Raw genomic sequence first — 72089 nt, forward strand, 5'->3', positions numbered from 1 at the left:
GAAGTTATATTCTCTCCAAAAAGAGAGGCTGGAAATGATGCATTTGTAGTCACCTGTGTGCATAAAGCTCCGACTCACCACGGGCATAAATACGTGTGTGCTCCTACTTATTGAGCCTCTGAGGCTGCAGAAGTCGGTGTGGATGCTGTGCAGACGCGGGAGGCTGTGTGGGCAGGGACAGGACCCCTCACCTGCTCAGGCCCCTCCTGCCCTCACCTCCCTCCAGGCCCCTCCTGCCCTCACCTCCCTCCAGGCCCCTCCTGCCCTCACCTGCTCAGGCCCCTCCTGCCCTCACCTCCCTCCAGGCCCCTCCTGCCCTCACCTCCCTCCAGGCCCCTCCTGCCCTCACCTCCCTCCAGGCCCCTCCTGCCCTCACCTGCTCAGGCCCCTCCTGCCCTCACCTCCCTCCAGGCCCCTCCTGCCCTCACCTCCCTCCAGGCCCCTCCTGCCCTCACCTCCCTCCAGGCCCCTCCTGCCCTCACCTCCCTCCAGGCCCCTCCTGCCCTCACCTGCTCAGGCCCCTCCTGCCCTCACCTCCCTCCAGGCCCCTCCTGCCCTCACCTCCCTCCAGGCCCCTCCTGCCCTCACCTCCCTCCAGGCCCCTCCTGCCCTCACCTGCTCAGGCCCCTCCTGCCCTCACCTCCCTCCAGGCCCCTCCTGCCCTCACCTCCCTCCAGGCCCCTCCTGCCCTCACCTCCCTCCAGGCCCCTCCTGCCCTCACCTCCCTCCAGGCCCCTCCTGCCCTCACCTCCCTCCAGGCCCCTCCTGCCCTCACCTGCTCAGGCCCCTCCTGCCCTCACCTCCCTCCAGGCCCCTCCTGCCCTCACCTGCTCAGGCCCCTCCTGCCCTCACCTGCTCAGGCCCCTCCTGCCCTCACCTCCCTCCAGGCCCCTCCTGCCCTCACCTCCCTCCAGGCCCCTCCTGCCCTCACCTCCCTCCAGGCCCCTCCTGCCCTCACCTGCTCAGGCCCCTCCTGCCCTCACCTCCCTCCAGGCCCCTCCTGCCCTCACCTCCCTCCAGGCCCCTCCTGCCCTCACCTGCTCAGGCCCCTCCTGCCCTCACCTCCCTCCAGGCCCCTCCTGCCCTCACCTGCTCAGGCCCCTCCTGCCCTCACCTGCTCAGGCCCCTCCTGCCCTTACCTCCCTCCAGGCCCCTCCTGCCCTCACCTCCCTCCAGGCCCCTCCTGCCCTCACCTCCCTCCAGGCCCCTCCTGCCCTCACCTGCTCAGGCCCCTCCTGCCCTCACCTCCCTCCAGGCCCCTCCTGCCCTCACCTCCCTCCAGGCCCCTCCTGCCCTCACCTCCCTCCAGGCCCCTCCTGCCCTCACCTCCCTCCAGGCCCCTCCTGCCCTCACCTCCCTCCAGGCCCCTCCTGCCCTCACAAATCCTTCATCCTGGGTGATATGAGATTTCTCTCACGTGCTTCCAGAATAAATTTTCCTAGATGACCCTAATATTTACTAAGTTAGACTCCAGCCTTGGCTTTTAAATGCCTCAAGTATTTTGAATTTTACCTACATATGTATAGACAGGTAAATGCAAACAAACTTATTTAGGGGCATATGCAGATGAATTTACTCCAAGAGAAGCAGTAAACTGACATGTTTCACATTTTCCAAATCCTACCGGGGAAGAAACCACTGTCAGATAAAGGGGCAAGAAAGCGACATCTAAGTAAATGCACACCTAAACGCTCGAGGCCGCCCACTACCACTGTCAGTGTCTCAGCATGCACCCTGCCTTGACTGCGTGTCGGATGACGGATACACACTGGCCCTCACGGGCAGCTTCCTGAGGGCCCAGGAAGAGCCTCTGCAGCGTGATCTCTCGGAGCCCCCCGAGATGCTACACAGTGTCTGACAGTGACATGTGCCACCTGCACAGATCCTCCGCCAGAGGGCCCCAGGGAGCTTCACTGAACAGTGAGTGACTCAATCACACAGTGCCCTTCAGTGACAAGGTCATGACCATCTCCAGAAAGGCAGTTCGCTGGGAAACCATCAGTCTAGGACCACAAGGTCACCAAGGTCATCGAGCCCAGATGGCCCTGCACTGACTGGGGTGGCCGGCCCTCCCCGGCGGCTCTCAGACGCAGGTGGATGGTCAGACTTGGGGTGTTGCCAATGTCCTCCACACGTGTACAGAGCTGACTGTCATGCCAGCAGCTCAGGAAGGTCACACAGTGACCTCTTCTCACCTAGTTCCAACACTTGGTGCGCAGATTTGGTGTTTTCAGTATTAATAATACCCAGAGGCCTGCCAATGCCTTCCCAGCTGCTCGGTATCACAGACAAGACCCTGCGTGGCTGGCCCTGGCTTCCCTGACCCTCTCCTGGCACCTCCCAGGTCCCGACCTCAGGGTCTCCTAGGGAGCAGTGTTCACAGACCCGTGTGTCTCTGAATTGTCTCTTGACCAACCTCTGACTCCATTCCTCCTAAGTCCCACCTCCACCTCCCCCAGAGCAGACCAGAGACAAGGGTGGCTACAGAGGCTGGGGGGCGGGACGTGGGGGGGACCCTAAGGACAGGGGGGAGATGGACAGAGAGAGGCCGGGATGCATGGAGCCAACTGAGGTCGTGGGCTCGTCCCCATGGGGCCACCTCGGGGCACACGGTGGAGGCCCCCGTGGGATGCACTGGCGACCTGGGCCCCTCACCTCTCCCACACCCACACGGGCTCATAGCCCTCCTTGACGGCTTCCCCGGAAAGCCCGCCACTCGGCAGAGGGAACACATGGAGCGTGTCGTGTCTAGACAAGGGTCCAGCGGAGGTTGATTGAGCCGTTTCTTTCTCGTGCGGGCTTCCTGTCTCAGCCCGCGGCGGCCTGCCATTCCTCGGTGACCCGCTCTGCCGCCGGCATCGGGCCAGGTTCCTCGGACGGAACGAACCTCTCTGGGGCCTGAATGTCTGTTTGCTCCGGAGGCGGGCGCTGGGTTTACATGAGCGAAGGTTCGCTGCACTTCATTTATTTTTTGCTGCAAGTTGCCTTTCTGAAATGTGTTTTATTTAATCTCTGATCTTCAGTACACGACTGAAGCACAACATTTTTTGTGCCCTGCTGACCAGAAATAACAATTTATTTGAGGATGCAAACGTCCATGGGGTTTTAAGAGGAGCGATATACCTGGTTCACCGCTGTGCTCAGTAAAAAATTGGACTCACTGTAGTTGTTTTCCACAAACCGTAGAACGGGACGGTTTGCTTTTATAACGGAATTAAAAATACATGAAGACAGCTCTCCCATTTGGCAAAGGCTCAGTCTTCTAAGGGATGTCACTCGCTGACTAGTCAGAGGTTCTGGAAATAAATCAAGTGTCATCTCTATGAGAACCTCCTGGATCAGCATTTGAATCCTGAGAAACGAAATTCTGTGCATCTCCACTGAGCTTAACCCAAGTCCAGAACTAACAAGACTCAACTTTGAGAGAGCGGCTGGGCCAAAGGATGCAGAGTATCGATTCTCAACAATTCCTGACGCAACGACGGAGTCAACATTAAAGCTTCTGTGGAAGGAACAGTCCTTCCGAATTGAGAACACGCTGCAAACTCAGTGTCAGGTCGACTCCGCTGAGTTCTGGGGTCTGGGAGGGGACGGCTCTGTGGGGAAACCCCAGCAGTCACCCCAATACCCAAGGTCCCATTCCAGGACAGGGTGCCTGGGTTCAAGTTAGCACACTGAGGACACAGACACTCTCATTGAAGGACTCTTTTAAAACTCCAGAGCGAATTCAAAAACCATCTGAGTTACTGTTATTTTTTTACGTTTGTTTTTAATTGAATTTATTGGGGTGTCATTGCTTAATTACATTATGCAGGTCTCAGGTGTACGATCCCCCAATACATCACCTCTATATCATACTGCGTGTTCACCACCCCAAGTCAAGTCTCCTTCCATCACCATTTATCTGCCCTTTACCCTCTTCCACCTCCCCCACCCCCTTTCCCTCTGGCAATCACCACGCTGTTGTGCCTATGATTTTTTCATTTATTTTTACTTAATCCCATCACCCAGCCCCCCAACGCCCTCCCCTCTGACAATACCTCATCATGTTGTGCACTCAAATGCTGAGCCACACCTGCCGGCACTCACAGGTCTTCTTCCTAACACGCCTCTCAATGACCAAGGAAGTGAAAGGGAAGAAGCAGCCCCAGAAAACCTCCTGATCCTTTCAACGTGTTCCTGTAATAACAGAGGACCCGTTCCAGATGCTGCAGAGTGACTCTGTATGGATTTGACAGGAATATTTTAATATATATATATAAAATATATATTTTTACTTGCATAGGTTTTTTTTTTCTTTTATTTTTTATTTATTTATTTTTTAAAATCTTTATTGTTCAGATTATTACAGCTGTTCCTCTTTATTCCCCCCCATAGCTCCCCTCCACCCGGTTCCCACCCCATGCCCTTACCCCCTGCCACTGTCCTCATCCATAAGTGTATGATTTTTGTCCAGTCTCTTCCCGCACCTCCCACACCCCTTTCCCCCCGAGGATTGTCAGTCCACTCCCTTTCTATGCCCCTGATTCTATTATATTCACCAGTTTATTCTGTTCATCAGATTTTTATTCACTTGATTTTTAGATTCACTTGTTGATAGATATGTATTTGTTGTTCATAATTTTTATCTTTACCTTTTTCTTCTTCTTTCTCTTCTTAAAGAATACCTTTCAGCATCCTACCTAATAAAAGAGTAATATGCAAATTGACCACACCTTCGCTATGCCCAAGCCACGCCTACCAGCCAATCAGGGTGAGTATGCAAATTAACCCAACCAAGATGGTGGTTAATTTGCATATCGAGACAGTGTAGGAAGAAGCCAAGCCTGCAGACAGGAGCGAAGCTGCGGATAAGCAAGCAAGCCAGGCGGGGGAGAAGGGAGAAAAGCAGGCGGGGCTGGGGGAGAGCACAGCAGGAAGCCCTATTGCAGGAATCTTCCTGCAACGGGAACTCTAGTTTCATATAATACTGGTTTGGCAGTGATGAACTCCTTTAGCTTTTTCTTATCTGTGAAGCTCTTTATCTGCCCTTCAATTCTGAAGGATAGCTTTGCTGGGTAGAGTAATCTTGGTTGTAGGTTCTTGCTATTCATCACTTTGAATATTTCTTGCCACTCCTGTCTGGCCTGCATAGTTTCTGCTGAGAAATCAGCTGACAGTCGTATGGGTGTTCCCTTGTAGGTAACTAACTGTTTTTCTCTTGCTGCTTTTAATATTCTCTGTCTTTTGCTCTTGGCATTTCAATTATGATGTGTCTTGGTGTGGTCCTCTTTGGATTCCTTTTGTTTGGGGTTCTCTGCACTTCCTGGACTTGTAAGTCTATTTCTTTCACCAGGTGGGGGAAGTTTTCTGTCATTATTTCTTCAAATAGGTTTTCAGTATCTTGCTCTCTCTTCCTCTGCACCCCCATTATTCTGATGTTGGTATGCTTGAAGTTGTTCCAGAGGCTCCTTACACTATCTTCATATTTTTGGATTCTTTTTTCTTTTTGCTTTTCCAGTTGGGTGTTTTTTGCTTCTTTGTATTTCAAATCTTTGACTTGATTCTTGCGATTCTCTAGTCTGCTGTTAGATCTCTGTATAATATTTTTTTATTTCAGTCAGTGTATGCTTAATTTCTAGTTGGTCCTTTTTCATATCCTCAAGGGTCTTACTAAATTTATCGGCCTTTTCTAGAAAATTCTTGAAAAACCTTATAACTGTGGTTTTGAACTCTATATCCAGTAGTTTGCTTTTCTCCATTTCTTTCATTTGTGACCTGTTTCTTTGTCTCCAATTTTGGCTGCTTCCCTGAGTTGATATAGTGGCTTTGTGTGCTAGGTGTTCTATAGGGCCCAGTGGCTCAGCTTCCCCAGTTACCTGAAATGAACACTCTTGGTGCACCCCTTTGTGGGCTGTGTGCACAGTATTGTTGTAGTTAAGCCTTGATAGTTGTTGGTATCACTGTGAAGAATTGACCTCCAGGCCAATTAGCTGTGAGGATCAGCTGTGTCTATAATGGGAGAACTTCTGGGCTGGAGGCACCCTTATGAGGCAAGACTTGCTTCAGTGGGGCTTTGGTGCTTACTGAGTCTGCCCCCTGAGAATGTCCCTTATGGATCTGAGGAGTTGTAATCTGGATGGTCCTACTCTGACCCCTGGGTACACTGGCTCTTGGATCTCCAAGGAGGTGCTAATTTAGCCTCTGCCTGAGGCCACCCAGCAGGAGCTACGGAGAGATCTGCAGATTCCTCTTCTTTGTTTGGGCTTTGGAGGTGCCCAGATGAGGCCCAGCTGTGAAGCAATGCAAGCTGCTGTGGGGCCTTGGGCCTTCTTTTGGATGTTCTGGGTCTCACTGACTCAGCTGCAGTTTGATAGGTAAGTTTAGATTTCAAAAGATCAGGACATTCATATGCAAAAGCCTCTGTGTACAGCTTGGATGGGGCAGAGTCTCAGAGCGGAGCAAACAGCAATGGTTCCCGTCAGCCCTGCCTTTAGAGGCCCTTGGGTCTCAGTGTCCCGCAGTAATCACTGCAAGCACCTCTGAGAGAAAGCCGCCCTCGAGTTCCGGCCGCTGCCAGACAGTCCAGTTTCTCCCTGTATGAGTCTGAGTCTCCGGAGTCTCACCCGGAACTGGAGTTCAGCGCAGTCGGGAGCTTTTGTCTCCCTCCCGCTTGAAAAAGCCAGCCGTGTACTCAGTTGCCAGCCCTCTCAGCGCATGCGCCTCTGTACCTCTGCCTTCCGCAGCTCCTCTGAGTCTCAGTGGGCTTTTCTCTTTCCTTCTAGTTGTAGAATTTCCACTCAGCCAGTCTTCATGTGGTTCTGGATAATGTCCATTTGTCTTTTAGTTGTAGTTTTGAAGTGGTTGTGCAAGGCAGCAAGTTCAGGTGTTTACCTAAGCTGCCATCTTGGTTTCTCCGACAGGAATATTTCAAACAGTGTGTGCCGTCACCGTGGCCGCTTTGCGCTTAGAGCACACTCACAACTATTAAAACGAGCTGCCATTTACTAAACATTAAAAATGACCCAGCTCTACCTGGGCTCAACGTGACTCTAACAGTCTCAAAACTTGATGATCATGAAAAAGCACCCATTACCTTAAGCGGCATTCCACAGTAGGCTCTTTTATTTTGCCGCGCCTCCTGGAACTCTTTGTAGGCATTAATAATGTTTGATGCACTTCAAAAGGATGACTAGTTTTATTTCTGTGGTTTACAAGGAAATTTTCTGAAATGCCCACTTTCCCACAAGAGTTATGTCCACCTGAAACGGGGGAGACCACACACACTCTGAAGCTCTCCCTCTGTCAGGTGCTGCTGAATGTCTGCTGGAGGCGGATCCCCAGTGGAGAGCCCTGATCCGAGGGGTCCTTTCTCCCCCACCAGAGACGTCTATTACTTGACCTAGATTCGCTCCCTGTCGGCACAGCCCATCAGTGCGCAGATGCCCAGCTCAAACGTGTCATCACAAGCCGGGTGTTTGGGGAAGACCCTTCACAAACCATGCAAACTAGGAGCTCGTGAAGTGGGGGGCCTGCCCATGGCTTATCTTCCCGAATGCACCTGTAAATGCACATTAAATTCCCTTTATTAAAAATATATTTTTTGTTTTTATTGATTTCAGAGAGGAAGGGAGAGGGAGAGAGATAGACTCATCAATGATGAGAGAGGATCATCGATTAGCTGCCTTCTGCACGTCCCCCACTGGGGACTGAGCCCACAACCGGCATGTGCCCTGACTCGGAATGGAACCCTGACCTCCTGGTTCAAAGGTCAATGCTCAACTACTGAGCCAGGTTGGTCAGGCAACCCTCCCGCCCCCTAGACCTCTCTGCAGTGCCCCAGCACATACACAGTGATGCATCAGAAAGGCTCCAAAGCTAACGCTGGAAAATGTTACATGTGCACTAGTCAGGGCCCTCGGCTCCCTAACACCACTCTAAAACTACTCTAAGGTAAGAAGTGCAATACCTGATAAGAAGTTTAAGGAGTCGAAGATGAAGCAAATAATATGAAGCTCCAATTATACCACTTTTTCTTAGTACAGTGAACAGATAAACAACGTTTTAAGCCCTGACTTGTTGTTGGATAATATTAAAATGGTGCATGAATATTAATTAAGAAGGTTGTGTGGTTTTTTAAAGAAACCTTTGCACCCTGTCTCCCAAGGAGCTCTTTGCTTGGCTATTCGGCAGGCGGTGCTAAGGTCAGTTACAACTGAACACGGTGAATGAGCCAGGCGCACGCTCCGAGGTCACCCGGACTTCCCAGGATGCCTCTGCGGAGAGGCACTAATTCCCATGCTCACCAGCCTGGCCGAGTCACAGTGAGGGCAAACAACCGCACCATCCAGGGTGCCTGTGGGCCAGCCATCTGCAATGCTTTCAACCATAAAGACAGATTCAAAACCTAAAATAAAAATAAAGGCGCCCACTCCCACTTCTCGGGTAAAGCAAGTCACGACCACAGTTAACCTCACGGGACAGTGAGAGTGCAGTTCTCCCAGGTGCTCCAAGAAAGATGGCGGGGGGGGGGGGGGCCCTCAGGGAGCAGCTTCTCACCCCGCATTGTGAGGCCGACACCTGAGGCTGCTTGAACCCGCCCTGCTCACAGCCGGCAGGTGCTGGGACTGGGGTGCACACCCAAGTGTATCCATTTTGCTAAAGTGGGAGCCACTACCTGCCAACCCCCCCTTCCACCCAAACAAAGGTGATGGCTTAAACCCTTTTTCTGCCAAGGGCCACGTGGATATTTATGACATCATGCTAGGGCCACACACAATTATCCACTTAAACATTAGCCTGCTCTCTTTGGTCAAACATTTAGTTAACTCATCCTAATGCCCTGGCAGGGCCAGACCCAATGGTTTCTTGGGGCTACATGGCCCTCGGCCTAGACGCTCCCGACCCGTTAAAGTAACCATTTCTGTGGTCCATGAAGCTGTGGGCTGGCCCTGCCCCTGGGCTCCTGTGAGCGAGGATCTTGTGAGGTCTGCCTCCGGTGGGCTGGGCTCACTCACGCCTCCGGGCTCAGCTGTCCTGTCTGCTGGGGACAGGATGGCCTATGATGACCTGGCTAGGCTGCTGCCTCTGTGCGGACCCAGCAGGCTAGCCGGGTCCTTCTAATGGCTGTGGGAGAACACCACTGAAAGGCGAGAAAGCACGCCGGTCCAGAGGGGCACATCCTGACCAAGGCCAGCCGGGATCAATGGACGAAGGAGCAGAGCCCCCTACTGATGGGAGAAGCTACAAGAAATTGCCAGCAAAGGGCGTGGATACGTGGAGAGGTTTTCTGGGTTAAGGGCCCACGTTCTTCACCACCGGGCTACCTGGAATTCAGGGGTGTAGGTCCACATCACTCCCATGAATTGTTATTTTTAAAAACCTACTATCTGTGCTGTGCCTTTTTAACACGACATTTTCATTTCATCCTCTTACTAGACCTACAGAGCAAGATAAAGACAAACAGAACAAGGGCACACCGCACCTGATTATTCCTCTTCAAAACATCTGCGAAGACTGCGCTTCTGGTAATTAGCCACATGGCGATGTTACTCCAACATTTCAAAACCCTCAATTTCAGCTCAAACATCACAAGAAGCTAGTCAGTATCGTGTCGATCCATGGGGGTAAGTGGGAGCTGTTAACAAGGTATTGAATTGGTACACTTAAGTTTCCCGTGGTACTTAAGGAAAGGCTGCGAGCTGAGTTACTCTCCACTTTGAAAAATCAATTCTTTATCAAGTCCTTCCCCCTCCCGTTTTAGGGAATTAAGAACTATTTCCTCCAAGACCCCAGGGGGGTGAGTATGACGTCCTGGTGACGATATGATACTCCGCTTGAGTCAGCAGACCAGGCTCCGCACTCTGGTTACCACACACCTCGTGAGCGGCTTCAGGTCAGTTACATCAAGGACTGTCTCTCTGTCCGTAAAACCGTAAAACCGGGACTAGCAGGCTCGCTACTTCCTGTGTCCCCTGTGGGAGAGGGCGCACACTGAAAAAGCCCTGCACACATAACTGCTCAGTAAACACCCGATCTGACGGGAGTCTTCCTTCAGGTGAGACTGGGAATCAGGACACACGCAGGAATTTAAGGTGAGACAGAAAAAGTGGTGTTTAAACCGTAAAACTGTGTTCCCAAGGCAACTTAGAAAGTATACACTTTCTAACACTCACGGAAGAATTTTAGATTGACCATCTTTCACATAATTTCTAGTTTCACTCCAAATTGCGTAGAAATGAGTCAGAGGAAATCTCTCCCATCCCTGCCCCCGTTTTCCCTTCCAACCTCAAAGAGAGGGTCCCCACCCGCATGCCCTGTGCTGTGGGTAGGACACACCTGCCCAAGGACCAGATTACCTGTCCCTTCCCAGTTCCTGGCTTATCCAAGACAGTTACCTGGGAAAGACCCACTCCGAGAACATACGGCGACAACCAAAGTCGAGGCAGTGAGGGGGGGCCCACGATGTCAGGGGGACAGCGTGGGGAAGCCACACCAAAGCAATGAGGGCAAAACCAGTGGCAGCCACATGGCTAAGAACGCAGACCCCGGGACGTCAGCCTACAAATGTGGGTCCTGGCTTCAGAGTGTGGCCTGGCCTGGCACCGCCCAGGAAGGCAGGGGCTCCCTGTCCATGGCCCATGCTGCCGCCAGCGTCAACAGTCCCACATGGAGGCGGGGAAGGGGCGCATCGGTGAACGCCTGCATAATCTGTTTCCGTTCCCCTCCTCATCCTCTCACTGCTCATTCTCCATCCCCTCCTTGTTGTGTTCCCTTAAAAAACACGTACATCTATGTATGAAAGTAGATGTAGATGTCTATCTATATATAGATACAAATCATGCATAATTCTGTCTCATTTTATTAGAGAGGGTGCAGGCTGTATTTATAAAGGTTATATTGATAGAGCAAGTCCATATTTTATTTAATCAATTCATTGATTTAACAAGGATTTGAATTCCCTCGCATAGAAAGTTAGTTATAAATGAGCTGATCTGATGGAGAGGATTGATAACATGAAGCTATGCAACAATTAAAGTTCCATTTCCATTTTTCTAAAAAAAGATGTTTGCACATTTTTATTCATACTCATTTCTAAGAAAACCTCAAACTTTTTAATAAATATTCACTATATATTGTCTTTGATGACTTATAAAAATTCTAACATTGCATTTGGAAAACCTGAGGATACATATATACAGTATATTTAAAGTGGAGAGTCCATAATAATGGCAGGACTTCATTTAAATTGAAATATCTTTTTTAAATGTATTTTTAGTGATTTCAGAGAGGAAGGAAGAGGGAGAGCGAGAGATAGAAACATCAATGATGAGAGAGAATCATTGATCGGCTACCTCCTGCATGCCCCACACTGGGGATTGAGCCCACAACCCAGGCATGAGCCCAGACCAGGAACCAAACCATGACCTCCTGGTTCATAGGTCAACGCCAGCGTGGCCCACTGAAATATTTTTATAAACATCGTATTAAAAGGTAAATTTCACTGCCGATATGAATGCTTACGAAGGTAAAACTGGAGTGTAGGCACCCAGGTGAAGGGAACAAGGTGAAAAGGTGGCAGGATTCACAAGTCACTTTTCCCGTAAAAACACCCATTGTGCTAGAGTCCCTGTGGCCACACTCAGTGCTTGCATGAGGCTCTGCCGTCCTCCCCAAAGGTCAGGCCTAGCCTTACGTTTCTACGCGGCAGCGCATCTGTGCGGACGCTGAGGCGGGGGTGGAGGCCGTCGGGAGACGATCCTGACTTGCTTTGTGGTCCGTGGCTCCAACACTCTGTGTAGACTGATCGCCTGGCCTTACGTCCCTGTTTAGTTCTGCTCCGTCCTTCCTGCCCCTATGACACTCCGTGGCTCCTCAGCACCCGCCATTTCCCGGTTCAGGCACCTGATTCTCCCGGGGCACCCATCTGCCCCCTGGCTGTCCCCGTGCTGGTCAGCACCCTCGGCCTTGGCCTGAAAGGGCACCTTCAGGCAAAATCAGATGAGTCTGCACCGATTGCGCAGGTGGATTGCTTTCATTGGGCGACACAAAAAGGTTCTCTAGCATTTTCCACGTGGATAGGATTGGAAGGATTGTTACAAACCCAAATCCCAGGAGTTGCTCAGGAAACACGTGACCCCTGACTCTGGCTGGTGCTTCGGGCTGGCCCAGTTCTGAAAGCCCGAGTCAGAGGGCGGACAATGTGGGCTCCGGCCTCAGAACCCTGGGAATTTGAGTCCGGAATTCCAGCACTACCTCTTCAGGGCCCTTGGGCAAATTACTTAATTTCTGTGAGCTCAATTTCTTAACTTGTGAAATGGATATAATAATATCTCACAGCATTGTTGTAAAGAAAAAAAAAGGGGGATAATAAATGAAATGATTCATAAGCACCTAATAAATGATGGCTATTTTTTCTCATTATAGCAACTGACTGAAAGTTGCCCTTAATATCGAGCGGACTTAGGATGAAAACAGAAGGAATTATGGATGATGCTTTTGCAGAACAGAGTTTATAACTATAAATATTTGCATAGACATATATGCCTCTAAAGTCCTGAGAAACACAGAAAAAGACTGAATTTATAAATTCCACGGATATGTATTAAAAATTATATGCACTGATAACATGGTATGAAGGGGCTGATGAAACAGACTGGATTTTTCTGGGACAGTAATTTTGTTCGATGAATTATTTATAAGAAGAATGAAGTAGAAACAAAAGAAATATGAAAGCAGAAGGCTTACCTCATCAGTCATAATCTTTCAAACATCAGCAATGAAGTTATAATCATTTGCCACCTGCTGGGAGATCCACCAACAATGTAACATTGTGTCGTGTAAAATGTATCATAATGTGAAAGGAATTAATCCCCGGTGAGTTGCTAAGTGTCTGCCGTGAGTTCGCCCTAATTGTGGGTGTTTCTTGTCACAGCGAAGTAAAATTGTAGCGTTGGTTGAAAACAGACTTTGGGGGAGGGGCTTTGTCAAATGAGAACATTTTCAAGAAGATGTTCTTCTGTCGTCTGGAGCCTCTGAGCAGTGAGAGCGATTACGGGACCACAGCCATCGAGGCTGTGCTTGCTCACAGGAAAACCGGGCCCCACGGCCTCAGGCGTGACACAGTGTGACATCCCTCAGCAGTTACTGGACTAAAGCTGGCGACTGTAATAAACACCCTCCCACGTGTCAGAGGGGCCAAGGATGTTTCCTTTGTTTTTTGTTTGTTTTTGTTCATCCTCACCTGAGGATATTTTTTCCCATTGATTTTTAGAGAGTGAGAAAAGGGAGGGTGAGAGAGACACCTTGATTGGCTGCCTCCCACACACACCCCAACCAGGGCCGGCTAGGGATCTAGCCTGCAAACCAGGTACGTGCCCTTGACTGGAATTGAACTCTCAACCCTTCGGTTCCAGGGCCAACGCTCTAATCACTGGTCCAAACTGCCTGTTTGCTTTGTGTAGTATCTTGGTTGCTGGCACATCCCCAGTAGGAGGTGTGCAAGAGGCAGCTGATCGATGTTTCTCTCTCATCGATGTTTCTAACTCTCTCTCCCTCTCCTTTCCTCTCTGTAAAAAAAAAAAATCAATAAAATATATTTAAAAAAAAGAAAAGAAAACCTAACGTGGGTCTTCAGTTATGGGGATTCCTGCAGGCAGGGGTTCAGGGACCCAGCTCATCCATGGCTCAGCGAGCCGCACCCCAGAGGGGACCCTGAGCCTGAGGTTGTTGTGACTGGGCTGGAGACAGGGGCCCTATCCCTGCTGCGATCCTGTCAGCTGCAACTTCGATGGCTACAGCACATGGAACAGGGGGCTGGGGTGGCGCCCAACGCCGCCTCCTCTGAAAAGGGGAAGCTGGGGAGGTGGCAGCGGGCCAGCGTTGGCCACCCCAGGTGAGCTGAGAGGCCCCCGGGCCCCATGCCGCTCCTAAGGGGAGGGGCCTGCACACCTGCAAATGGCAGGGCTTATTTTTTTTTTACTCAAGACTTGCCCGTGACCTTCAAGGTTATAAAAGAAACAGGCATTATCTTATGCCAAAACCATCCCAAACGCTTCACCTTAAGCACAGTGCCAGCCACCTTAGAAGTCCAGGGTCAGCCTTTGGAGCCATAAACACGTTACTAAACGGGCTTCCCTCCCTCTTCACAGACCAGGTGGGAATTTGATTATTACAGTCCAGTTATTTCTAAAAATGAGTAACACGTCCACGGGGCATTGCTGAAATGCACAGAGGCATGTTAATGGCCTATGAATATTCAAGCCCTCATTACGGCTGCAGTTTATAATGATCAAATTCCCTTGACGGGAATGTGCAGCTCACACTGAAGACGGCATCCATTTACAAGCCATGCCCTGCATGTTCGACCACTCGCTTCAGTTCTCGGCTGGGGCTCAGTCTCCCCACACTCGTTTTGGGGGACGCTAAGATCGCCCCACTCCTTCCCCCTGGGGTGGTGCCATTCCCCACTCAGAGGGGAGGACTTTCCTACCAGACGTCATGCAACTGACAAAAAAAACCTCAACTGGAACTTGGGGTGGCGCAGGGACTGTGTGCCACAGGGAACGAGGCCCGGAGTGGGGAACAGAGGTCTGGGAAGTGAGGAGGGAGCCACTGAGAATCGCCCTCCGGCGGCAGGCAGGCCCACCTTTGTCTGACACGCACACACACCTGGAACCAAGTCCCAGGACTTCTCCGAGCCACGCCCCCGGGTGAGACAGGTGCTGCAGAGGCCTGTGCCGTTCTCCTGGTGAGACCCGGGGTGGGGGGCTCCCTGCACTGGGACCTGCTGCAGGAGACCCGGGGTGGGGGGCTCCCTGCACTGGGACCTGCTGCAGGAGACCCGGGGTGGGGGGCTCCCTGCACTGGGACCTGCTGCAGGAGACCCAGGGTGGGGGGCTCCCTGCACTGGGACCTGCTGCAGGAGAGCCGGGGGGGGGGGGCTCCCTGCACTGGGACCTGCTGCAGGAGAGCCGGGGGGGGGGGGTCCCTGCACTGGGACCTGCTGCAGGAGAGCCGGGTGGGGGGGGGGGTCCCTGCACTGGGACCTGCTGTAGGAGAGCCGGCGGGGAGGGGGATCCCTGCACTGGGACCTGCTGCAGGAGAGCCGGGGTGGGGGGCTCCCTGCACTGGGACCTGCTGCAGGAGACCCAGGGTGGGGGGCTCCCTGCACTGGGACCTGCTGCAGGAGACCCGGGGTGGGGGGCTCCCTGCACTGGGACCTGCTGCAGGAGAGCCGGGGGGCAGGGGGATCCCTGCACTGGGACCTGCTGCAGGAGAGCCGGGGTGGGGGGCTCCCTGCACTGGGACCTGCTGCAGGAGACCCAGGGTGGGGGGCTCCCTGTACTGGGACCTGCTGCAGGAGAGCCCGGGGGGGGGGGTCCCTGCACTGGGACCTGCTGTAGGAGAGCCGGGGGGGGGGGGCGCTCCCTGCACTGGGACCTGCTGCAGGAGAGCCGGGGTGAGCAGGTGACACGTGCATCCTCGTTCGGCGCAAACTCCGCCCTCTCTGGGTTTTAATCTCCAGTTTCTTTCCTTTCTTTTCATCAAGTCCAAGATTTCTTACATCTTATATTTTTTTTTAACTTTTTAAAAATACTTTTTCATTGATTGCAGAGAGGAAGGGAGAGGGAGGGACAGAGAGAAACATCAGTGATGAGAGGGAATCGTGGATCGGCGGCCTCCTGCACACCCCACACTGGGGATCGAGCCCGAAACCCAGGCATGTGCCCTGAGTGGGAATCGAACCGTGACCTCCTGGTTCATAGGTCGACACTCAATCTCTGAGCCACTGAAGCTGGGCCTTACGACTTAATTTTGATGAAAAGAAAACCTGAAGGAAAACGAAGACTATTCAGAGAGCGAGACATAAAAGGGAGGCTCCGCTGCTCACGCACAGGAAACGCACGGGGGCTCAGTGCTCTCCTCGAGGCCGGCCTGCCGGGCTCCCGCACAGACACTGCGACAAACTGCCAGCCACGCAGCTTTGGATGGAGAAGGTCAGCGGGAAGGAGAATTGGAGGGAATAACTTAAAAACACGAGAGGAACAAACGATCACCTTTGGGATTTAACGAGCCTCGGGCGCAGGTAGGAAAGGGTGAGCACGCCTGCAGAGAAGGGCGGATGAGGCCGCAGGAGCAGTAGCACAGAGCAGGCCTCCCTGGGAGATGCAGGCCGCTCCGGACGCCCCGTCGTGGCCTGGGCAGGTGAGGGTCTCCCCTTCAGCCTGTGGGAAACACGCCTGTGAGGCACAGTGCAGCCGAGAGCAGGACACGGCGGGTGCTGTCCACGGAGCCAGCACAGGCCACATCTCAGGATGGGAATGCCAATAAGATGCCACCTGTGCCCACCAGCACGTGGGTTCACCTTCATTAAACATGTACTCTGGGGGAAGGCACAGTTCAGACTTTCCATGTATTAACACCCTTCATGCAACAACCTTACACGTTTGGGTGCTGTTATTGTCATCACTTTGCAAACCATCAAACCGAGACGGGCAAAGGCTATGCACTGTCCTTGGCAGATTTTTTAAAAATTAATTTGTTTAATCCTCACCCAAGGATATTTTCTCCATTGATTTCTAGAAGGTTTTCTAAAAGGTGGAAAGGAGAGAGGAAGAGGGGAGGTGAAGGGAAGGAGGAAGAGAGGGAGAGAGAGAGAGACAGACAGAGACAGACAGACAGACAGACACATCCATTCGCTGCCTCCCACACATGCCCCAAGCAGGAACCTGCAACCTGGGTACGTGCCCTTGACCAGGAATGGGACCTGCAACAACCCTTTGGTCTGCAGGCCAGTGCTCCAACCACCGAGCCAAGCTGGCCAAGGACTGGCAATAGATTGGAAATCACACTGACAAGCATGTAATGCCCAGGACGGCCCAGGGCTGGGGCTGCTGGGCAGACTGACATTCTCATGACACCCCAAGTGTGAGTTGGTGGATGCCGAGGTTAAAACCCACAAAACCCTCCCCTTCGGGATCTGGACTGAAGAAACCATTAGAGGTCAGGTGTGCAAGGCAGTTCAGCGGAGTGTTGTAGGAAACAGCTTCACAACCAAATACTCAGCCAAAGGCGTTTGTTGCGCAAATGAAACCCTAAACACCACTTAGGGTAATTAGTAAGAAGACATATGGAATAAGGTGGGGGGAGGGCCATGATATGATGAAGCAAATAAAAACAGGATTCAAAACATTAAGTGCTATAGATATAAAACTTTGACTTTATAAATTTGTAAGTGCACACATACAGTAACACACACACTGAACATAAAGAGAAGGAAAACCAAACTTTAACAGAGACGAGTGGCTAGAAAGTATATCTTGGTTTCCTCTTTTCTGTATAATTTTTACAGTGAGAATATTAATTTTTAATTGTAAAATGGGCAGATAATATTCTCCATGTGCACTGAAGAGTGTTCAACTCCGAAGCAGGTGGAGGCGGGGAGCGTGCACATCCTCACAATGACAGCTGCTGCCACCTCGGTCTCCTCTGCGTTAATGAGTCAATATCCTCCCGCAGATGTGCAAACGAGACCTTGATGGATGGATGAGCGCACTGCTCTCCGTCCGGTGTTTAACATGACCTGCCCTTAGGAGAAAAGACTATCGCAGGCACCATTTCTGCTCAAATCCTGAAGTTAACCAGTTTCAGAATTTTCCTAACACTGTTTTCCTGCCTTCACAGATCATCTGGGACAGGATGACACCTGGTCTCCTGTCACCACTGCCAGAGCTCCTGGGCGGCCCCAGGCTTCCGGAAGGTTCCTGTCCCCTGGGAAGGGCTGGAGACAGCACCAGGGAGGAACCGATCAGCCAGCAAGCTTTCTAAGCCTGACTCCACGTATTCGCATCCTATTCTTTACGCACGTGCCGACTCAGTTCTGTCACAGACCTTTGACCTCTGCACAGGGTTCCCACTGGGACCCCCAGGGCGATGGCATGGAGCCACCCTCTCTCATGGGTGCCCTCGCTCAGTCTTGTGATGATGGATTAACAAACACAGGCGGCATCACACGTGCCGGGCGCTGTACTAACTTTTCCAGAGACCAAACCTCTCTAAGCCTCTGGTTCGTTCTATGGGGTGGGCGATAGTATTATCCAACGGACTTTCTAAATGGGGCACTTGAGGGGAGAGGCTAAGTGACTTGCCCAAAGGCACAGAGCTCACAGGGACGGAGCCGGGTGAGCCGCAGGGAGGGCGGGGCCGGGGGACAGGCCACCTGCGCCTCCACAGGAAGGAGGCCTGGGCCTCACCTGGGCTTGCCCAGCCCACCTGCCCAGCCTGTGCGGCTGAGACTTGCAGGGACGTCACTGCCTCGTTCCAGCTTGGTTTCATTTACAGCCTCACTTTCACAGCTGTTCCTATCACTATCGGTCACATACTCGCTCACACAAATTCGCACTTTGAATAAAACCACTAGGAAGTGGGTTTTGGAAAGAGATGAAAGGATTAGTAACTCTCCCTGGAATCCTGTTCCCGGACCCTCAGCGATGAGTCCGTTTTATGCTGAGATGGGCGAGGGCTCATCTGCACCAGGTAGATGTCAGTTACTTAACCCGATGTTAACATATGGAAACATTCAGTCCTGTAAAGAATTTTTGTGAGTTTATTTGAGCCAAACTGTAGACAATTGCTGGGAAGCAGAATCTCAACAGATTGGGATAATGCTCCGGAGAATAGCAGTTTCTCACCTTGTTTTATACATTATAATCAAAAGATGAGATTACATCTCATGTAAGTGGGTTACATGAAATCCACTGGTGATAGATTATGGAGGCAGGAGAAAGCAAAGAGGGGAAACCTCTGGGATTGGATAAAAAGTGAAATGAGAGATAGATACCTCTTTTACACAGGTGAGTGCAGGATAGTTAACAGTGGACAATTAACAGGATAACAATAACAATGAGGGAATTTGTGGTCTGCATGCTGGCGAATTGGTTGTGCCCTGAGGGGTCTGGACAAAGGGAAGTTACAAGTTACCCTGACATTCCATAGGTATGTGATCTTAGATGCAAAAAGAAGACCACAGGCTCAGTAAAGATTGAAGGTGATCTTTGTCAGGGAAAATACTAGCCTAGAATATGACTACCCACTATAAACTGCTTTTTAATTTAAAAAGTTTTAATTTCAGACCACCCTTTGTGGTTACTTTGTGTCTCTGCGTTTGCAAGACCGCCACACAGGCTTTCCCTGAGCTGGTCGGGTTAGTATGTGGCCCCTTTTCGTCCACACCAATCACTTACTCACTCCTCACAACAGACCCACAAGGCAGTGCTATTGCTACCCCCATTTCACAGATGAGGAAACAAAACACATGTCCAATGGCCCTTAGCCACCTCCCCAGGGCTCACTCCTGTCCCCATGTGAACCATGAATGACGGGTAATATTTGCAGGTTGATATTTTGTGCTATAGACATATTCTCCAAGTCCCTGGTCATGTAACCCTTTGTTTAGCTTTCGCGTGAACACAGCTTAAAATTCTCTGTATCCTTTAGAGAATGGGTTATTCTTTTGTTGTGTTTTGTAGAAAAACAGATGAATGAGAAGAAGATAAAATGTTCAGGCGTGTTGCCTCCTTGTTGACAAGCCCGATGAAACCAACCACCAGGCGACTTGTCACTCAGGGTCAATGAGACCTTGGAGATTCCCACCAGCACGACTTCAAAGGCTCCCAGTCCTGATCCTACCCCTTGCAGTGAGCGTGATCTCTATTTTGAGAAGCCTGCTGCTTTTTATGTTCTTACGACTCCCTTGGACTCATCAACAACTTAGAGATCAAAGATTCTGAGGAGACATTCCCTCTCTTTTCCAGTCCACTGTGGAAACACATGGAAACCACACTTGTCAATTAAAAAAGCCGCTCACGCTGTGGATCCACATTGGGAAATATTTCATTTTGATCTGGGGTTCATGATGCCAACACTGAACTTTCTCCCCCCCCCCCATTTACTCATTACTTCAATATATATTTTAAGCACCTAATGTGTGATAAAAACAGAACTCTGAGATCAGAGAAACAGCTACAGCGGAGCTGAGGTTTGAAGAGGTGTGATTAGCAGGGCTGCTCTCAATAATTAGCGAACAAAAGGCAGGGAATGAGGCCATTCTGCAAATGGGAGCCATTTACAGCAACTGTGAGACTGGGAAATGCCGGGCAGATGGATAAAAGGTGGCCCTGGCCTGGGGGGTCAGCTGTACAACTGAGCACTTGATTAAAGATACAGCGTTACAACAGGTGCACAGCTGCAGGGTGTGCATTGAGGAGCAGGTCCAGGTGGGGGGCTGGGCTGCAGGGTGCGCATTGAGGAGCAGGTCCAGGTGGGGGGCTGGGCTGCAGGGTGCGCATTGAGGAGCAGGTCCAGGTGGGGGGCTGGGCTGCAGGGTGCGCATTGAGGAGCAGGTCCAGGTGGGAGGCTGGGCTGCAGGGTGTGTGTGAGGAGCAGGTCCAGGTGGGGGGCTGGGCTGCAGGGTGCGCACTGAGGAGCAGGTCCAGGTGGAGTGGGGGGCTGGGCTGCAGGGTGTGTGTGCGGAGCAGGCTTCTACAGCCACATCCTCACACACATGGCAGCTACTGGCCTTCTCTCCTCTACAAGATGAACTTTAAAACAAGCGGGCGGATCCTCTCAGACATCGTCTGTGCAGGAGGGTCAGAGGCCAAGCCACCCTCAGAAGCCGGGGAGAGTGCTGGTGCCAACAGGAAGACTCATTGGTAAGATATGCAATTAATAATGATGAAGTTGACATTTTACTTCTTGAAATTATTTCGCAAATGAGGAGTGATTCATTCATTTTTCAGTGCATTTTTATGACTCGCCTGTTACCTGGCGGGTTCAGTCCGAGCAGGAGTGATGGAAAGGACAGCTGCTGCCCTGGGGGTGGGCAGAATCCCAAGGTGACCCCCAATGAGGCAGGCCCTGGCTGACCTCCTCCCTGTGGGGGTGCGTGTCACCTGCTGATGCGCTGAGGTCATGCCTTTGGTGAGGTTATTCACTCCTGACTTCGAGGTAAGCGACAGGGAGAGGATGCTGGGCCTCCCTCTCAGGGGAGGTGCAGCTGCGAACCGCTGTGGCGAGGGCAGCCTCCAGGAGCCAAGGACCCGAGTCCCACCACCACAGGAACTGACTTCTGCCCCTGTCCCGAATGAGACTGGAGAGGACCCTGGGCTCAGCTGAGCATGGCCCCAGCAGACACTGGGACGCAGGCTCCTGAGACGGAGCGGAGGACCCCACAGTTTCCTCGCCCACGGACACTGCAGGGTAATAAATAGATGTTGACTTAACCACCTGGCTTGCAGCACTGTGCTCCCCAGTGATGACAAGCGAATTCACCTTGCCTGCCAGGCTCCATGAAGGACGTCGCCAGCCTCCACAGGCCCCTTTCTTCTGCCATCCCCTCGCCTTTCATGCCGGAGATTGGATTTCCCGGCCTCTGTGGGGAAGGTGTGGGGAAGGTGAGCTGAAAAAGGACACCCTGGAGGCAGGGGGAGAAATACACGGGCTCATCAGACAGAAGGAAATGGAGTCACGACCTCATTTTCCCAGGATGATGTGCGGGCTCCGGGTTGATCAATAAGGACCCTCACAGCCATCAGCTCAAGAAATGTAGAACCAGGAGGCCGTGGGGAACACCAGTCCCCCCCGCCCAAGGGACTGGGTTCCAAATAAATGCAGCGACCAACTCTCAAGGCAGTGGGTGCCAGGGGGTGGGCTCCTTGCGCCCAGGAAATCGGGCGGAGAAACGCAAGGCCGTCACCCTCCAGGTACGAGCTGGGCGGGCGGGGATGTCGACAGTAACAGAGAAAACCGATTGGCACTCAGTGCAAGAAGCAATTTCTCCTTCGAGTGTGAAACGTTTCTTTGCTCTCGGAAACCTCCTTTTATCATGGAGGCTCGCGGCGCGGACCTCGGTTCTCCCGGGCAAGATGCTCATTAAAAAACACGTCGTGCGCAGTGTTTTCATCTTGGAAGGGCTTGAAGTGTTAATGACCCTGCCTCCGACTGGTGAGCCTGGCATCTCTCTTATCTGGTGGGTGTGGGCACGAGAGTCCGAGGCAGAGGCCAGACGCCCTTCGCTGAGCAGAGGCGAACGCTCCCAACAGGCTATTACCTGCTCGCCGGCCGCGGTCAGGGGGCCTATTTATACGAGAATGACAGTCCATTTCGGGGAGAGTAATCTTCTATTAAAAACCTCACATGCCCACCCCCCCTTCTTTTTCCATTGCTCCCGAAAATTCACTGGACTTGCAAATCCCCAGGAGGAGAGCATGCCCTCCTTCCGCTCCCTCTCTGTGGCCACACCTGCAGCCCCCAGCTAAGGCGGGACAAGGCTCCTCGTGCCTATCGCTCACCAGCTAATCTCAGATCCCAGGCTCCTGTGAAATCACACCCTGGCTTAGCAGCTGCCTCCTATCTTCAGAGTCTCTCTGAGCACTGATAAGAAAACCCCCAAAGATAATCCGGTTCAGGGGGGAAAAATTAACCACCGTAAGATAGGATTGAGAGAAGTGCAGCTAAGAAATATGTCCAGTGTCTTCCTTTGATAACCGTTACAATTGCGGAAAAATGTATGTTCACAGAAATGTGAAATCTCAGCCTTTGTCTGGAAGTCCAATAAGGGGGAAAACCTTGTGCAGGGAGAGAGAGAATGCCGACGAAGAAGCCAGTGAGTAAACAAGTAAGTCTGAGATAGTCCTTGCCTTCCCAGAGCTCATCATCTCTTAAGACAGAGAGAGGGATGGGGGAAGAATTCTGAGACTTCGTTAGTGAGACCTGCTCTGAAACAGTCCTACAGGAAGTTACGTCAGTCCTGGTGGGGAAACCTGGGAGACTTCTTGGAGGAGGTATATCTTTCTGTTTTCAAGGAAAGATGCTCATTAATTTAGAATTCAGACAAGGCCTGGAGGAACTGCCATTTTGTGTCAACTGCATGTCAGATTCTGTGCTGGGCGCTTTAAGCTTTTACTTTGAGATCACTGTAGATGCACATACTTTTGTAAAAAAAGTGATAAGAGAGACTACATAGCCTTCACCGGTTCCTGCAGTGACAACACCTCGCATAACTACGGTGCAGCATTGCAGCGGGAAATGGACCCATTTCTCCATTCTCCATGCCCCTGTGCATGTGCCTGTGTGTGCAGGTGTCGACTTAGGTCTGGGTAACTGTATCACACATGTACATGTGTGTGACCATCACCACAGTCCTGCTACAGAACTCCTGGTGCTTTTCTGTGTGTTCACATTAACCCTGACAGATGGTGTGTACTGAGCCTGACCATGGGCCACCTCAGCTCCAGGCACCCTGGCACTGTCACTGTTTCATCCCTGGCCTCCCCTGGGGAACTATCAGGTCCCCCTCCCCACCCCCCACCCCCACTACTGGGCTCTGCTCTCAGGGATGACTCCTCAACTAAGTGCCAAGACTGAGCAAAGGACTCAGACGGGGACAAACTCCTTTTGGTCATCTCTAGAATATCTCTAGAATGACCAGAAATGTAATATGCCACTGCTAATGATTATAACCTGGGTTACTTAGCTGAGAGCCATATACATTTTATAAGGCAATAAATCTTTTAAAATGTTCCCTGGAGTGTCAATTGATTCATTAACTCATAATAAATGCTTTAAAAATGTAAATTAAATAATAACCAGAAACACCTCAGCTATATGCCACCAGGATACCCATCCCACACTTCTGGGAGAGACCTGGATTTCCTCTTCCTTTTAAAGCAGTTGCTCACAAACACATAGTCAAGGAGATGTTTGCTAGGACAGCTTGGGAAATTAAATTCCAGCCAAAACGATTCATCTTAAAGGATTCACATCAGAGTCTTCATTAAGTAGGTGCCCACTCTGAGCAGCAACTTGGCAATTCTTCAAAGGTGCCCACGCAACCTGTGCACCCAGGAAACCATCTGAGGAAAACTCAGAAAGCCCGTCAAAGACACCCACATGGCACCGTCTACCTGGGCAACAGTGTCTGGATCCGCTTGTATGTTCATTTGAAGGAATATTCAGAAATTTCCAGTGGTATTTTTTTTTAACATTTAATTACATGGGAGAAATGCAGAGAATGGATCTTGTTATAACATTGATCCGTTTGAAAAGTCAAACCGTATTTCTAGCTCCATCCTAACTTTACAAAAATGTATGTTATAGAGAAACAGACCGAAGGAAGTTTACTCCATATTAAGTGTGGCGATATCCATGTGGTAGTATAATGAATAATTTTTATTTTTTCTCCTTTGGGGAGTTCTGTGACAATTTTTAAAATTTTTACAAATTCTCCCAAATCGATTAGGTTTCTATTTTGGGGAAATAAATTTGTTCTTACAGAAGATGGGGATGGAGAAGGAGAGAGAGAAGCAACTTATTCACTAAGCACAGTCGTGGCTTCCGAATTTAATGTGGAAAATTCCAGCTCACGGAGACCCACAATCCCTGAAGCTCTGAGCAGCTCACTCACCCCATCGAAAAACACAACACTGCCGAGTCGTGTTCGCACAGAGACAGAGAAAGATGAAAACTCACTGAGGAAGCCGACACATAAGAAAATATAACATTGCTCCATTGAAAAGCCCAAAAGCTTAGCGTTTGTTATGTTAATTCATCAGCTGGGCTGAAATAGGCTGTTGTATCTGAAGTGTTTGGGTTCTATTGCCATTGGATTCATTCTATAAGAGCATCAATAGCCTATGTATTTTAGGTCAGCTTTACTCCCATTGGATTCATACTACAAGAGCATCAATAACCTATTTCGGGAGAACTTTACTCCCATTTCAGCACTTGATTGACATAATTTACTTTCAATCCTTTATTTCCAAAGATTTTACTTGTTCCATAAGTAGAATGTTTGTTCCAAAATCAATACAGCAAGTAGATTTCAATAGGTGCCTACACAAAGCCCCCGTAAATCTGAATTTCTGAGGCATAAGCAAATGTTGATAACTTGCAGGTCTAAAGAGGGAGCTATTGACTAAGAGAGGCTGACACTTGTCAACATGAAGGAGGATGCTTCTCAGCTCACACAGAAGCCCTTGTTCCTGTCCCTAACGGAATTGGATTCTACTGATTCCTGATTGGAAACGAGTAGGTCACTGTGAGTCACCTTAGCACTACCATCTGGGCTGGGTCTCCGAGCGAGCAAGGAGAGAGCCCCAGGCGAGGGTCGTAGCCCAAGAGGGCCACGCGCACGCCAGTGCCTGCACGGTCCCACCCCCCCAGATCCACTGCCAAGGATGCAGAGCTGCTGGGACAGGAAGCCCCTGGAACTAGCTGTCAGCACACTCTAAGGGCCGCATCACCAACACAGACAATTATTCTATTACAGAACCTTATCCAAGTTGCTTCCTAGGGAAACACATGTTATTAAGTTATTAAGTGGATTTGCTAGACTCTGGCTCGTGAAATACTTCGCATGGTTGGGTGAAAAAAACTATAGTTTTCTGCATCTTGGAAAAGTAAGTCATTCTTTTACTTTGATAATGGTAATGTCAATGTTACCGAAAACTTAACCCTTTGCACTCGCTTGCTTTTTTCTCAATTCCTTTATTCTACTCGGGATTTAATTTTTTTTAAATACCCCAGATTTTACAAAGCACGGCAGTAGAATAAAAAACTAGAGTTTCTTTTCATACAAACGTATTTATTTGGATTTTTTTATATTTCAAATTATTGATACATTCAATACAATTCGACATACGAGCTGCTACCGATGCTAACCATGTCGAGTCACACTCGACATCCGAGTGCAAAAGGTTAAAAAACCTCACTGATGTTAAACCAGGAAGCAAAAGTGTGCTCATCAGACTATCTTCCCTCCAGTCCTGTGAGGTGTACGTGTGTGCATAAACACACCTGCCCGCCCGCCCGCACACTGTGAGGAGCTTTGGGTTCACCTCCAATTGCTGTAATTAATTTATTCTTGCTCCACACACTAATGTGTTCACCTGAGAGTGAAGGCTTCATTTGCCCAGCTCTGCAAATCACTCTGCCTGCTCTACCACATTAGAAAGCCTAATTTACAATTAATATGTATGCGTTCTCCTCCATCATTTAAATATGCAAAAATAAGCTCCTTCTCAGTGATGAAGAGCTGAGCAGTGGTTTGAATGCCTCATTTGAATCTTCTGTCAATCTTCCCAAGGTCTATTTTTCTTCCTTTCACTGTCACTCAGAGAATTTCGGGCAGCCAGTTGAGAACCAAGCCATGCTCTCCACAAGGTCTGAGTGTCAAAGATCTATACCTTCCACCACTTTCTTTCTTTTTTTATTCTTTATGGTTGAAAATATTACATATGTCCCCTTCCCCCCACCATTGTCTTCTCCCAGTCTGCCCCTGCCCCCAGCACCAGTCTTCACCACCCCCCCAACTGTCTATGTCCACTGGTTATGCATATATGCATACACGTTCTTTGATCTCTTAATCCCCCCACCCACCCTCCCCTGTCTTCCCTCTAGGTTTGATGGTCTGTTCGATGATTCTGTGTCTCTTTATGTATTTTTTGTTCATCAGTTTATGTTGTCCATTATATTCCACAAATGACAGAGATCATGTGATACTTACCTTTCTCTGATTGGCTTACTTTGCTTAGCATAATGCTCTCCAGGTCCTCCATGCTGTTACAAATTGTAAAAGTTTCTTCTTTTTTATAGCAGCGTAGTATTCCATTGTGTAGATGTACCACAGGGTTTTAATCCACTCACCTGCTGATGGGCACTTAGCACCTTCCACCACTTTCAATCACAGTTTCCTCAGCGTCTGTGACTCACTACCAGCGGTTACTTTTTAACCCTTACTGTGCCGGGCACTCCTCCATGGTATTCACACTCTCAGACTCATGCAATCCTCACCAGGACACCTGAGGGGACACACTGTGTACCGTTTCAGAGCTCTGGGGATGGAGACCCTGAGAGGGTGAGGACCTGGCCAGTGTCTGTGGGTGAGGAAGGGGGAGATAGGATGAGCACGAGTTGGTCAGTCTCTGTACCACACACACCTGGCCCTGCACTGCTGGCCCAGCCTGCGCACAGACCTGCTGCGGGGAGAGAAACCTTCCCCCTTCAGTCGGAAACGGACTGTAATGCGTTCATTCTGCAAAGAGAGCTGCTGTGACTGCCCCTGTGGCTTCATGTCCCAATTCTATAAACCATCGGCTGACCACACTGCTGCAAAAACACGCTGGTGGGCAACACTTATCCACAGAATCCTGTTACCGGAGAAATGACACAGCAACAGGGTTCATTCGCCCAGAAAAGCATCCACCTCAGAGTCTGCGCACTGGTCTTAGCGAGGGCCCGGCTGCATACTCACCAGATAAATACCTCGTCTGACAAGAAGCCATGCCGCTGCCCAGCACCTGGCTGAGCACCTGCACAATAACCTCCCTAATCCTCCTGGTTTCAGCACAGCCATTCTGATAGCCCCTCAGCCGGCCAACGAAAGCTACCACCCGCCTGTGCAGTGAGAGTAAACCTGGCTGAACATACATGGGAAAAGCCATTTAAAATCTGTTAAAGGAGTAAACACGTACCAGTCTAACCAAGACGGAAAACAGATTTTCAGTCGGCTCAAATCCTTTAGGAAAGAAGACCTGAAGACAGCTACAGACAGACATTTTTCATCATAGGAAAAGTGACACGTGAGCATACAACACGGGCATGCTGTTTAGACGAGGAACACGCTGTCTTTATCACCCAAAGGCAACCCGCATGGCTCCTCCTCTTATCCAGGTGAGCGGCAGGGTCAGTTAGAAAGGGGGTGATGAGAGTTTTCCCGAGGAGGGAGGCTGCAGAGTCATCTGGCAGTGCCTCATTAATGCTGCCAGCCCTGTGGACACAGGGAAGGCGGCTCCCTCAGAGAGCGAGGAATCTGGGAGTTAGCCACCAGGCCCACCTTCTCCAGACAGGCAGGCACCCACAGTCATTCCTGGAGCATAATCCGACTCCACCACCCCCTGCTTAGATGCTTCCGCCGGCTTCACGGTGCCTTTAGGATGAAACGGAGGTTTAGCCTAAATGGCCCTGTCTGTCCCTTCACCCAGGACCACGAGGTTCCCAGGCATACCTCCCCCACCCCATGCTGCACACCCACCTGCCCGCTCCCTGGGGCCACCCTCCTGTGGTTGTTTTCCCAGCACCTGGAACGGTGTCTGGGAGGCCACTGGCACCGGCACCCGTACATCGCGGTGAATGCATGAGTGACTGAATGATTGCCACCCCTTTTCCTGTCCCATTCTCTCCCCTTCCTTCCTGAACTCGGGAAGCCTCAGCCTCCCAGCAAATGGAACCGCACCCTCTCCTCATAGCCCTGACCACAGCTGTGCTTCTACGATGATTTCCATGATCGTCCGACTAGTTCCACTTCCTCTCTCATTCTGAGCTCCAGGGGGCAGGAGCCAAGCCTTTCTGCTCACTGTGGTTTCCCCCGCGAGGGCAGAGCAGCTCCCACCCTGGGCAGCCCCTAAATGTGAATGAGTGAGTGAATGCATGAGTGAATGAATGAATGAGTGAATGACCAAAGGCCTCAGGAAGAGTAAGTTGTGCAGTAACCCAGGCATCCCATTCCTCTTGTTAGATGAAGGGAGCAGATGGGCAGGGTGCTAACCTACTGGCTAACGATAAAGAACTTTGAAATAGGAACTTAAAATCTGGGGAACTTAAGTACTTTGAATCCTTCTCTGCCGGGAACTGGAAGGAAAGTACCTGCTGGCACATCCCGTGTGGCTGCGCTTCTGACACCTCGGCTTTGGGCTGAGGGAAGAATCCCACCATTCCCGGAGCCTCACCGCCGGGTCAGAGGGACCTGGTGTGACACTGCCCAGGACTCTACAGAACACCTAGAAACCACTGCATCGCTCTTCCATTCTGACAAAATCCAGGCGGCTCTGTGACATGATGATGCGTTTCTGACCACTGCTTATACATCGTCCTTCCACACGCAGATGGGTAATCCCTGCATTGTGGCAGCTGAATTAATTCCTTGACAAACTAATGAGTCAGCATTCTGAATTGTATTTGAATTTTTAGAAAATCTCACGTGAATTATACAAAATCATCTTCATTTTGTGTCTCTATTTTGCACGCCTCTGTAGTGTTTTTCTGCCCAAGGGAAGTGCAAGCACTTCAAAAGGGCAGCCTGTATTTCACTGTCCCTTAGGCAGCCAAACTCCACGTCTGCCTTGCAACCACAATATCAGCGTTACAAAATATGGAACCCCCCCACACACATACACACAGAAAAACCCATGGACTGTGTTTGCCATGTGTTGTCAAATGAATTGTTTTTATTTACCTTGTAGAGTTTCAATGTTGTGATTAATTAAAATTAGTGAGCTCCTGACGAGGGTTTGCTCCTGAAGTGGGATCCGACTTTGCAGAGTGGGTAAGAACGGGAGACACGGACGCCCGCAGCAGGGACGCCCAATGAAACTCATGCGCTGCGGCAGGAGCTGCCGATGCTAGTGGATTCGGGCTCACCGCCATTTGGGGGAAAGTGGAAAACATATCAAGATCCTACGGTTTTTAAAGGAAAGAGCCTCAGGAAACCTGCTTCTCCCCACTGTCTCTCCTCCTTTACTCAGGCTCAAAGCTTCTCCCCCTCCGATTGCCAGTCTTTTGAAAATTCCTTCCTCCTGACTCTCAACTCAAAACGTTTTTGTCAAAAGACACCTGAAAACGCACAGCCTTGAGAAAATCCCAGAGGCAAGAAAGAGCATTTTTAGAAGAAAAACTTCTTAACTTAATGCTCTACCGATGGGCGAGATTTTGTTTTTATTTGTTCTGTTTGTTTATTTTTGGCAGTGCCGATTTTTGTTTGGCTGTTGGAAGAAGATACAACAGAGCTGTATGTCCACAGAGCTCCCCTCCTCATGGGATTTCAACCTGAGAAGCAGGTCAAAGGTCAGCACCCGGCTGGGGCTGCAATCACTTCTGCCAGGAACCACAGGAATGGCATTCCGATATCTCCTGGGGAACCAACGCCCCGCAATCCCAGCAGCTCTGAGACGCAGCAATTTCTGTGTTGTCTTGCAGGGTCAGGAAATGGATTCTCCTTGTTGTACAAGCGTTCAGTTTAATTAAACAATCAATTATTCATTAAGTTCAGTACTTAGGTTCAGTGCTGCATGGGGAGCTTCTGGGAGGAGAACAGATCTTGCCTGTGCTTACGTCTGCGACCTGCAGCTGAGGCTCCACACCGACTGGGGGAGAGGCGAGGGGGGGAGGCGCGCTCACAAATACGGACTGCAACTACGGAAACACCACAGGGGTCTGATGGTGTTAGGAGGGAGTGAATAGGAATGTTTCTTAAAAATGTTTTTATTGATTTTTTAGAGAGAGAGAAAACAAGGGAGGGAGGGGAGAGAGAGAGAGAGAAGCATCAATGTGAGAGAGAAACATGGATGTGAGAGAGAAACATTAATTGGTTGCCTCCTGTATGCACCCCAACTGGGGAGTGACCCCACAACCTGGGCCCGTGCCCTGACCGGGAATGGAACCGGTGACTTTTGGTGCATGGGACTGGATGACACTGAACCAACTGAGCCAGGGAAGGAAATGATTTTGATGGAAACATGTTTCAAGGAAGGTGAACAATATGAGAGATATTAGAAAGCTAGGCTCAACAATCATAGTAGTTGTCTTTGAAGTATTTAAAAACTATACCTACTGAAGAATTTTTTCCTTCTTCGTAATTTTAATAATGTATATTTTAAAGACTCAATTTGTCTAAAGGCTATTATTGCTGAATCTTTCAAAATGGACCCATATATTTAGAAACACACGCTGGTTTTTCTGGGATATGCTTCATTTCTACTCATAGCTGTATTTAAAACACATAAAGGATGAATGCTTCAGCCAAAAATAGTTACACAGATTGTTATCATTTTGGAATGATCTGGAACCAAAGAGATGTAGGTCATGGCTATTTCACTAAGAGCTAAAAAGCTTCTGCCTGGTAATGTGATAACCTACTCTACTTTTGCCATAAATAATACTCACTTGTTTGCAGTGTTGAGAAATTGATAAAAAGCTTCCATGCTATATGGTTCTCCTTCTCGTTTTACTTAAAAAACAACAACAAACAGAAAAGTCACATACGGTTTGTGTAATGAGGGTATGCCTAATGGGGCCAGTGTGCTTCATGACCATATGAGGGAAAATGTGTGACCCTACATACACACACACACACACACACACACACACACACACACACACACACACATTTATATACCCCGAACCAGCAACATATGGGAGGCCTCGAGAGGTGATAGACATACCCAGGTTGGAAAGCAGGAGGGAGTTTCTGCAGGAAACAGGACATCTGAGCCTCCACTTCCCCATCCCTGACACAGGACTAATGAACTATCCTTTAGGGTTGTGAAATAATGAAGATAATGCGATATAATTGAAAGATGAAACAGAGGGCCGGAGACCATGGGATACCAGGACACAGGCTTTATTGGCGATCACCCTGCCGGCCGCCTTCCAGAGGGGAGAGAGAGAGAGAGAGAGAGAGAGAGAGCTTGCCTGGGTGAGAGTGCCTTTTAAGGGGAGGAAAAGAGGGGACGGGGCTTAGGGCACTCAGCACACGCTGATTGGTGGTTTCATGTAAGGCACATGATTAGGCACCTAGGGACTTAGGAATTGGGGGTTTAGGGTATATGGCAGGTGCTGATTGGTGGTTCAATGTACAGTCCATATAAGGTGTTCAGGAATGTCCGGTTGCAGGTGGAGTTTACATCATACTCCGTCCATCAGTTGGGGGAAGGGAGGATCTATCATTCCAGGCTTTTGTTAATATTAAAAAAAAATTGAGAGTCCGGGCAGGGTCAAGGGGTGGAGGTCTGTCTTCCATAGCTACTTCCTGCTGAGAGGGGGCGTCGTTAGGGGCATCTACCCGGGGTCTCAAGGATTCTGGTGTTAGGCTCTGAATTCAGTGCCAGATAGATCTCTCCCACCTTCTGGTTGGCGAACGCCTGCATTCTGTTCTGCAAAAGACTAGAAAACAGCACATGAGAAAGGGGGTTAAAGAGTAAAATTAAGAGTATAAATACCAGTGGGCCTAATAGTGGGAGGAGCCATGGGGTAAGTGAGCAAAAAACAGGTAGTGTTTTTCATGCTGGACAAGGGGTGCAGCAGCATGATTTCCCCAAGAGACTGGTTGGTGAAGTCTTGAGAGCGATCCTGTTGAGTCACTTGGGAGGTAAAAGCTGGTCCTGAGGCTGCAACAGCGTCACTTGTCTGGTTTTGCTGCTTTTCTGGGCCTGGAGCTAAAAGACAACTGAGACCTAGATGTTATTTTTAGGGGGGAAAAGAGTAGGGTTTCAGTTGCCTCACTAGTGATATGAAAGGGGAGAATAGGTTACCCTGGGGGTGAGGTTCTTGTTTTCCCAGTTTTGCCCCTTGCTGGGCATCCACATGTTTCTTGTAGGTCCTGAGACAGGGTTTCAAAATAGGTAGAGCAGTGGTTAAGCTCCCTGTGGCAGTTCCAACTCCTGCTGTGATGCTGAGGGTTAGGAGGAGAGGGATGATCTGGACTGCCCTTTTGTGTCAGATATGATGGGTTACAGGGACAGGTAAAGACTGATTATTGGGGTTGCATCTACATTGGGTGAGAGATAGATGCAAGTGTAGGTTCCTGTCCAGCTGATGGGGAGACAGATGTATGTGTTTTCCCCACAGAGGAAGAAAAATCCCTATCATGGAGACAAGCTGAAAGGTGTAGGGAGAAGAGGTGGACTAAAGGGTATAAGATTCCTTTTTCTAGTTCCACAATCTAAGCTGAGAGGGTGGTCACCATGGCGCTACCAATAAGGGGTGACAGATGAGTGATTGAGATTGTAATGCAGTGAAAGTGGGAGGGAAAGGGAAGGAAAGGAGTAGTGGAAGCCAGGGACCTGGATGGTTGGATAAGAGGTTAGACACTGAATATTCTGGTTTAGCTTAAGAAGTATCCAGCAACCTTGTCCTGCCAGGCTTGGAGACTGAAGCCTCACTTTCTTGCTGAGAGTTCCTTCTTCCTTTCTTTTTTCTTTCTTTATTTCTAAAAGGCAGGGGGCGGGGGAGGGAGCAGGCTCCGCAGCCTGTTCCCAGGCTAGCCAGGCCTCTAGCCGCTTGAGTCCCAAATGGCCACATTCTTCCTACAGATAATGATCATAGAGGAGATAAGGAGATAAGGCGTTTACAGTCCAAGGAATGGCTTGGCCTTTTGGGGTAAGAGAGTGAAACTGAGGTAGGTGACTGTGGTTTGGGACAACTGGGTTTTATGAGGGGATGCATGGTAGCCCTGGCCGGGCACCGAGGTAGAACGAGAAAAGAGTGAATGGGGGAATTTAGTAAGATGCAGTGTAGACATGAGGTGGCTAATGGCTGTGAGACTGATCTGTCAACCCCCATAATAGAGACTAAGGAGTGGACAAGGGTCCCAGCGAATTCAGAGAGGGCAGAATAAGTGGCCCTAGTGTCAATTAAGAAGGAGATTGGCTTACCTGCCACCACAGTTGTTACCCGAGGCTCTGTCCTGGTGATGTAAGTCTGTGGGGCCCTGTCAGGGCCTGGGCAGCTTCTTCGGTGGCCAGTCCCAGGAAGTCTGGGAGCTCCAAACCGGATCCAGAGGGTGGCCTGCTGGACTGGCTGAGGCCAGACCCGGAGGAGCCAGACTACAGTCTGATTTCCAGTGGCCTTCCCTTCCGCACCTTGGGCAGGGCCCAGGCGGGGGTCACGGGTTTGAGCAGGACTTGGCTCAGTGTCCTTCCTGGCTGCATTAGAAGCATGGGCCCGGAGGAGGCTTAGCCCCTGACTTACCCGCGGTTGGAGGACCGGCACTCCGTTTGGGGTTCATGAGAGTGGTGGCTAGGAGCTGGAAGGCCTCCTAATGGGCCTCTCCGCCTTGGCCTGATCTCGTCTTTGATTTTGGATTTGGGTCTCCTTGTCTCTATTATTAAAGACCTTAAAGGTTAGGTTAACGAGGTCTTTTTGAGGGGTTTGTGGACCTGCAGTTGCGGCGTATGTCGGGGAGTAAAGGTGGTCAGGTCAGTGGAAAAAGAAACCTGAGATGCCTCTCAATCTGTGAGGCTGGACATAGAGAATGGGACATGGACTCAGAATATGCCCTAGTTCCTGCTGCCTCTCTCGGGGGTAGAGTGGACGCGAGAGTAGAAGAAGCTGTTGAGGAAGGCAGTCTTGGGCCTGAGAATGAGTGTTAGATGGAAAGGCTGTTTTGGAGCTCAGGTTCTCAGGGTTTGGGCTCAGGGACTGGGGAGAAGGCGGCTGCTGGTTAAGAGGGTCTGAAGAGAAAGAGCCTAGGCGTTTTTCAATTTGAGAAGGATCAGAGAGTGAGAAGGGAAATGGTCAGCCACCTGTAAATTTGTTTGCTGGAGGCCACAGGAGCGGAGATAAGGCGGAGAGCACAAGGGAAGGTTGGGGTGGGGGTGGGGGGGTGTTAGAATTCTCAGAGGTAGAAATGCCCCATCCTGCCTCCCATGAGGGCGGGACTAGGAGGGGCTTTGCAGGGAGACTGAGGACTCAGGAAGTGAACACCCTGAGGGAGAGGAGGGCCTGTAAATGCAGCAGCCACTGCCTCTGCTGACTGTCAGTGGGCGGGACCAGTGTGTGTAAAGGAAAAAAAATGGTCAAAACTACTCCCGGAGTCCTCTAAGGACTCCTGCACTCCGGCGTTGACCTGGGAAAAAGAGTGCTTAGTCAGAGAGGGACAGGTTTAGGATTGTAAGGAGGTGGCGAGATTGAGACACGTGGAGAGAAACGATCCGCTGGGTTGAAAGAGTCAGAAGACAGAGAAAGGGGTTTGAGAGGACAAAGAGGACTTCCAGATGATGGGTAGAACCTGAGTAAAGCAAGTGGGGAGAGCGGGTGGGTGGGTGGGGAGGAGAAAGCCTGTTCGTAGGGATCTCGAATGCTTCCCAATCCGGTGGCAAAAATTATCTAGATCTCGGAATTTTCAGGCCACAGAGAGACATTGTAGTTTATATTGTGGCCAGGTAGAGCTTCTTTGAGGTTACAAGAGGGTTTGGATTGAGGGGTTCCCTTGACCGGAGGGAAAGGCCACCGAGAAGTTGGGGAAGGAATAAGAAGCGTCCTTCTTTTCCCTCTGCCAACCTGTAGAAAAAAGGACAGAAGGTTGCAAGGTCGTCACCCTGAACCTTTCCCGTGGAGTAGAGTTTTCCCGGCCAGGTACCTGGGCTTTCGTAGAAAGTAGAACGTAGAACGTAGAACGTAGAACGTAGAACGTAGAGCCGTGTACGGGAAACTCTGAGGCCCTTCCAGGTCAAGGGAACGGGGGGGGGGGGGGGGGGGGGGGTGTTGGGAAAATCCCTGAAGCCTACCGGTTAGAAGGAAGCGACGAGATTCCCACGTGTCCTGGCACGGCAGGGTTTGAGGAGTGCTCTGAGCAGGCCAATCGACTCAGAACCATGCCGCCGAGCAGAGCCAGAGCAGGAGTCAGAAGCTCGGGGCTAGGTTCGAGGATAGTCCATGCTCACCCAGGTTCAGCACCATGATGAAAGATGAAACAGAGGGCCGGAGACCATGGGATACCAGGACACAGGCTTTATTGGCGATCACCCTGCCGGCCGCCTTCCAGAGGGGAGAGAGAGAGAGAGAGAGAGCTTGCCTGGGTGAGAGTGCCTTTTAAGAGGAGGAAAAGAGGGGACGGGGCTTAGGGCACTCAGCACACGCTGATTGGTGGTTTCATGTAAGGCACATGATTAGGCAGCTAGGGACTTAGGAATTGGGGGTTTAGGGTATATGGCAGGTGCTGATTGGTGGTTCAATGTACAGTCCATATAAGGTGTTCAGGAATGTCCGGCTGCAGGTGGAGTTTACGTCATACTCCGTCCATCAGTTGGGGGAAGGGAGGATCTATCAATAATGAAATAATGAAGAGGTACGTGTGCCTTCTGGTACCCCCTGCCATCATCCATTCATCCATGGAATCATCCATTCATTCATCCATACAATGGAATCATTCATCCATCCATTCATTCATTCACACAATGGGCCATCCGCCCATCCATTCATTCATACGATGGAATCATCCATTCCCTATAAGAGTTGAGGCAGTGGGGACAATGATGGGGAGGACGCAACACAGGTAACCACAATGCAAGCAAGAGAATCACTGAAGCAGACAGTTGGCCGAGTGTGAGGAAGGGGAAGTGTGTTAGGAGAGGTGTCACGGGGGGTTTATGATGGACACAGGTCCTAACATTTGGGAAGGTGGTAGAGAGGACCCAGACAGTGAAAGCAAGAGGAAGTTCCCTGTCTAACGTGTGGGGGAATAACCCACAGGTTTCTGACGCTTGCTGAGGAAGCCCTGACATAAATCCCAAAAGGAAGGAGGAGGAGGCTCAAATGAAAATGCAGCAAGTATTTATTCATTCAAGTTTCTGCCCCCTTTCACTTCCGGGCACCTGCAGGAGGGAGGGAAGCAGTGGAAATCTACGTGGCCAAAGTTTTCCTGAGGACAGGAAGCAAGGGGAGGGGTGCGGGGGGGGGGTGCCTATTTCTAGGTGAAGAGAAACAGCAGAGCAGCAGGTCCAGGGCATAAATAGAAGCAGCCTCCTCACGGAAATGCCAGCCTGCTCCCTCGTTCTTCCCACAGCGCTGCGCGCATCCTGCTCCTCGTTAGTTTCCCCAAAATTATCTGTGGCCCAAACTAGCAAAGAAGCATTCCAACTTCTGAAACTCCGGTCTTCAAAGCAGGTTAGTTGCTTCCCCAAATTCAACGGAGATCAGCTGTCACAGTTCACACTTTTAAGGCAGTTTGCCTGTCATCCAGGTCCCATCCGCCCCCCCTCCCCCATCCCTCCACATCTTCAAGGACGGATTTCGGAAAGACACTCCTGCGGCTGTCAGTGCTGCTGGGAAGTCAGCCACCAGCCCGGTGACAGTTTCTCTCCTGTCTGCTGGGCGGATGGTTCAGAGGGTTTGTGAGTTCATTCTTTCTGACAGGCTCCTCTCCCAATTAAGGACCACACAGCTCCCATTCACAGTCAGCGCTCCCAGCAGCCCGTCCCTGTAGCCGCTCAGGACTTTACAGGAAGGAAAAACTCCGTCTGCAGGTCGTGGGGGGCCCGGACCAGCACAAGCTCTACAGGAGGGGGGCAGACCTCAGGGGCAGCTCCAACTGCTGATTTGTGGGGTATGAAGGCCCCTTCTGCCATCAGCTCTGTGACAGGGAAAAAACTACCCCATAATTCCCACACTCTCACTTCGGTGAAACTAGCAGAATCCCAATTATTCTCACAAATATGAGACTCAGAACAGATCAAGCTGCACTTGAAGATTTTCTCTTGAGGGCAGATTAAGTATGATGCTCTGACCACCTAAACCATCACGGTGTTGTGTGAAAACAGAGATACCGTAAATAAATTTAAATCTGCACATGACTTACAGTTACTGCTCTATGCTTTCCTTCCTTCTTATAATTTAACTATAAGTTACCAGACGAAGGAATGAATGGAAACAACCATCACTTCTACACAACCTACTACGTGCCAGACACTATTCCAACTGCTGCATGCCTATTAAATCTTTAAACTCCACAGCAACCCAATGAGCTAGGTCCTGGGATTCTCGGCGTTTCACAGATGAGAAGTTAAGGAAGTTGCCCAAGAAGATCCAGGACGTTCATCTAAGCCTGAGTCCTATAAAGGAGAGGGGCCACCCACTTCCAGGCCCCTCAGCAGGATCTGAAACAGTTTCACTCCTCCAATTTCACTCCCAGAAACCCAGACGGGAAGGTCAGTGGCTCAGGTTTGCAGGGCAAAGGAGAGTCATTCCATTCTAAGCTCTCAGTGGGGTCTGGTTCATTCAGACTTTATTATTTAAGATATTTTTCTTTCCCATAAACACTACCATTAAGGAGTTTATCATAATTGTTAAGGTTAAGATTAGAAACTGTGAAGAGATGTACTTAATACCTTATGGTTGCTTTCAAACTAAGCTGTCATCAGAGATGCAAATTAAAACAATGAGATATCACCTCACACCTGTCAGAATGACTACCATCAATAAATCAACAAACAGCAAGTGCTGCTGAGGACGTGGGCAGTGGTTCTCAACCTTTCTAATGCCGCGGCCCTTTAATACAGTTCCTCATGTTGTGGTGACCCCCAACCATAAAATTATTTTCGTTGCTACTTCATAACTGTAATTTTGCTACTGTTAATGAATCGTAATGCAAATATCTGTGTTTTCCGATGGTTCTCAACCTGTGGGTCGCGACTGTAGAGAATCGTTGCTGTAGAGCCTAAGACCATCGGAAAACACAGATATTTACATTACGATTCATAACAGTAGCAAAATTACAGTTATGAAGTAGCAACGAAAATAATTTTATGGTTGGGGTTCACCACAACATGAGGAACTGTGTTAAAAGGTCGCCACATTAGAAAGGTTGAGAACCACTGGACATGGGGAAAGAGAATCAATCCTCATGCATTACTGGTGGGAATGCAGACTGGGGCAGCCACTGTGGAAAACAGAATGGAGGGTCCTCAAACAATTAAAACTAGAACTGCCTGATGACCCAGCAATTCCACTTCTGGGACTATATCCTAAGAATCCCAAAACACCAACCAGAAAGAATATATGCACCCCTATGTCCAGAGCAGTGTTATTTACAATAGCCAATATTTGGAAGCAGCCCAAGTGCCCATCAGCAGATGAGTGGATAAAAAAGATGTGGTACATTTCCACCATGGAATACTACTCAGCCATAAAAAAAGAAGGATCTCTTACCTTTTGAGACAGCATGGATGAACCTGGAGAGTATTATGCTAAACAAAATAAGCCAGTCCGAGAAAGACAAGTACCATATGATTTCAGTCATATGCAGAATCTAATGAATAAAATAAACAAACAAAATAGGAACAGACCCATAGATACAGAGAACAGACTAACAGCTGTCGGGGGGGGGGGGGTGGGGTGGGGCGGGAGGGCATTGCGGGGTTTGGGAGAAAAAGGTGAAGGGATTAACCAAAAAAAAAAAAAATCACAGATACAGACAACAGTATGGTGATTACCAGAGGGAAGGGGGGGAGGTAGAAGAGGGTAAAAGGGAATACATGGTGATGGAAGGGGATGAGGCAATGGGTGGTGAACACACAATACGATATACGGATGATGTATTACAGGATTGTACCCCTGAAACCTGTATAATTTTATTAACCAATGTCACTCCCAATAAATTCAATAAAAAACTAAGCTGTATTAAGGTTTGTTTCACAGATATATTTTCTGACAAATGGTCCAAGATGTCCTTAGTCATCATCAGAATGTAGGCTGAGCCTTCCTGTGTGTGAGAACATTTTTCTCAATTTATTATAATTTCTGTGATTTATGCACAACAGAGATGGAAACAGCCCGGTGTAGACTTCCCAGGCGCTGTGTAGGAGGCACTGTGTGTGCACAAACCTCGTTATTTGTTCACAGGACTCGTCCACATACCTTCTGCCCATATGCCCATGCTCTAGAATGCTGCGGCTACTTTGCATTTCCTGTTCAATGTGACAGCAGCCATGTCAGTGCTGCAGCTCAACCGCAAATGAAGCATGACCCACATGAGAATAAGGGACACCACCAGGCCAATGTTTCACAGCAAGGAAAGAGGGTGACAACAGTCACACGCCCCCACCCAGCCAACAACATTCCACAGCAGGGATGGGTGACCACAGTCACACACCACCCAGCCAACAACGTTCCACAGCAGGGAGCCATTGGTGGAACATAGTCACCATGGAGGGCCCTGCTCTTCACCCAGCCCCATCCTGATACATAGAATCAGATAGAAAAGAAAAAAATATAATCCATGCAAAGGTGCATGAAATTGGGTAATAAGGATGCTCATTGCATCACTGTTTGTTAATAAAAAAAAAAAAAACTGCAGGGAACATAAATTTTCATCAAGAGAGAAATGGCTATAATAATATAAATTATTCACAATATGTAACAGCATAGCAGCAATGAGAGTTCAAAAAAGAACTCCAGTATTCAGAGTTTGGGTGAATAAAGCATGTTGCTGAATAAATATGGCCTCGTAAGTGTATGTAGCATGTCTAGAAAGGCACAGGGAACAAGAGCTGGAAGATGTAGACAGAATGAGAACAGTGGATCCCTCCAGGTAAAATGCTGGGACAGGGGAGAAGGGCAATAAAAACACAGCTCAGATTTTAAAGGGAGACTGCATTCGTGTGTTGCTTATCACAAGTGTGTGCACCTACCTGTATATTCGATGGTCAACACCGCAGGCAGGGCACACACAGTTATGCAGAATTTTAAATGCGTAACACGCCTTGCTCCAGGAGAAATTAGGAAACATCTTGAGTAAGAGAAGCCACACCATGTCAGTTATAATAAATCCCACAGTGGGAACGAAGTAGAAGAAGGAAATATGTGATTAACGGTAAAAGTGCTGCGATGCTCACAATGGGTGAAACTGGCTGCCAGGGTCCGGGGAGGTAGGAGCAGGAGGTGGGGCTGAGGGTGTTTAGGTCAGTGGAAGGGACTGGGACAAACTGGAATGGTGCACACAGGGCACCACACATTTGGAAAAGTCCAAAGAACTGCCCGACACAGAGGGTCCTAACAAGGGTCCTAACGGGGGTCCTAACGGGATGATGGACTCTGTTAGTAACCACGTATTGAGACTGGTTTGCAGTGGCAACACACTAACCACACCAGCGAGGAGATGTAATAGTGGGAAAGGTGTCTGTGTGGGGTGGGGGGGTGGGAACTCTGCACTTTCTGTTCTATTTTTCCATAAACCTAGAACTGCTATAAGAAATAAAGCCTATTTTAATTAAAATGCTTAATAGAAGGAGGCGTAAATGACGAGAGGAAGGTAAATAAAAGAACAATTAATGCTGTGGGTGGAAGACGGAGCCAGTGGCTGGATGATATAAAGGACCTAAATTAATCCACGGAGAGCACAGAGCATCCTGTGGAGCTGCTACTATTTTATTCATTTATTTACTTGTTTACCTGTTTGTTTGGTTTATAATTTTTGATGTGAAGAAGTAGGGTGGTGCAGGGAAGGCAGCGAGCGGACAACCACCACCTGCAGAGAGAACCGGCTCCAGGACAATGTGTGGGAAGGAGACGTCCTCGGGGGGAGGTAGCTCTGGGGAGCCCAGGGTGCAGCTCCACAAACAGAGGTGACACCAGACACCGTGCTGCTGTGGAGACAGCTCTGATGTCCCCCTCTGAGGGCATGGTCCCACCTGGCAGCTCCATCCTCGCGGCCTAATCTCCTCTCATAGGCCCCGCCTCCTAACACCGCACAGGGGGCCGTGGCAGCAGCACGCGAATCTTGAGGAGCACACTGTCCCGGCCACAGCAATGCAGCCGTGTTGCCAGTGAATCATAATTAGGACTGAGGGTTTTCTGAGTAACAACTTTCTAATGACCCATACATTTTAGCATTTCCTGTTACTAAGAATAAGACAATAGAAAGATCATTGAAAAACATCCGAAGGACTATACTAAGCCCACTATACAGACAATGACACACGCAGACACAGACACAAAACTACAATTTCTAAACAACTGTCCCACAAACAGTGTGCAGCGGGCATTTTTCTTGTTTGACATTCACTATTCTTAAGACTTTAGCGTTCTGTTCTTTATGAGATACATGTCAAAGGACATTATTCCCCAAAGCCACCTGTTAGAAAACATTTTGTTTCACAGGCAGGAGTGATCGCATATTAGGAATAAACACGCATAGTTTAATATGCTATATCAAAAAGATTCTGAAAGTCATATGAAGGATGGTATGACAGAGGGAGAAATAAAAGTGGTCTTGAGGATTGCTATAGTTTGATCCCTTTCCCCTCTCTTATCCTAAAGGAATGTGACCTTATGTTAATGACTAGTTTTTTCCATTTCATTCTTGCACTTACTAAATCAATGGACAGTTGCTTACAATTGTTTTGTTTTCCAATTATTTGAAAACAATCTCTTCTACGTGACTGAGGCTCACCGGCAGCCTGCACCACTGATAGGTTTACTCAATGCAGACTATCTAACCACTGCTGTACAAGGACCACATTGAATCACAGATGTATGAACTCTGCTCGGCTGGTATTCATGGTCAGATCGCTCATTATTCTACTACCTCTCACATCTGCCGGGCTCAGGGTAGGGGTGAGGTTACTGAGGCATTGATATGAGTGTCTGAGAGCTTGAAAGTTAAGTGATTCACTTTCCCCAAAACAATCTCATTGTTTCTCCATTAGACTCAACTTGAGTCTTCTGGTTTTATTCAGTGACTAATGAATGCTATTTTCCAGAAGAAATCTCAGACATGGGAGAGAATAAAAGGCTAATTTAGAATACAAAACAATGGACAAGGTGGCTACAGCCAGCGACCCGCCCAGAAGTCGATGCCGGCTAATGACAGTGCTTGGAGAATTGCACAAGGGATCGATGGCAACGTATTCTGTCCGGTTCTTCCCATTAATAAGCCAAGTGCCCAGCAGCACACGTCACCCTCCTAAGACAGGACTTCAGACGTCAGCAAGCAAGATCAAAGCAATCATGTGTTGCTATTTGTTTTTGATTTGTCATATAGGGATGAAACAAAAAATAAAAAAAAGGAAATGTACACCTGAAACCTGTATAACTTATTAACCAATGTCAACCCTATAAGTTTAATTTGGAAAAACAAACAAAGAATTAGAATTTAATTGATTCCTTACCTACTGCTCTCTTACTGATCTGCCCAAGGAAAAGATGGGGACTTCTTTTAAAGAAAAAAACAGTCCATTTCCATAATAAAAACTGAAAACAACTCGCCCAGGTTTAAACTCATTCTAACTTTATACTTAAACAGCTTCATGGAGGTGTAACTGAATGGGCTTGCCTCCCTGTGTCCTGGGAAAGCCTTGGGGGAAAGTTGCTAAATTACACGTGAATCCTGGTCTCCAGCTTCACAAAATCATCTCCTTCTCCTCCCCAGACTATCACTCCTCGTTCACACTCACTGCCCTTTACCTTGTCCACCTCTGATGGCTGGATCTTCCCACAAAGGATGCTGTTCGGTCTCTGAGCAACGTGAACTCAGTGAGCTGTGAGTTCCTCTACTTTTAAGGGATATTTGTCCTTTCTTTTTAAAGAATAAGTAGAAATGTTTTCCATACTGTCACTGTAATTTTAGGATACTTGGAGCATAAATATGGGAAAAATAGAATATACATTGATATACACACACTCTCACACATACACACACTCACACACACACACACACACACACACACACACACAAGCACACTAATTTAAACCTTTGTGAAGTATCTGAATATTGATTGAGGAAAGTTCAAATACTAAGAAAGTATGAACTATTGATGTTCTTGTTTCTCATGAAGATATAATGGACCATTTCCCCCTTTACTCTCTGGGTAGTGAACGATGGTATGTATTTCTCTAGGACCCTCATATTATATATGGAGCAATAAGAAAATAAAACCTGAGCTAAAACATAGAGGAAGTAGGGAATCAGCTGGGATGAGATCTTGGTGGGCCCCTGTCAGAGGTCTCTTTCTACAGAGCCTCTAGTGAACGCTGGACATTGGGACCTGTAGCTTCAGTGAAGGCGACTCCGCAGCGTTTATTGTGCAACGTGCCTGAGCGGTCATGGAGAAGTGGGAATACAGAAGTATGGACCACATTCGGGTCAGGTGGTCCCCATGTGAAAGGGAGAGGGTATAGAATTAGGAGGCAGAGAAATCTGGAGATTGGGATTATAGCTGCCCTGGCCCCTGAGGTTAAGTCACCCCAGTCAGAGAGGCAGGGCTCAGGGCTGAGAACAGCAGGGATTACTGGGCTCATATCAGGCTCTGCTATTTAAAAAATGCACGGACTTGGACTTCTGAGTGACAGGCTCCTAATGAGATAGAAACAACGGTACTAGATTCATCCCACACCTGCTTTTTATGGTGGAAGAGAGGTCACATAGATAAGGTACCAGCTCAACAGACACTGTGTGTGTGTGTGTGTGTGTGTGTGTGTACTTTCAATATGTATTGGATAGTCAGTGAGCAATCAATAACTAATGGCGGCTAGCCACCAGCACTCTCTCCGCACTTGTTCTCTTCTTAAAACGTTCTTCGTATAAGCTGTGTGGACCCAGGAAAGAATGAGGAAGTCTGAGCACTTGCCATGGCCCCTTACACTCCCCGAGCAAGTTCACAACCTTTGCTAGAGGCACATGTCTGGAGGCCTGTATCACCCGTCGAAGGCTGGTTTCAAAACTCATCATAAGAGAACTTGACAAAGAAGGAAGGACTTGCCCGGCAGGTGTGGCTCAGTGGTTGAGTGTCAACCTATGAACCAGGAGGTCATGGCTCGAGTCCCAATCAGGGCACATGCCCCAGTTGTGGGCTCGATCCCCAGTAGGGGGTCATGCAGGAGGCAGCCAATCAATGATTCTCTCTCATCACTGATGTTTCTCACTCTCTCTCCCTCTCCCTTCCTCTCTGAAATCAATAAAAAAAAAACACCACACACACACACACATTACAAAACAAAAAGACTACATGTTTGTTTGTTTTTAATAAATCTTTATTGTTCATATTATTACAGGTGTTCCTCTTTTTTTTCTCCCGTAGCTCCCATGGGTTTTACATATGGTGAGTTTAAGACTATCCTTTCACCACCTTCACGAAAACCTGCCTTCCAGAGTCCTATTCAATTTGGCTTCACTGGAGTTAAATCTGCTCCAAGGAACATTAAGTACGATGATAGTCCAGTGAATCATGAATAACTAAAACGATTTATCTTGCTGTCAGTCTCAGCTAGAAGAATGCATTAAGCATGCAAAACTTAAGGGGTTTAAAAATAGTAAACGATGCTAATTAGAAAGTCGATGTAGGTGTCAAACTCCTTCAAGCCCTGTGGATGCTTATGTCTGGACAGAAACCCCTTCGCTGACCTGGAGGTCCGGAGATAGGCCACCGTGCCAGCCTGTGGGCAGTCGGGGGTCAGTGAATGAAGTCTGGAGTTTACTCAGGGGCTGTGTGCTCCATGGTTCGGAGCTGCTTCCTACAATTGGATCCTGGCTGGTTTCCTATTTTCTAGAAGCTTTCTGTTCTGGTTCTATGGTCAGCTTCTTCCTCAGCCTCACAGTCACTCTCCTCCTTGGCTGCTTTGATTTCCTATCAAATCATCCCTTTCATTTCCTTCAGAACACTACAGGAACCAGTGATTATGGTGTCTGCGTCTTTCCGTCTAAGTGTCTATGTCCCACGTTCCATGAGGTGGGATTCCATCATTAGACCATTCTCTGGCTTATCCCAGCTGTTGTCACAATACGTGCTGCATATTAGAAGTGCCTGCTTTAAATAAATAAAGGAAGCCCCTAGCTGGTTTAGCTCAGTGGATAGAGTGCCGGCCTGTGGACTGAAAAGTCCCAGATTCAATTCCGGTCAAGGGCACATGCTCGGGTTGCAAGCTCGGTCTCCAGTGGCTGATCAGTGATTCTCTCTAATCATTGATGTTTCTATCTCTCTCTCCCTCTTCTTCCTCTCTGAAATGTGTGTGTGTGTGTGTGTGTGTGTGTGTGTATATATATATATATATATATATATATATATATATATATATATATATAAATAAATAAAAGTAAGACCAAGGTCCACATTTAACCTTTTAGGGAGCTATTTTAATATACCTTTCTGACCCAAAGGAGCCTAGAAAATTCTATAAACTTCTGCATATAATGTCTATCATAACAGAGGTTTTACTAAAGGAATGTTATCCCTGAAGATCATTGGTTAGCACAGAGAAGTTTATTTCTCGCTCATATAGAGTCCACCATGGGTCTCCTGATTGGTGGGCACAGAGTTTTAGGGACCCGGGGTCTTGCTGGGACTCTGTCCTTGTTAGTGATTGGAAGCCAAGGTCACCTTGGGAAGAGTCAGGAGCAAAAGGAGGGAGGTACAGGCAGGCGCGCAGCACCCAGCCACTCAGATGCCTGGTGTCACAGGGAGGCTGGAAAACGCAGTGCGGCTGTGTGCCTTGGAGGAGGCAGGAAAAAGCCACCTCAGTGACCGAAACACAGTGGGCCTGTGAGCAATAGTTTCTGAATAAATTATGTCTCGAGCGATGGATACATTAGACTTACATTGTAAGGGTGTCTTATAAACTCATTCTTGTGTGCCCAGTCTACATTTATTTGTCTTTAGCATCAAGTATAAAGGTAAGGCTTTTTATTTCAATTAAGGAAAACAAACACTTAGATAACAGGCTCTGTAATGGATAATGCACCCGCTCCACACAGAGTTGCCTGTTACCTGGTTACAAATATTTGGCAAAATGCGGTCCTTTTGTAAGTGCCCTCCCTTCAGATGCTTGCTTAGACCAGGTGGCTGAGCAATGCCACGAGATTATTACTCATCCCATTTGATAGGTGAGAATGTGGACTCAACATCGAAGTCACATGCTAAGGGAAAGATCTTCCCAGGTCTCTACCCTCCTGCCAGTTAGTTCTCACTGAGCTGCTGTGATGATGATGTTCAAGGCTGGTTTCCTCAAGTCAGGTAGACAACTAAACATACCGAACACAGGCCGACCCGGGAGTCCGAGGAAGTTCCCACCTGTCAGCTGTGAGACCCTGAGCCACACGGCCTACGTTTTCAGCTCTCACCTATAAACAGGTGATGATATAACACACTCGTCTAAGCAGCATGTGTGAGAACAATGGCAACGTCAATGTGTCCGGAGCCAGCCTGTGTTACTCTTAGTGTGTCTCTCCATGCTTCACCTCTTCTTCCCATAACAACACCTTCTCAACAATGCTGCAGGGAGGAGCTTAAATTAGATAATCTCATTATATACATACACACACACACACAAACATATATAAAAGCATAATATGCTATTTAGACCAGATGTCCTTCCGGACAACCTTACAGATGAAGCCGGGGCTGTGAGGGAAGCCTGGGTCCTGGGTGCCAGAGGAAAGCTGGTGCCAGCAGCCGGGGGAAGGAAGGCCTACTTTTGCATGAATTTCGTGCATCGGGCCTCTAGTGTGTGTATATATGTATGTATATCTATATATATAGGAGCCCAGCAACTGAATGACAGAATGACCACAATGACCGGTCGACCAGTCATTGACCACCAGGGGGCAGACACTCAATGTAGGAGCTGCCCCCTGGTGGTCAGTGTGCTCCCACAGTGTGAGCACCACTCGGCTGACCGGCATGAGTGGCGCTCCCGCAGCAGAACAGCCACTCAGTGGGCGGGTCCACAGCCACTCAGCTGACCAGGATTAGCAGCGCTCCCACAGCAGGCCGATCCCTGCAGACCACGCCCCCCACCAGTGCACAAATCCGTGCACCGGGCCTCTAGTACACACACACACACACACACACACACACACACACACACACACACACCAAGAAATCATATTTTCTGAGTTCCAAAAAAGGGATCTTTCATGGGGCTTATATGCATAACAACCTCAAAATCTCACCAGAAAAAGGTAAAGATTGTTAAGGATCAAGATAAAAATAAAAAAGGAATAGGAATATTATAGAATCATGGGTGTAAACAGTCTTATGACAAGAGTTTCAAGAGGCAACAAGGGATTGAAATGGGATTGAAATCAAGATTAATTTAATTCAGTATGAAATCAGTTAAAGTGACTTTTGTGTTTATTGACATCTCTGTAACAAGAGAGAAGCCATGGGAATTTCTAAATAGGACAGATTTGGAGATCACATGATCCTGAGTTTGCATCCTTACCATGCGGCTTGTTAGCTAAAAATACCCACTAGTCTGTTAGGACTCAACTCTCTCGTCTTCCAAACCTGATGAACAATCCTGACCACACGCAGCACACGAGCTAGGAATGATGCCAGATCGCAACAATAATAATACTGACGGTAATAATACTGACACGTTGCCTCAGGAAGGTGAGCCTCAGTCTCTCTCCACCACACTTCCTCCTGCTATATTTAGCCCCTCTGTTCAGTCTGGATCTCACCTGACCAGGCTGTCCTAGAAGACTCTACCACCCAAATTTAACATTATCACTATCCTGCCAATTTTTAACTCTGGATAATTGCTGTTTTTCAATATCCCATCTCATCATGCAAACTATGCCTAAGAACATCATGTCCATTCTGCAACCCACTGAAATCACAGCACTTCCCCCAAGAGTTAGGAATGCCTCCCTACCCCAACACACACAGTTGTGATGTTGGTTTAGTTTCATGTAAATGTCTTGTGATTTCTCAACAGTGTTTTCGTACAAACCCCAACTCTACTCTTTCTAGTCTCCAAACACATCTTCACCAGAGAATCTCAGTCTCCCTTTCTGTTGTTTTTGCATGGAGTGTGTGGGGCCTGCACATGGTTGATGCTGATGTTCTCATGGATGTATTTGTGTGTGTCAGTGGATATATATCTGCCTGTACACTTGTGTGATACTTTTCTGTGTGTGTATGTGTGTGTGTGTGTGTGTGTGTGTGTCTGTGTATGTCCCCTACATTCCAACAACCCCTAAGAGACTGTCTTTAATTTTCTGACTTTTCCTATGTAACTGGATTATAACATGATTTCATGGATGATTGGGAAACATCTGAATAAGTGATATTTTCCATCTATTAAGAATGCTCTGGACATTTCCTGATCACAGCAATCCCAGGGCCCAAGCACATGGGCAGAACAGCATGATGGTGCCGAGTGGGACACTGTGATTGCTTTCCTTAGTGGGACTCGGTCTAAGTCAGTATGGGATTCAGTGTCATTTGCACAGTTCTGAGCCTCATTAATCCAGGCCCAAACCAACAAACTGCATTTCCCCCCTACCCCCCAACTTGTGAAGTAGAACATGAATGTAGGACCCAAACATATTTTTCAAAATAATGAAAAGGGTTCATGATACACATTGCTGGTTTTTCAAATACAACAGTGCTTCATTCCTTCCACATAAATGTGTTATGTGGCAATTTCTAAAATACAAGGGGGCCTTTCTTTTTTTAAAAAATATATGTTTATTGATTTCAGAGAGGATGGGAGAGGGACAGATAGAAACATCAATGATGAGAGAGAACCACTGATTGGCTGCCTCCTGCACACCCTTACTAGGGATCGAGCCCACAACCCGGACATGTGCCCTGACCGGGAATCGAACTGTGACTTCCTGGTTCATAGGTCAACACTCAACCACTGAGCCACGCTGGCCAGGCATGTTCTGGTGATTTTTAAAGAGCTGCAAACTGGTCCATTTTCAAAAGGGTTAAAACAACAAACCCCACTTTGTTGATTATCCAAGAGGGCTAACACAAAACAGGTAGTAATTATACTGGCTGAAACCTTTCATATACTACAAATCAACGGGATGGATCTTTTAGCCGAATTACTCAGGGCCAAATGTTTAAATCAATATTCCGATTCAGGCAAGGCCAGAGCTGAATGCTGCTGTCATAGAATGAACTGCTAGAGTCAACATGCCTTCTCTTTAATCGATTGCTATTTAATCAGTCACCACCAGGACCATTTCCTTATTTAACTTTGAACTTTTGAATAGCTGGCCTTTTATTGGAGGGGCCCTTTCTCATCATAGCTGCCCTGGTTTGATTGACAGTTACCAAGATGCACGGTTGCTAAGTATTGGCTTGTCTGTGGGAATGAGGCACCTCTGACCAGCTCTGCCGGTGGGTGAGGGGCATTGAAGATGCAGTAGCATCGCTGTTCCCTCCTCGAAACAGTCACTGATTAGGGGACAGCCCTAAGGTGGAGTGAGATAGAGCATGAATAATGCAGGACCCGATGTCACTCCACCCTCCACACTCAATGTCACTGGGGAAGATGCGATTTGATCAAAGCCAATCACACGCTCAAGTTTCATGTGCTTCCCCAAGAAGATGCTTACTCAAGACGATACAACCTTGCCCTTACGTTTATTTTTTAAATTTCTAATATTTTTGTAAAAACGTGCTGATTCATACCATCGCTTGAAAAAAGAAAAAAAGAACATAGTTAGACCCTGGATATAGACACATGGCACCTTGTCAATGCCACTGGATTTTAAGATGAGCCGCTGTTTCTAAATTTCCATGGGTATCTAAAAGTTCCCAGCAGGTGATCTAATTTCAGGATCTTCCCTGAACAAGAACGTCAGAATATTCTGTACAAACAAACACCATGCCAAAGTGTCTCCAAGCATGTGTGTAGAGCTCAGGCAATTCGGCAGTGGCTGTAATTCAATGCTTCTCACAGACAACTTCATGAGGTAGGTATGAGTGTCCCATTGTGCAGATGAGGAAATGGAGACCTGGGAATGTTCAGTAACTAGCAGAACTCACGAACTCTGGGTTCCGTGAAGGTCAAAACTGGGATCCCATCCAAGGATAGCGGAGACTCAGCTCAGCACTGCTGTCCACCGCGTCTGTTCCCCCTACGATTTCCTCGGTGCTGGTGGTCACCAGCCTTCGGTCACCAAGATGGTGGTTCCCACCTGCATCCGGAACACGATTACGGAGACGTCCTCTGCGTGCCCATCTGACCCTGATGCTGGGCTGGCTCTGCCCCACGGGGCCCCCTCACAACTGGCACTCCTCCCTGAACCCCTGCACACACATTATTCTCGGCGTGGAGATGAGGTTTGACTTCAAAGGGATGCCCTGCCTCAGTTTTAAATCTCACTGGGTTTTGGACATTTTTATATATTTTAAGGAGCTGGAGAGGAATTTAATCATCATTTTCATATTTTTTAAATGAAAAATAGTGTAGAGCCATGAAATGACCTTCATTTTTCATTCTCCCTACCCAAATAGGTCTGAAATCTGGAGATTAATGATCTGAGTGGGGCTGTATAAATCCGCTAATGTTCACAGCGAGGCGAGGCGCGGCTCCTTCAAGCTCTCCTGGGCACACGCCGCCTGCCTGAGGCAGGGCGCCGCACTCAGCACTGTCCGCGGTGTTTTGTTAGGGCAGCTGCACAGGCTAAGACACGGCCCAGCCTGAGCAAGGGCTTGGAGCAGCCCCTCCCGAAGTTTACGGACTGGAGGGCGGGAAGAGGCCAGTCTGCAGCAGGCAGATGGAAGCCACATCCAGAAAAGGGGAAGCAGACCCTTGAAGCACAGTTCGCCACGTGGGTTTGGCCGAGCCAGAGGCAGGCGCTGCACGGCCAGGCCTCCGATGATGGAGTTGCGTGTGGTTCTGTGTTGTGTCTGAGCACATACTCTGATCCAGACAGGACCTCAGTCCTCAGAAATGTCTGTGTCGGAGCGGGACGTGGGGCTGAAGAGGGGGAGGTGGGGCTGGATCAGCTCATGACTAAACAGGCCGTGAAGACGGTGGCTCGGCGGAGCCCGTGGTCTTTTGCAGGTATTTTCTCCCGGTCTGTGGCTTGTCTTCTCCTTCTCTTTATAGTGTCATTTGCAGACAGAAATTTTAATTTTAATGAAGTTCAGCTTCCCAATTGTTTCTTTCATGAATCTTGCCTTTCGTGTTGTAGCTAAAAAGTCATCACCATACCCAAGGTCGTCTAGGGCAGTGGTCGGCAAACTCATTAGCCAACAGAGCCAAATATCAACAGTACAACGATTGAAATTTCTTTTGAGAGCCAAATTTTTAAACTTAAAAACTTCTTCTAACGCCACTTCTTCAAAATAGACTCGCCCAGGCCGTGGTATTTTATGGAAGAGCCACACTCAAGGGGCCAAAGAGCCGCATGTGGCTCGCGAGCCGCGGTTTGCTGACCACGGGTCTAGGGTTTCTGCTGTTATCTTCCCTTTATAGTTTTACATTACATTTAGGTCCGTGATCCATTTTGAGTGCATTTTTTTGTGAAGGGTGTAAGGTTTGTGTCTTGATTTATTTATTTTTTGTTTGTTTGTGGAGGTCCAGGTATTCCAGCGCCCTCTGTTAAAATTCAATTTTTTTTTTTTTTACCAAATAAACACATGCATATAGTTGAATTATAAAGAATTACCTTTTTCGCCGAAACCGGTTTGGCTCAGTGGATAGAGCGTCGGTCTGCGGACTGAAAGGTCCCAGGTTCGATTCCGGTCAAGGGCATGTACATTGGCTGCGGGCACATCCCTGGTGGGGGTGTGCAGGAGGCGGCTGGTCGATGATTCTCTCTCATCGATGTTTCTGGCTCTCTGTCCCTCTCCCTTCCTCTCTGTGAAAAATCAATAAAATATATTTAAAAAAAAAGAATTACCTTTTTCAATTGTTCCTTCTGAAATTCATCTCTATCTTATTAAACTTAATGTTACTATAATAATACTTTACTAATAATACTGCTGATTCATGGTTTATCAATTTCTGACACTACTTATTGATGAGCCATTATTCACTGTGCAATTTTATTACAAATTTACATTATTGTGACTAAGTAACTCATGCAACCTTCAGAGCTGAATACTGGACTTCAATTAATGATTCTTTTTTGACTTTAGGAGCTACTAAAGCTAATAATTTTCCACCAGCTCTTCCAAATGCCAGCAATCGTATTTTCTTTCCCCTTGTAAAGAAAGAACTATTGGAACACAATGAAAAAATGCATCACTTCAATTTATATTTACTCCTTCCATCGGTCTTTTATTCTTTTGCTTCAATCTGTACATTCCCTGCTAAAGTCTAAATTTTCGAGGACAAATTAAAATGTCATTTGAAATCCATATGCATTTGAGTGGATCAAGGCTGAATGTAATCTTTTTTAGTAGTTTCCCGCCATCCAATGCACCCCCCCACCCCGGTGAATATGTACCTGCTGTCACAGCCACAGAGGAAACAGTCGTGGATCACACAGCTTGGTCATCTTTGGGCTGTCATCCATGTTTTATTAGATTAAAACTTAGCTTACGATATGTTTTCTCTGCTAATAGCCGATCATGCCTTCTGACAGAAATACTTCCTGAGCTTTAATAACATATTTCCTTGCTTAGGGCTAATATCTGTGCTCTGAGCCCCTCCCCGCCTTTTTGCTTCAACATCTGCACACAGTACTTGGCACGCGGTGGCTTCTCACTGAGGATGTGCAGCCCTCGTGTAGCCTGCGATGATTTCACAACTAGACACACGCTGCCTACACTCACGGAATCACTCTCCCCACCAAGACATGGCCACTCCCTTCATTCCAGAAGGTTCTGCCCAGCCCCTGGCCTGTCCAATCAACCCTCATGATCAAAAACAGGGTTTCCGTATGTGGAAATATGTCATTTTAATTCACACAAACAGAAAATGACACTCAACACAGCATCGCTAAACCTTTCCTGCAACGTTTCAGCAAAGCTACTTTAAAAGCATCCTTCTTTTACAAATCTACAATTTCGAGGGAAAACAGTATTAATGTAGGAAATCCACATGCAATGGAGCTCATTCTGGTTGAAATGATTAGAAAATGGATTTGGCTTTAAAAACGTTCCCTGTCTGTGGGAGTGAGTGTGGGCACGAGGCCGGTGGAGGTCAGAGATGTGCACTCTCGTTCCACGTGCAGAGCAGCCGGGAATTGGAGCGGGGGCAGAGCACACAGAGGCATATCCTTCCGTCTGCAAACCTCCCCTGGGAGCAAAGCACGGAGGGGAATGCAATCCCAGAGGCCCACCTCCTGGATCTTGCTCTACACTCTTCGAGGAAATGTAAAATGGCAAAGCAACGCCCGCCAGGAACTGGAGGAATGTAGAGTTTGTAGACAAATACGGGAGAAACGGAGCCACCTGCCTCGGGGATCGGGGGCTGTGCTCAGCTTCACTGCGGCTTTCAGTCTAATTCATGTATCCTTTCCTTACATCGCATGATAAATATCTTTAGTCAAAAGACAATGATCCAACTGTCCCACTTCTGGGAATATATCCTAAAACCCCCAAAACACCAATCAGAAAGAATATATATGCACCCCTGTGTTCATAGCAGCATTATTTACAATAGCTAAGATTTGGAAACAGCCCAAGTACCCATAGAATACTATGCAGCTGTAAAAAAGAGGGATCTCTTACCCTTTGGGACAGCATGGAGGGACCTGGAAAGTATTATGCTAAGTGAAATAAGCCAAACTGAGAAAGACAAATATCACACTTATTTGTGGAATCTAATGAACAAAATGAATTGGCCAATAAAATAAGAACTGAAGCAGGGAGGCATGGAACAGACTGACATACCTTGATGTAGTGTCTAGGGGACGAGAAGAGATAAACCAAAGGACTTATATACTGACAGGTATAGCCCTGGATTTGGGCAATAGGGTAGTGAAGACCTGGGGGAGGAGAGGAGGTTGGGAGGGGAGGAGGAGGGAGGTAAAAGGGGAGAAATGGGATATGTAATACTATCAACAATTAAAAAAACAACAACACAATGAGATTTCCCAAGAAGTATCACATAGTTTAATAAGCAAAAATGGCCGGAACCTGACTGAAAGAAATAGCGGTTGCTTATCGGCTGATCCTAGCTAGGCAGGCATGGCACCAAACCCTGCCTCCTCAGCCAGGAACATCTAAAGCGGGCAGCCACATCCCAGGAGCACAGGGAAGCCATCTGACACCCCGACACGCTCCCCACCTAAAGGTTTGTGAACACAGACCCAGCAGAATACGGCATCTGGCGACTACACGTGCTGAACCACACCGTTATCGTTAGAAAGAGCCAGCCATTTCTCAGAAAGCAAAACAAAGCGACCAGCCAAAACCACAGCCATGAACCTGTGCACATCACCTCGTCTTCTGAACTGGAACCCGGGCCCCCTGTGTGACGGAGGACAGACTTGGACTGAATAAACCAGGTATCAACTCAGGACGTCATTTCAAGTTACTCTGAAGCAAAGGCCACCTGACCATTCGTGATGGAACAGGAGTAAGGGTGCTAGATGTCCTAACAGCCATGTAACATGCAGGTTCTAGTTGCTCTACAAAGAGGGATTCTTTCATTGTCCTCAGGTATGGTCATTGTTTCATCCACAGTAGGATGGTCACTGTATTCAATTCCACTACATGAAGGCGTGGAATTGACCCCTGCTCTTGAGAAATCTACAGGCCAGCAGGAAAGACAGAAGCTTAATTACAATTCGATTTAAAATTCTCCATTAGAGCCACCCAAAATAGTGTGGCCACAGAGAAGAGTGAGAATCTTAGAAAATGCACCAGAGCAAACGTCCTGACTAGGGAGGTATATGTGTCTGTCTGTGAACACGTGTATGTATTAATTATACATATGACATACATATGATGGTTTTATTTTAAAATATAAGGAAAAATAACAAAAAATGAGAAAAATTATACTGAAAATCAGACGTCCAAATATAGGACCCTATTTTTTTATGCTGACTGATTAGTGATAGAGACTTTGCAGGGGAAAACAGGGTCAACTCTATGAGGGCGTCAGAAGACTCGACTCCGGGTGGTGGGCGCCCAATGCAATGCACAGACGAGGTATCACAGAATTGTACATGTGAAACCTATATTTGTATTAACCAATGTCACCCCAATACATTTTAATAAAAATCAATAAATGAATGTCAGCCAACGGTGATTCTTACCTGTCGCGTTTCTTGGGCCAGAGCTTCGTTCACCACGGACTCCACTGTCTCTGAGTCGGTTCCTCGCCATCACCTTCCAACAGAAAAATACATACGTCAATGCCGAGCAACCTTATTAGGAAAAACGCCTGCAACCAGACCTTAACAGTACTGTTAGAATCCGTGTCGAGCTCTATGTAAATCACAAATTTCAAGGTCTCTTTCTCGTTCCAGACAAAAGCCACTCATAGGTGCTTTCTGAAACTACTTCAAGGAATTGATAGGAATTTTATTTCAATCCTAGAGGAGTAACGGGAAGATGGTGACATAGCAGATTCTGCTTTAAATTACCATCACCAATGCCCCAAATGGAAGCTTTAGAAAGCATACTGATGGTTTCACGTTGGGTGGTGGGCACACAAGGCAATATATGGATCATATATCATAGAAATGTACACTTGAAACCTGTATAATTTATTAACCAATGTCACCCAATAAATGTAATAAAAATAAAATAAATTTTTAAAAGTATATTGGTAATATTTTAAAACAGTTAACTATTTGCCTAAATGTTGCAAAGAAAGAGAATTCTAAAACAAAAATTTAAAAAAGAAGCATTTACCATTTTCTGTGAATGCTGTTTTTCTTGTGTTTTTCTTCCTACATAATGAAGTATTTCAAATATTTGAAAATCATATTACATTTAAGAAAAACTTGACTATAATTGTTCCAATTCTGTTCTTTTAAGAAAGAAAACATTAACCATTGCATACTTAGTTGAAACCCAAAGTAATCCACTTGGGATGGTTTATTTTATGTCAAGCGGACTGGCCATGGTGTGCCCGGATTAACCCTCATTTCTGGAGTGTCTGGGAGGGCGTCTGCAGACAGATGAGCAGTGGAGTCAGTAATGTGGGTGGGCACTGCCCAACCCCTGAGGCCGGAATGGAACAGAGGCAGAAGGAGGATGAACCCATCCCTTTTTCCTGCCTGCAGGAGCTGGGGCCTCTCCTCTCGTCTTCACAGAACCTCGGACGGTTTGTACCACGGGCTCCCTGATTCTCAGACTCAGGCTGAAATTTCACCCTCCCCCACTCCCACCTCCCTGGGCCTCCAGCTCACAGATGGCAGGTTATGGGACCACTCAGCCTCCGTGATCATGTGAGCCAATTCCTCATAAACAATTGTAATACAACCCTAGCTGGTTTGGCTCAGTGGATAGAGTGTGGGCCTGGGCACTGAAGGGTCCCAGGTTGGATTCCAGTCAAGGGCATGTACCTCGGTTGCAGGCTCAATCCCTGGCCCTGATCCGGGCACGTGTTGGAGGCAACCAATCAATGAGTCTCTTTCACGTCAATGTTTCTCTTTCTCTGTCTCTTCCCCTCCCTTCCACTCTCTAAAAATTAATGGAAAGATATCATCGGGTAAGGATTAACAAAAAAGAAAAAGAAAAGATAGGTTGTTTTTGTTTTTTAAATAATTATCATTTTTATTATTCGCATGATAAGCAGTGCTGTAAAGATCTCTGTGCCAAGAGTGATATCCGAATTATTTCACATTCAGGACCATAAGCAGAGAATGAGCTACCCATTGAAAGCCAGTCACTGCGCAGTGTTTGGGTTCAACATCATTCCCACTTGGTGATCATGGACAATATTCATGAACAATGCATGTCTGGAAGGTAAACTGCATAATCAAGTTTTCGTTAACTTTCTAAATTTTACATACTGCTAAAGGGTCATTTTAATTTCCATGTCCTGGGCCATCAGTGAGGTTAAGTATTTGTCAATGTGCTTCTGGTCCAATAAGCACGTATTTCTCCTTCCAGGTACTTATTCATAAGTTTTGTCCACTTCGTTCTTTATTGACCTTTCTCTATCCATTTGCAAGAGCTCTTTGTATAGTCTCAATATAAATTTTCTACAGACATTTCCTCCCAGATCATTCTTTTTCTTTTAAATTTGTCATCCTGTCTTTTATTCTACACAGATTGTTATATCATCTTGTAGCTTTTATCAAAATTAACTATTTTTCTAATTTGCTGTTCTTGAAAATTATTTCATCAGAAGGCTCTTCTTCTAAGATACACACTTAATTTTTGCCCCACCTTTGGGGACACGGAGCTTTGGATACGAATCCCGTCTCCTTTGCCTGCTGCTGCAAGTAAATAAAACTACCTGGCGACCACCTTACCTTCTTCATGAATAGAGCACCCCAACTTCCAGCCCCTTGCGTTCGGTAACACCATCACATGTAAGTTTAACCCAAACCAGTCAACCTGGCCGTTTGGGGCAGCGCAAGAGAGAACTTAATGGTGGAAAACCTTTACAGTGAAGTTTAACACCAACTGGTTCCGGAGGGCGCATGGGGCCCTGGGCTCCCCCGCCTCCAGGGGCTCCCCGAATCTGCAGCTCCAGCTACAGGTGAAGCTTTCTCTGAAAAACACCTGAAAACTGTCTGGGCCACTCGGTGCCTCTGGCCAACGCAGGAGGCCACCTGGACGTGGGTTCCAGGGGCCGGGACACAACCCACCTCAAACCCCGAGTCTGGAGGGAACTCAAAACTGTGAGCGTGTCCCCGAGGAGCAAAGCGTTTGAACCCCACATGGGCACCCCGAAGTCTGACACCTGCACGTCAGAGAGGAGCCCCCAAAACAATAGCCCTGAAAGCCAGCGGCGACCCAGGAGACCCAGGAGGTTCTGACACAGCGGCGCAGGGCCCGGCTTGGGACCCTGTCCCTGAGCCCTCCCCTACCCCCCGCCCCCCGGCTCACCTGGGCCTGCTGGGGGCAGACACCGGGGGCAGGCACCTGGCGGCGCTGGGCCTGCTGGGGGCAGACACCGGGGGCAGGCACCTGGCGGCGCTGGGCCTGCTGGGGGCAGACACCGGAGGGTGGGGGGGCAGGCACCTGGCAGCGCTGGGCCTGCTGGGAGCAGACACCGGGGGGCAGGCACCTGGCGGCGCTGGGCCTGCTGGGAGCAGACACCGGGGGCAGGCACCTGACGGCGCTGGGCCTGCTGGGGAGCTGCCTCCCGCTCTCCTCTGCCTCGCTCCAGCCAGCGGAGCTTTTCCATCTTCTCCCGGGAGGAGCCTCGCCCCAGGCCTGGGTGCCGGGCCGCAGAGGGTCCGGGTCAGGGAACCGCCCGCCGGGAGGGCGTGGAATCTCCGGAGGCAACTCTCGCGTGACTGGCAGGTCCGTCCTCGGTTCTCGCGCCCAGCGCCGCTTCCGGTGGCCCAGCTTCCGGTGGCCAGCACCGGCCTGCCATGGCAGGTGTATAAGGGCTCTGTAGACAGTTCTCGGCCACGGCTGCCCAGGGCGCTGCTCAGACCGCAGAGCGAAGCCCACCTTCGGCCTGTGGAGCAGCCGTGAGGGCCGGCACACACCTGGGCCGGGACATACCTGAGCAGGCACACACCAGAGCAGGCACACACCTGGGCCGGGACATACCTGGGCGGCACACACCTGGGCCGGGACATACCTGGGCGGCACACACCTGAGCAGGCACACACCAGAGCAGGCACACACCTGGGCCGGGACATACCTGAGCAGGCACACACCAGAGCAGGCACACACCTGGGCCGGGACATACCTGGGCGGCACACACCTGGGCCGGGACATACCTGGGCGGCACACACCTGAGCAGGCACACACCAGAGCAGGCACACACCTGGGCCGGGACATACCTGGGCGGCACACACCTGAGCAGGCACACACCTGGACCGGGACATACCTGGGCGGCACACACCTGAGCAGGCACACACCTGGACCGGGACATACCTGGGCGGCACACACCTGAGCAGGCTCACACCTGGACTGGGACATACCTGGGCGGCACACACCTGAGCAGGCACACACCTGGGCCGGGACAAGGGCAGCAGCTCAGACATCCCTCGACCCCCGAGGTGGACGGCTGCTCCCAGGGGCATCTCCACGTGGCCTGGCTCTGGTGGCCAGCGGCTTACCCTTGAGGTTCCCGGACTGTGTGGATCTACACACGTTAAAAGCCAGCATTGAGGCTTCCAGCCAGCCTGAATCCAGGTGCTGAGGGACCCCCCACCTGGAAATAAAACAGCTGCTTAGACAATCACAAGCCCAGAGCTGGGGCAGGAAAGACGAGGTTCCTGTCCCCACGGAGCCTCCCCTCCAGGACGGCAGAGGGCTGTTTCATCAGTTGCACAGAGACCAACACAGAATCGAGCAAAATAAACAAGGGAACAAAATAAAACCTCGGAGAAAACCTTAATGAAGCGGCACAGTGTTAACACGTGTCTTCTTCAGGCTTTATAATGGCCAATGTGTCTGATACATTTGGTGAAAACACATGCTGGTGTTTGCCAAAAGGTTTCAAATTCTCCTCACGTCTCTGATGCGTCGTCCTTTGACTCTGCTAATGTCAAATCGCATCCATTATAATTAGGTGTTTCCCACCGTTCCACTCTAGTTTGCAAGTCGTTGAATACAAGGGCCTCGTTAAATCTCAACACTTAGCACCGTTTTGCAAAGAAAAGATGTATCACATTTTATATTTGCTAAATGTTGCATGAATGCATCTGGAGCAGATTTTAAAGCCATGGTACATTTGGGGTGGGGAGTGGATATATGCCGTTTTTTGCTACCATTTATTAACACCCCCGTTTCTTTTGCAGGAGGCTGCAAAGTTTTTCCCTAAAAGGCCAGATGGTAAATATTTTCAGCTGTGCAGGCCAAATGGGCTCAGCCACGGCTATCAATTTTCCTTTGGAGCAGAAAAGCAACCACGGACAATGCATACACGAACAGGTGTAGTGGTGCAAAATCTTACTTACAAATTCGGGCAAAAACCTGGATTTGCCATGGGCCTCAAGTTTTCCAACCCTGTGTTGGAACTCCTTGTCAGTTAAGTCCTATATGGCCCCTCCTACTAATGAAGATAAGGGTATCGGACCCTCTAGTCCAGCGGTCGCCAACCTTTCGGACCTCACGGACCACCAGTCGTCCACGGACCACCAGCTGGCGACCACTGCGAGTCTCGTCCACCCCCGGTGATAAATCAACAGGGTGGTGATTACGGGGTGTGGCCAAAGGTCAGCCTGCACTTGGAATCCGGAAGAGGCAGCCCACGGGAGAGAAGAAAGTGGGGAGCCCTTCCTGGCTGGAAAATGGGGACATCGGGGAGGGGCTGGCTCGGCTGCTCCTGCCTTCACACCACTAGGGTACCCTTGGCTTCTCACTTCTCTGGACCTCCAATTTTATTTGTAATGACTTGGCCATCTTAAAATGCAGATGATACCTAAAATCTGAATCTTCAGATTCTTTGAAAAATTGGGGAAATCCTCCTGCTGACCCAGTTAGACTGAGCTTGAGTTCGCCGTCCCCTCACACCCCAGGGTCCAACCCTAGCCTCAGGCTGCGTATCCAGACAGTTCTGCATCCCAGATGCTGCTGTATTTGTTTTTGTTTCTTTAATATGTTTTTATTGATTTCAGAGAGAGGAAGGGATAGGGAGAGAAAGATAGAAACATCGATCGCCTGCCTCCTGCATGCCCCCTATTGGGGATCAAGCTCACAACCCAGGCATGTGCCTTGATGGGGAATCAAACCTGTGACCGCCTGGTGCATGGGACAATGCTCAACCACACCCTCAGGGCACCACTGTGTTTGTTAAACTGGCTTCTTCCCTCAGACGTTCCCTGCCTGGTACATGTATAGATCTGAAGGTTCAACTGCTGACAGGGGTGAACCCCATATCGAAAATATTCTCATCTGATACACTTCAATAGGTGGTCTTCACAACCCAAATTCAATGCAGTGACTGAGACCTGAAGGCAAATCTTATACACGCATGTTCTCTGAGCAGGTGGAATATCTCAGTCCACACACTGAAAGGGGTGTGTGGGGGTGTGTCCTTTTTACCATAAAAACAGTGGGCTGTGTTCTTAGTTTAGGAAGAAATAATTCCACCCCTCTACTTCTCCTACCCCACTCCCCCACCCCTCAGAAATGATGGTACACAATCACATTCGCTAGCCTTTAACTTGGACCTGAGGTTTTTGGACCAAAGGTCCACAACCTTACATGTCTTCCTATCTGAAGTATCAGAATAGTGTTAGTCACCTCCGTTAACTCAGCTCCCCAACCATAACTGTAACTATGTATTTAGAGCCATCGGTTTTCTGCTTCCAACACTATCTGTCTTCTCAGAAAACTTAGCAGAATTAGACCCCCCGCCCCCCCCCCCTTTTTTTTTTTTTTTTTGGTGCCTAAGCATTCAGGGAGCTCCGCATGGATTCTGGGCCCTTGAGCAGGTATTGGGGGCCATCAGCTTATAACGGCACGGGTATCACTCCGCCTCTTTCATTAAACGGGGACAAGGGACAGTGTGGCCAGACGTGTCCTGAAAGCCAACTTGTACCCGGCATCTCTCAGAGGGCTCCAGCCACAATCAGAATTCACCCTGCCTGCTAACGGGCATCCGAGGCTGCGGTGCTTGCTGGTGAAAAGATTCTTTTCTCAGCCTAGATTGCATTTTTAAATTGATTTTTCACACTTTGCCCTCTGGAACTAGATTTTGGTGATTTAATATGGGTAGAGGAGGAATTAGTAGTCAGGATACATTTTATCTGTGGTCTCTAAAAATCATAATTATCTGACACATGACATAGAATCCATTTCAGCAACTGTCAGGCTACTACTCAGGGGGATGGGTGGTCACAGATTACAGGATAATTCCATCTTAATTCTTGAAGTGCTAGTCGATGTATAAATGTTATTAAAGAAAAAAAAAAGGAAGGAGAAATAACATTACCTACAAAAATAGTTAAATAGATTTTTCTTGCTTAAAAGAGATGGTTGAGGAAGTCTGTTAACTGTGCATACCTGAAAATCCGTAGAACAAAGCAGATTATTATGGAAGAAAGGAGAAATGTATAGTTCCGTGTGGTACTTTAAGATACTAACCAGTTCTTTATATTCAAAATGTAACAAGTAATAGAAATAAGTTATTTTTTAAGAATTCTAGATGTATTAGCAAATTTAAAATCTGATTCAAAGTAATGTCCTTATATGTTATACTTTGTAGCGTTCTTTTGACCATGCAGTTATTTTGTTTCTAAACTTGATGTTTGGGTTAACATGTAGTGCCTATTCCACTGGTACTGAGTCCCGGCCTTTTCATTTTTTACACAGTGCAAGAAAAGCTAATTCCTAAAATTTGCTTTTTACCTAGCCATGGAAAATCTGTCACACATAGATTTCAAATGGGTGAATCAAAACTCTAATGATTCATAAAAATTGTCTGAGAGCATAAACCCAAAGCATGACCCAGGAGTAGATCCTCATTAAGATGATCAGGACCCTAATAGCAGTTTTGGCGACAGGTGTCTGAACCAATCCTGTTTTTTGATTCATGGAATGTTCCAGAATTTTTCACATGCATATTTTTAAAAAATACATATTTTATTGATTTTTATTTATTTATTTATTTTTACAGAGAGAGGAAGGGAGAGGGATAGAGAATCAGAAACATCGATGAGAGAGAAACATCCATCAGCCGCCTCCTGCACATCCCCCACTGGGGATGTGCCCGAAACTAAGGTACATGCCCTTGACCGGAATCGAACCTGAGACCCTTGAGTCCAAACCGGTCAGGGCTCGCATGCAGATTTTTGTTAGTGACTGAACAGAGTGCTGAGCAGGTGGGGGTAGGGGGGTGGGGGAGCAGCCGCTTTGGAATTGCTACCCAGAGTCAATATTTACACACCTGCCAGACTGGCATTGATTTTTATAGCGTGAATGCAAACAAGAAACCCAGCCTGTCTTCTTCCTCCACAGAAAGGTATTTGCAATAGAGGCTTTCTGCGGAGACGTTGGCCCGCTTACCGGAGTAAAATGAGATGTATGCGGTGTTTTACGGCGCTGTATGGCAATCCCTCCGCAAACATAAAAAGACCTGCAATAGAAGAAACCCCAGGATTTGAAAGTTTTCTTTAATTATATGCCTTATGTCGTCTTTATGTACACCACGTTACAAACCAGTCTATATATTACAGAAAATGTACACTTCCAACTTATGAGTAAACGCAGTCAGTCCCACAAATTCCGTTTTACAGTCGTCATAAATGCCTCCATGATTTAGCAGGTGTATGTGGGGGAAGTAAACCCCAAAGAAGCCGAGTATAATCCTCTAGGCAGGCCTATATTTTTAAAAGACGGCACTCACCAATTAATATTCTTATCTTACTAATAATTTGGTTTGTGCTCCGGGAAATGGAATGAGCGAGTCGATGGTCTTAGGAGCAGTTTTCTGCTTGGCCAGAGCCAGCCCCCTATACAACACACACACAAACCCCGGCTCCCAGGCCATCTGTAAGGAAGCAGTTTGGGGAGAGCTGGAAAGTTTTAATTTCCCAGTGCCCCCATCCACTGCAGCTGCGCGGGCCACCCTGAGCCTCCACACAAGCACCCCCTGTTCCTGTTCCAGCCGCTGGCGGAGGCCCTGTCTCTCCCAGGGCGGTGAGCTCAGCCTCGGAAATGTGGAGGCGGGTTACGGAGCCCTCCGGCCTTTAAGCAAGATTAGGAATCAACACGCTTCCATATCACTAAGAGGTTTAACAGCCGGGCCTCACCACTTGGCACAACATCACAGGCTTTGCACACGCGCCTAAGAACTCATCAAACCAAACGATATGGGGGGGGGGGGGGGTGGCTTTATCATTTCATGTTATTTTATTTTTCAACAATATAGACTTATTGATTTCAGAGAGGAAGGGAGAGAGAGAGAGAGAGAGAGAGAGAGAGAGAGAGAGAGAGAGATGATGAGAGAGAATCATTGATCGGCTGCCTCCTGCACACCCCCTACTGGGGATCAAGCCTGCAACCCTGGCATGTGCCCTGACTGGGAATCGAACGGTGACCTCCTGGTTCATAGGTCCATGCTCAACCACTGAGCCAGATGGCAAGGCATAATCTAATTTTATTTATTTATTTATTTATTTATTTATTTATTTTTAATATATTTTACTGATTTACAGAGAGGAAGGGAGAGGGATAGAGAGTTAGAAACATCGATGAGAGAGAAACGTTGATCAGCTGTCTCCTGTTGGGATGTGCCTGCAACCAAGGTACATGCCCTTGACTGGAATCAAACCTGGGACCCTTCAGTCCGCAGGCCGACGCTCTATCCACTGAGCCAAACCAGCCAGGGCATAATCTAATTTTAAATGGTACAGAGGGCTGCTGCGTCTCTCCGTGCCAAGCATCCAATCTGTTGCCAAGTCCAGCAGACCTTGCCTTTCACATGCCTTTTTCCGGCTTTCGCCGCTACAGTGTTAGAAACTGAAATCATTCCCTACGTTCCTTTGCTGGGGCTGTCATCATAAAGCACCACAGGTGGGTGGCCGGGATTTATTTTCTCAGCTTTGAGGATAGAAGTCCAGGACCAAGGTGTCCACAGGTTTGGTGTCTTCTCTCCCGGCTTGACGATGGGCACCTTCGGGCCGGGTCCTCGCCTGGCCTTCCCGCCGTACTTTTTTGGGTGTCCAGATTTCCTCTGATGAAGACACTAGTCAGACTGGCCTCGGGCAGTGGTCGGCAAACTGCAGCTCGCAAGCCACAAGTGGCTCTTTGGCCCATTGAGTATGGCTCTTCCACAAATTACCACGTGCGGGCGCACACGTACAGTGCAATTGAAACTTTGTGGCCCATGCGCAGAAGTCGGTTTTCGGCCTGGGCGAGTCTATTTTGAAGAAGTGGCGTTAGAAGAAATTTAAGTTTAAAAAATTTGGCTCTCAAGAGAAATTTCCATCGTCGTCCTGTTGATATTTGGCTCTGTTGACGAATGAGTTTGCCGACCACTGGCCTCGGGCTCACCTTAACAACCTCATCTTAACATGATCACCTTTTCAGAGGCCTCATCTCCCAATTCAGCGCATTCCGTGGGACTGGGCATCACGCCTTCAACATGTACATTTTGAAGGAACAAAATTCTGCCCGTAACACTTCCCAGGTTTCTCTTCATATCAAACCCCTTTTCCAAGCAAAAGTCTCCACTTCTGTCAAGCATGTTCCTGACCACATCCTTGTTGGCTGAATGTGTTCCAATGAACTCCACTATTTGCAAAGAGCAGTTTGAACAGATAGCCCGGCATCCATGGGCTTCTATCCCCCAGCCCGCCTTTCCATCCACAGCTCCGGCCTTACCTCTGACCTGCCAAACGACGGGGAGAATCGGTCTTCCCTCTGCCCTGGCAGAGACACCCTGCCCTCTCCGCGGTGCCGCCTCCAATGCCCATGCCTCCGCCAAGCGTCCCTCCCTCCTTTCCGCGGGGGCAGCCCTGGCTCTTGAACCACAAACACACACTCGTTTGGTAACAGGCTCCTGTGTCCGTCATCCTCCTCGGCAGTCCAGGAGGGTCTGTGGAACTTGCCCTCTGCCCTTGCTCTTAATCCATGTGAAGCTAATGTGGGCTGACCACAGACCTCTGACCTCAGGTGTGGGCACCTGACCCAGGTCTGGCCAGTGACCGTCTCCAACGCCCGGGCTGCAGGTATCGTTCGAGAGCACACCTTTGTCTCCTGAGCGCGAATCCTGGGGTTGCTGCTTGGACACTTGGGAACGAGAAAGCCTTTTAGTTTAGGGGGTTAAATTAGTAGAAATAAACCTGGGCTAGGGGCTCTTAGCAACGCCAACAGGATAAAGAGAAATAATTCCAACCCTGGAGAACATCAGTGATACCGAGCAATTTTAACGGCTACCAGAGGGAATCTATTGTTTAGGAAGGTGTGACAGTTAGACAAACAGCAGCCTTCTCACCAGAACAATGAAGACGTCCAAGTTACATCATCAAACTGTTAAGGAAAAATAACTGTGTAGAATTTTATTCCGGCCTAAGCAGGAGGAGGACAGATGGTGCAGGGACTCGAAGGGAACTACGGAGGAACTCACGTGGGAATAAGGAAAACGAAGGTGACTCTAGGTTTTCAGCCTAAGGAAATGGAAAGCAGAGCCAGCATTCACGGAGAAGAAAAAGGAGCAGATGTGTCAGTAATGACAATAAATACAAATGGATTAAGCTCACTTGTTAAAAGAAAGAGGCAATGGATGTACTCATCGGACACACAGTAATACGATAGTCTCTCTTACATGAATGTATGTATATTTTTGAGAAAATTTATGTAAATGGATCTCTTTCCTTTAACTGTCAAGTTTCTTGCAATTTTCTAAGAGGTCTCTTGAGGCCAAGAGATATTTTAAAACACTTTAAAATGTGCAAAAAAAATATGGTGTATCCAAGTAGGCAACGAGAGTTAAAAAATGTAGGGGGTAAGTTTATCTTTCTACTAATTTTGATATGATTTTTTATGAGTTTATAAAGAACTTAGTTCAGAAATTCTAAGCTAGTGAGCCCTCAGTAAATGTTTGATAAAGCTAACATCATCATCGTTATTGTTTATAGCAGTTGAAGCCTCATTATATACACTAAAATGGCAAGGATTTGCCATTATTATTGTACTGAAACCCAGTATTAAATTTGAAATAATCATCTCCCACTGCTTTTTATACCAAGTGGAGACCCAACCACTTTAGATCTGCTCAGGCAAAGACTATAGAAAAAGAGGTTTTGAAATAATGGAATTAAAATCCTTCTTTTTTTCTTTTTGGGGGACTCACAACAACATTGTTTTGCTAATTATACTTCTCAGTTCATGGCCCAGGATCAAGGTGAGGACCCTTTCTTTTATCCTCTGCTCCCCTCTCTACGTCCCCTGCCCCTCCTGGTAGACAATTTGTTTTCTGGGTCCCCTACTTACAGGTGTGCCACAGAGCTTGCATGGTTGTTTTTCTGTGCATGCATTTTTACTTGATAAACGGGGGGTTGTGCCCCAGGAGCCACTGTTTCGTATTGTCTCGCCCCTCGCTCCTCTCCATGGTAGTGAGCATGTAAGCCTCTCCACCTCTCCCTGCGGCTCAGCATTTGCTGCAGACACAGCCCACGCACCACCTCGTGCACCGTCCTCAGCACATCAGTGCACCCCTGGGGGCCTCCACACGCCTGCACCTCCATTCCATCGTGCCAGGGCTTTCTACGGCCTCCAGAGACCACACTGCTGACCCGGCACACCCCACACCGCACTGCGCTTCTCACGGGTAACCTTACAGGTGTCTGAGATGGCTCAGCATGAGGGGCCAGTACGAGAATCTCAAGTAACACGCTGAAGGTACACGTGTGTGTCTGTGCCCGTGTGTGTCCCATATAATACAATTACATGCAAGTGGTGAATGTGTGTACAGCATGTGGGACTATAAAATGTCACCATATACCCACCCCTCTAGCGCTGGCACCTCGCACGAAGCCTGAAAAATGGTAGACACGGAATAAATGAATGTTTGATGAGTGGGTGAGTCCATGAACAAAAGGAACTAAGGCGGAAGGCCTTGGAGTGGGCTCTCCAGGTGATGGAAGAACACCTGGGAAGTTTACGTGGGCAGAGAGTTCTGCATTCCCAACTCCAACCCGGATTCCACAGACAAGATATATAAAGAAATCAACTTAAGGGTTTTCTCTTTTTCCCCACTTAGGGAACACAGTGGTAAACAACCACATTTGTCAAGTGCAGAGTCGTAAATATCCAGGTAGCTATTTTTTTGCAGGAATGACTCAATCCAACCTTATCATTATGATGCTTGAATAAGTCCAATAGAAGCACAGAATTCATAAAGAGGCAGAAAAGAAAGAGCCACACAAGATAATTTATTATTTTTAAATATATATATATTTATTGAGTTTAGAGAGGAAGGGAGAGGGAGCTAGAAACATCAATGATGAGAGAGAATCATTGATTGGCTGACTCCTGCATGCCCCACACTGGGGATCGAGCCCACAACCCAGGCATATGCCCTGACAGGGAATCAAACCATGACCTCCTGGTTCATAGGACGGCGCTCAACCACTGAGCCATGCTGGCCCGGCCGAAACCATGTGTTTTAAATACCGATGACTAGCACATCTTGTAATTATGCTTCTCACCGGGGCCCCGGGAAGACACCCCCACACAGGAAACTATACTCTGCCCAATACTGCCAAGCCCAGTGCTTTCGCCGACCTCCACTCCATCCTTCCACCCAGGAGTCACGGAGGCACACAGGGCTGCTCGGCTCCTCACGGGATGTGGGCGACGTGATGTGAGCACAGGCCACCCCATTTTATTGTGGGTACCACGTGTCGTACCCATCGAAGGTTTTGGCAACCTTGCGTTGAGCAAGTCTAGCGGTGCCATCTTCCCCACAGGCTCAGAGGAGGGTTCGCATTTCTTAGCAATAACGTATTTTTAATTAAGGTACATACATTTTTAGACACAGTGCTATTGCACACTTGAGAGACTACGGTATAGTGTAAACATAACCTTATGTGCACCATTCCCGGCGGAATGGTGCGACTCAATTACAATATCCGTGCTAAGGCAGGGGTCTGGACCCGGACCCACGGTGTCTCTCTGTACCACTAGGTTCAGCTGGGGGTCCAGGAGTCCACAAGGAATTCAGAGAGTATTCTTAATTTTAGCCCAACCGGCATAACTCAGTGGTTGAGTGTCGACCTATGAACCAAGAGGTCACAGTTCAATTCCCCAGTCAGGACACAGACCCAGGTTGTGGGCTTGATCCCCAGTAGGGGGCAGCCAGTCGATGATTCTCTCTCATCATTGATGTTTCTATCTCTCTCCCTCTCCTTTCCTCTTTGAAATCAATAAAAACAAAAAAACTGCTCCCTTTCATGCTGTGTGGACTTGCGTGCTTGAGCAATGCTTTTTGCATCCAGTTTCCAATGGTGAGGTTCTCTAACAACATTTGTTTGCATCACGTGAAGTTGTTTTTTTGTTTTTTGTTTTTTTTTTCTAATCTCACTTGCATGGTGTTCAGGGGGAATCCCTAGTTTTGAAAGGATTGTGTTTCTGTCGTTCGTGCTGTTTGCCTCCTCCTGGGCCCCTCCGCTCTGGGGAAGCCAGGGCAGCAGGCGTGGGCTGTGTCAGCTGGACACCAGGACCAGGGATCAACCTGAAGCCCCGGAGGGTGCTATCCTATAATCACCGACAAGATTCACATACAGTCATCCCCGCAAACCCTCCTAGGGCGCTCACCGATAGTTCTAGACGTGGAGAAGCCAGACAAGAAAGAAGAAGGCGGTCTTCTGAGTTCAACAGCCTACAGACCCCGTTAAAATAAAAACCATGTTGCCCGTCCGGTGTGGCTCAGTGGGTTGAGTGTCAGCCCCAGCATCGAAGGGTCGAGGGTTTGATTCCTGGTCAAGAGCACATACCTGGGGTGCAGATTCAATCCCTGATCCTGGTCAGAGTGAATGAGGGAGGCAACTAATTGATGTGTCTCTCTCACATTGATGTCTCTCTCTCTCTCTCTCTCTCTCTCTCTCTCTCTTTCTCTCTCTCTCCTCTCTTTCTCTCTCTCTCCCTCCCTTCCTCCCTCTCTGTTTCTGTCTCTCTCCCCCTCCTTCCACTCTCTCTAAAAAAAATCAATGGAAAAAATACCCTCAGGTGAGGATTAACAGGAAAAAATAGATAAATACATAAATAAACCCATAATAACTACCATGCACTAGGGGCCACACTCGGTGCTGTGCATGAGTTCCATGAGGTTACAGCTATGGCGTGAGGTGCAGTTCACCTCCTTCCACAGACGAGGAAGCAGAGATCAGAAGGCACATCCCAGGTCACAGCCCTAGAAAGAGACAGAACCAGCTCCGTCTCGGCCACGGTGATGCTGGCAGCCCCCACTCTTCACGGCGGTGGGTCCGCGGTACGCATGCCCCTGCGTGTGCACTAGATGGGAAGTGTCCTTGGTAAAGGCCGCAGCACCCGGAGGAGACATGGGCGCTAGGGTTGAGACCAAAAATCTATTCCAACCCCAAGTCTGTCAACTTGGCCTATGAGCCAGGCCTGGGATTTTATGTGAGTAGAGGAATGTTATTTCTAAGACATTATCAGTGTTGGGTATCAAATCCAAGAAAACAGCAAAAGTTGGTGAGACAAGGCCTTCAACTATCAGAAGAAAGATATACACCGAAGACTGGATGTACAGATATTAGAGAGAAAAAAAAGTCTTCCAGGAAAACACAAGGGAACTCCATGGAGACAGCGCGTCCACAACCTCGTCCGATGGTTTTATGGGAACCGTAATTTAATAGACGGGAAGCACGCAGGCTGGAAAGTGTGCGCATTACGGCGTTCACGAGTCATAAAACCATCTTCATCTCAGCCGGTCACGTCTTCTGTGTAAATCGCTCCAGGGCCTTGCAAATGGCGAGAGGAGCAAGGGCCGGATCCGGTGAAGTTCATTTAAAAGCGACTGCGTACGTTACTTACGATTTAAATAATTCCCGTTTTGCGAGGACTGGAAACCACTGGCGAGGCAGTCAAGGGGAGAAGACGTTTCTAAAGAGTCGGACTCTCGTTAACACTTCGCGTGCCAACTCGGCTGTTGAAGGGAGTTTGCGGGTTTAGCGCACTCTTTTGTCAATTTGACGCAGAAAATGATACCAGCCGTTTGCTGCTCTGGAAGAGCTGGCCCTGTCTGAACGACACAGCCCTGTCACAGGCAGCCGGGACTTCCCTCTCCTGGCTCTGCTTTTCAGGTAGAATAACAGTGTCATATCATCCCGGGTTATTGCTCCCGTAAAGTTCTCTCCAGGGTGAAAATGCAAGGTGAGCAGTCCCTTTCCCGGGAGCCAGCCTCCTGCCACGGAAGATGAGCCTCTAATACACCTGAACATCACAGCGGCCCGGGCCACAACCTTCCTTTCCAGCAGCTTATCATTCACCGACCTGCTTCTTCCCTCTCCCATCCAGGGGGTTCACATTATTCTCACGCGGTACACAGCACGCTGGTCACACATCATAGCTAAACAACCTTTGCCCTTGACAGATCCATTACCCAGAGCACCCGACCCTGCCTTTAGGCGGATGAGCGTTGTTCTCAGCCTGAAATCGCCTTCCAGCTCCCACCGTCCGCCTCACCCAGCTCTGCCTGGCTTTGCGCCTTTGTCCTCTTTATTTCACATTGGATTATTTTAGGGCAGAAAGCGTGGAGAAGAGCCTCACCCGCCTCTAAAATTTTATGGAAATAAACTCTTTGCCGTTTGCCAAACTACCCTGGGAAAATGCTTTTCTCCTCAAATCCAAAAGTAAAATTACAAATCCTCATTTGCCATCAACAACACGCGAGTAGGGAGTAGGCCTGTCTAACACCTCCGACTACTGAACGTAAATACGTCATGATGTACATGGACTCCCACGTACAGGCACACAGCAGCACATGTGTGTGCACACAATATGTATGCACACATGTGTGTACAGACACCCATGCTACATGCATGTACGTGTGTGCACACACATGCATGTTATAACCAGCAAGTCACCTTCTCATTTCATGATGCAACTCAGCCCAAATTCACTTTCAGGTCACACCAACAAAGGGTTGTTTTTTCCCGTGGAAAGAAAGCCAAACAGAATATGAGACAATAACTCTAGCCTCCCGCTTACATTCCAAAATATTATCCCGTGAAAGGTGACAATGAGGGTTACTCCTCTGGAGAAAGAAACCAATCTCCAAAATAATGTCCTGGAAATAGCTTTCTACTG

This window comes from Cnephaeus nilssonii, assembly GCF_951640355.1.
Source record: "Cnephaeus nilssonii genome assembly, chromosome: 17".
Taxonomy (NCBI): Eukaryota; Metazoa; Chordata; class Mammalia; order Chiroptera; family Vespertilionidae; genus Cnephaeus; species Cnephaeus nilssonii.